The 72,089-nt window shown below is 35.8% G+C and overlaps 6 protein-coding genes across 9 annotated transcripts in view; 5 read left to right on the top strand and 1 right to left on the bottom strand.

Annotated features, from left to right (window-relative positions):
* LOC139873638 (uncharacterized) overlaps nt 1–2,225 on the top strand; it is a 10,052-nt gene extending 7,827 nt beyond the window's left edge. For 2 of the 3 annotated variants that reach the window (XM_071861575.1, XM_071861577.1), the window contains 8 exons: nt 1–35; nt 196–279; nt 390–533; nt 711–789; nt 1,194–1,276; nt 1,363–1,417; nt 1,594–1,684; nt 1,970–2,225. The exon at nt 1–35 is cut by the window's left edge and continues 40 nt beyond it. In XM_071861575.1, the coding sequence (XP_071717676.1) occupies nt 1–35; nt 196–279; nt 390–533; nt 711–789; nt 1,194–1,276; nt 1,363–1,417; nt 1,594–1,659 (546 nt within the window). In that variant the 3' untranslated portion in view covers nt 1,660–1,684; nt 1,970–2,225. The remainder of the gene's footprint in view (nt 36–195; nt 280–389; nt 534–710; nt 790–1,193; nt 1,277–1,362; nt 1,418–1,593; nt 1,685–1,969) is intronic. The other variant, XM_071861576.1, reaches the window with a different exon arrangement.
* Nucleotides 2,226–3,738: 1,513 nt separating this feature from the next.
* On the top strand, nt 3,739–6,470 carry LOC139872617 (protein LIFEGUARD 2-like). The gene is made up of 4 exons (XM_071860529.1): nt 3,739–4,104; nt 4,660–4,773; nt 5,520–5,677; nt 5,840–6,470. Exons 1-4 carry the CDS (start codon nt 3,849–3,851, stop codon nt 6,044–6,046), a joined length of 735 nt encoding a protein of 244 aa, XP_071716630.1. The 5' UTR covers nt 3,739–3,848; the 3' UTR covers nt 6,047–6,470.
* A 548-nt stretch (nt 6,471–7,018) lies between these two features.
* LOC139873277 (zinc finger BED domain-containing protein DAYSLEEPER-like) lies at nt 7,019–9,648 on the bottom strand. 2 transcript variants are annotated; one of them, XM_071861207.1, is made up of 3 exons: nt 7,740–9,648; nt 7,405–7,490; nt 7,019–7,314 (listed from the first exon to the last, which is right to left on the bottom strand). In XM_071861207.1, exons 1-3 carry the CDS (start codon nt 8,140–8,142, stop codon nt 7,276–7,278), a joined length of 528 nt encoding a protein of 175 aa, XP_071717308.1. In that variant the 5' UTR covers nt 8,143–9,648; the 3' UTR covers nt 7,019–7,275. Both variants share the same exon structure in this region; 1 of them encodes a protein (XP_071717308.1).
* Nucleotides 9,649–11,582: 1,934 nt separating this feature from the next.
* LOC139872443 (serine/threonine-protein kinase 54-like) lies at nt 11,583–14,147 on the top strand. Its single transcript, XM_071860318.1, has 6 exons — nt 11,583–11,881; nt 12,592–12,713; nt 12,808–13,019; nt 13,104–13,278; nt 13,426–13,563; nt 13,729–14,147. The coding sequence occupies exons 1-6, from the start codon at nt 11,590–11,592 to the stop codon at nt 13,942–13,944; spliced, it is 1,155 nt and encodes a 384-aa protein (XP_071716419.1). The 5' UTR covers nt 11,583–11,589; the 3' UTR covers nt 13,945–14,147.
* Nucleotides 14,148–57,918: 43,771 nt separating this feature from the next.
* LOC139872839 (CST complex subunit STN1) lies at nt 57,919–58,532 on the top strand. The gene has a single exon (XM_071860766.1). It carries the CDS (start codon nt 58,005–58,007, stop codon nt 58,509–58,511), a length of 507 nt encoding a protein of 168 aa, XP_071716867.1. The 5' UTR covers nt 57,919–58,004; the 3' UTR covers nt 58,512–58,532.
* Nucleotides 58,533–59,423: 891 nt separating this feature from the next.
* Nucleotides 59,424–60,719, top strand: LOC139872840 (non-specific lipid transfer protein GPI-anchored 26-like). The gene is made up of 3 exons (XM_071860767.1): nt 59,424–59,739; nt 59,863–59,910; nt 60,479–60,719. Exons 1-3 carry the CDS (start codon nt 59,424–59,426, stop codon nt 60,595–60,597), a joined length of 483 nt encoding a protein of 160 aa, XP_071716868.1. The 3' UTR covers nt 60,598–60,719.
* The last annotated feature ends 11,370 nt before the right edge of the window (nt 60,720–72,089 follow it).

Raw genomic sequence — 72,089 nt, 5'->3', positions numbered from 1 at the left:
GTAAAGCATTTATATGGGGCTGCTGGACCTTCTCGGTATTATTCATAATCACTTTTTTTAAACCTTTTTTTTACTACTCTGATGTTAATGATGTTATAGTTATAACTGAGAAACCTGTTGCATGTTAGTTATAATTTGTGATACAATGTGTTGTGGAGAAAGCGTATCATTGTAGTCTTTAATTGTCTTTATCAGGGATGAACAAACTTATGAGTATATGCCACCAGAAGCTTTTCTTAATGCTACTTGGTATCATGGGCCCACAAGCGTTACTACCAAGTATGATTTTTATATCTTTCTATTGTGAAAATATTCGTAGAGACTATAATGAATCCCTTTTTCCCCAGCTCCTTTGACTAAAATTCTATAACTTTTTTCCGTTATATTAGATACGATCTGTGGAGTGTTGGCGTTGTGGTCTTGGAGTTGATTATAGGATCGCCAAATGTGTTCCAAATAAATGCCATAACACGCGCTCTTTTGGATCAACACCTTGAAGGCTGGAATGAAGGATTGAAGGAGCTTGCTTACAAGTAGTCATACGATGCATTAATCTCCTAAATTAAACAAAGCATTGTTTATATTTATATATCTCTATAAATAATTTGATCAAAATTGCCACGTGTATATGAAGCATAAGATATGTTTATAATTGATTTCTATATACATCCTTATTAAGATTGAAACCTGTTTTTATGCTCTGGTGGCAGACTAAGGTCATTTATGGAGTTATGCATTTTGCTTCCCGGCAGTTCTTCAAAACATCTCAGTTGGGGGCGTAATGGGAAGGTTAGTTATATCTTTTATTTCCGAATTTACCCTATCTGTTTGTTTGTTCATGTAGTTGTAAATCTAAGGTATATTTCTGCAGGAATGAGACAAAAAGGCTAATATAGCTTTATAATTTGTTTGGTACAGGGTTGAAACTAGTCGGTTTGTCTTGGAACACTTTTTTGTCCAAATGTATTGGTTTTCTTTGTAAAAATAAAAAATAATTAGCTTCAAATAAATGCCTGATGCATAAAAATAACACCTCAGTAATTCAACCCGTTTGATTTGTTTCTTCAATCCAAAGTCCCAAATTAGCCGTTCCACAAGGAAATTGGTTGATATTGACAACCTGTACTTATTGATTCTTGTTTCAAAGTGTTTTTTTAGAATTTGGTTACTAACAAATGACATTTTGAATTCAGAGCTTGGGTTCACCAGCTTCGTGGAGATGTTCAGAGGAATTTTTTTCAAGTCAGATTAAAGGCCGAGATCCTCTGAAAATAGGGTTGGCACACTTACAATCAACAGTTAGATTCATTCTATATATCTAACAATAGCTTCTTACACAATGTTTTTTTTTTCTTTAAGCAGGTTTCCAAATGTTTGGGCTCTGAGATTAGTACGCCAACTGTTAGTTTGGGATCCAGTAAGTTTATCACTAAAAATAAGATATATAGTAGGGCACTGATATAGGATTCTGAATTAGTTTCTGAATATGTTGTGCTTGGTATTAAGGCCTGCCCGGGTTAATTTATTTTATGTAGCTGTTTATATTCATTATTTTGAACGTCAACGCATTAATATTTATAAATTGTACAACAGGAAGATCGTCTGACCATTGAAGATGCTTTGAGGCATCCTTATTTTACACAGCATGTAGCACAATGATATACATATGTACGATACTAGACGGGTACATTTATCCACCCTTCACTATATATTTACATTAATTCCCGTATAAGTTAGAACATGGGCTGCATTTAATGTTGGGTTTTTGTTTACACGAATGACAAAAACGTATGTTGATATAATGCTAAAGTATAACATTTTTTTTAATAAAAAAAAAAAAAAAGTTATGTAGGATGAGTGGAAGTTTAGATTATACTTGAGATAACTTTAAAATCTATTCGACTCGGTTTCTTTTCTAGCCGGATATTTTGGTTGATCAGTTATTCAGTCTGCTTTCATATGTTTACAGGTTCATGGTTTTTGAGGCGAACTTGTCAATTGTCAATACGTGTAGCTCTGTTATGTTTTTATGTTGTTTTTCATGATTTTAGTGCAACTTAAAATTGATGTTTTATAGGTTGTATATATTGTATGTATATATTTAGGCTCTTGATTTGTACACAGAATAATGAAGTGGTAGAATAATGAAGTCGTACGGGTGCAGTGTAGTGAATTGTTGAATACGAGTACAAAACTATATCATTTTGGCCTAATCAAATAACTTTCCATGGTACTTAACTTTTAAACAGTCATCTAATTTGTCATAATACATTTTCTCTTTTATCAACGAATGATTTTTCAGTAAATGTCGCTTAGCCCATAAATTTATCATTCATTAGTAACTCGATTCATGATCATCCAATATTCAATGTTATGGGCCAAGAGACATTTATGTTATAAAGTAGCTTGATTTTTATGTGTTTGTATTTAATTAAATACTTTGTCAACTGAATTTTTACGACTCAATATATTTCAATATTATTTTATAAGTTGATATATATAATTTTGTAACACCATCTACTCAAAATTATGACTTTGTCTTTGTGACAGAATAATAATATTAAGAATAAGGAGTTTAGTTGTCCCTTCAATTTACATCTTTGTAAACTTGATTATATTTTAGATTTTTTTAACAACTGTTGTGCATAAATGAATGATACGTCGTACTATTCTTGAGTGGGAGCTTTCTCTAGGTCTTTCTTGACGTCAACACAATATTCATAGGGTGTCTTCCCTAGAAGAAAGGGACTTCCCCTTAAGTGACCAATTCTAGCCCGGCGGAATGTCTCCAAGCTAGTATTTGGGGTCACAAGCGACCCGGGATTCGAAGGCCCGAAATGCCTCGCAGAAGATGATGCTTCATCTGCGTCTCTGAACAGTGCAAGTTCTTCTTGCATCTCTCTTAGTTGAGGAGATGGCATTCTCAGAAAGGAAAATTCCTCCGACAAGGAAGGTGAACTGGACGGTTATGAGTTTGGTGCTGGAGTGGCACTTAAGAGGGACAGTTATTAAATTATTATTATTGACTGCATTTTTTTATACAAGATTGTATGCACTTTGACGAAAATGTAATTAAAGAAGTCTTTATATTATATGTAAAAATTGAGTGGGTAAATGGGCATACATTTATCAAGGATGAATTTATCAAGGAGTGGAGATGGAAGCTTTCGATGAATTTATCAAGGATGCTTGAGTTTTACCTTGTGTGCTTTCGGTCGATCATCTTTTAATTTGTTAGATGATTTTTGATCTTCTCTCTATCATTTAAATTGGTTTCCATCTTCCTTTATCTTTGTATTGTTGTATTTGAGTTTTAGGTTAGGTTAGTTTCGATCTAGTTTTGATGTCTTGAGCTTCCGTTTGGTTATTTGTATTTGTTTAGCTTGGTAGTTTGATTTTGTTCATTTAAGGATGTTTTATTCTTTTGATGAACTTTCTTTTAGTTATAAAAGTTTTCGGTTTTTTTTTGACAAAAATAAAAAATAAACTCGGTATACATTTTCTCCAACTCGAATATAATTAAACGCGTCATAGGTTTCTTTTATGTCTCTTCTACGTAATTCTAGTATTTTCTATCGAATGCAAAAGGATTATTCGAAACAAAGATAAAAAGTGAGTGAGTCAGCAAGAAAAATCCGGAAAGCAGTTAGCATTCTGACACGTGTAAGATCCGCGCGTGTACGCCACACTTCAAGAAGTTTCTGGCTATCTACACCATTGCCACAAATACCACCTTTCGTAACTCCTCTTAAATTTCCCTATTTCCTTACTCGCCAATTTATCCTCATTATTAACCTAATATATACTACAATCACAAACCCTAACTTTTCAATTTCAGTTTCTTCAACATGTGGAATCAACCGACCGCTGGAAAGGACGATTTGGAGTCCGGAGCAAACCGGACGCTGTATCCGACGATGTTAGAATCGCCTGAACTCCGGTGGTCATTTATTCGTAAAGTTTACTCAATTGTTGCGATTCAGTTGATTCTTACGGCTGCCGTTGGTGCCGTTGTCGTTTCGTATCATCCGATTGTTACTTTCATGACAACTACTAGAGGTGGCTTGGCTTGTTTCATCGTTCTCCTAATCGTGCCGCTCATTAGTAAGTTTTATCAAACACCTGTATATATGTGTATATATTCGATTATATATTGGATTAATTATAATGTTGATCAAATCTATTGATTATTTTGAAATTACGTGAGAGTATATTCACGATTAATAACGGTTAGAACCTTCAAATATCAAATCAAATAGAATAATTATATAAAAACGTTTCCGTATTATATGAAAATTTCATTCCGTGCATCTCTGTGTTTGTACATCTTCTATGTGATTTTATGTAATGATGTAAAAATGTCAATTATATGAATGTTGTTTTACATCTATCTGATATAAAACTTTTAGCATTCATACTGTTCCTAATTTAGAATTTGTATTGTAACATTCTGTTTTAGTTTGAATATGTGCAGTTTGTTACGATTTCATTCGATTTCTATGTTTCTGAATATCTGAAGTTTTTGGTGTTATAATTGCGTTTAATTTCACCAAATCCTGTTGATTAATGCGGTTTGTGTCCTGCGATTACTGTTGATTTCTGTGTATCACCAAATTGAAATCTAAATTCTAAATAAAATTTGTATTAATCTTCTTACAGTGTTAATTCCATTGTACTACTACCATCAGCATCATCCTATTAACTATGTGCTGCTTGGGATCTTCACCGTCACACTTGCTTTTGGAGTTGGTTTGTCGTGCGCTTTCAGCAGCGGTAAGCTTAACATTTGCATTATTCTGTTTTCTATTTATATTGAGCATGTTTAATTCTATTAATCTAAAAGGCTAAAAGTTGTAACAGTAAGATTTTGATCCTGACAAGAACGTGATGTACATGTTATAGCAACTAGGACTCTTTGATAGCAAGAAAAGCATATTCTTTATACTTGTCTACGCGTAGGAATTAATTAATTGACAGGGACAGATAACAGATTGATACCCTCCTATGAAAGGTAATGGTTGATTCCTTCTTGGAAATGGAATGTTTGATAACTTTATAGAAAAGATTGTTACACCCTAGGAAAACGATTGATACAGCCTAGGAAATAATTGATGGATTGATACTTTCTAGGAAACTATTGTTATGATTGACACTGATACACCAGGAGGTGATCATCAAATATCTAGTTTTAGTTTGATTTGATATGAATATATGAATATGATTTGAATGATAATGATAATTACTAGTTCAATCGGCATATATTTGATCGAAATCTTTACCATTGTGTTGGTTTCAGTATAGAAGTTGAAGCTGCACCCCAAAACTGAATTTTGTTACACATTGTTGTTGCCCTTTTACTTGGACCAAAAGTGCTTGTTTCTTCACACCAATTATATGTAGATTATACTAATGCATTTTCTATAGTACAAGATTGTTCTGTAAATACTTATTGGTCTAAAATCTATGTCATCCTTTGACAACCAGTAGTCTAGAATGCTCAGCTTTTGATAATATTGCAGGGAAGGTAATATTGGAAGCTGCTATTTTGACTGCTGTGGTGGTTGTGAGTCTCACTTTATTCACATTTTGGGGTGTAAAAAGAGGATACGACTTCAACTTCTTGGGTCCGTTCTTATTCGGTGCCCTTATGGTGCTTATAGTCTTCGGCCTTATTCAGGTTTGTATATGAAATTAACACGCCAAGTTCCTTTTAACCAAATTTTACCTTTTTTATATATGTGGAGTATGATATGTTTAAGAAACAATTATATTTACAACCTTTCTTTTACTTCAAGTATGAGGTTGGTGTTTTACTTATTTCTGTGTTCGTTTTTTGCAGATATTTTTCCCTTTGGGTAAGATATCCGTTATGATATATGGGTGCTTGGGTGCTATTATCTTCTGTGGCTACATCGTGTATGATACTGATAACCTGATCAAGCGTTTCACATACGATCAGTATATCTGGGCTGCTATTTGCTTGTATCTCGACATCATCAATCTATTCATGTCATTGCTTACCGTCCTTCGAGCAGCTGACAGTTAGAAGTTATGACCGTAATTGATACTATGTTTTAGTAGTTCATATGATTTACAGTAGTATATCGCGAATCAATACATCGAAGCGAGTTATGATGGAATCTGTGAATAAGATACTAATTTGGGTAAGACTTTTGCATAGTATATAGTTGTTCCCTTTGATCAGTGGGTTGTTTGCTTTTATGTTTAGTGTGATTGAATGTGTCATGTAGTGGGCCTGTTTTTGGATCTTTACGGGCTTCTTCAAATACCCAAAGTGGATATACTCATACATTTTCCAAAGTTCCTTTTGAATTTTGATCGGTATAAAAAAACATGATTAGGGTACGTCTAACAACGGTTTAACCATGTTGATCCTATAGGGAGGAAAAAGACGAGGGAAATTGTGGCTTCAGACTTGAAGCATACGAAGTGTAAATTGGCATTTTTTACAAATTACTGTAGAGTAGTCTTGTTCTTGAGTAGTTGATGATTCAATTTGTTCATATGAAAGTTTTTTGATTTAGAAGTGGTAAAATGGGTGGGGGTGAGATGGTAACAATTAACAAATTTGGTGTGGCAAAAGATAGCATTTTTTAAATTTGAACTGACAAAAGATAGCATATAATCCATTCTAAATAAATGGAACGACTTTTTGTAGCAAAGGCTTTTCTATCTCCATATTTGGTTCGTTAAATTTTAATAATAATAATCTATTTTAATCCTCCTGTAACAGAATTTTTTTGTTGGAGGGAAAATACATAGAATGCAAATTTTGTCTTTATATTCAAAACAACTAGAAATGGCAATGGAGCGGATGAGGTTATATCCATATTCATTTAATTTTTTATATCCATATCCATTTAATTTTAATTCATCCATTCATATCCATATCCATGGATTTATTCGGGTAAACGGATGTCCATTGGATATTAGTAAACATTTTTACAAATTTAAAAAGTAACTTATAAATACATACTAAATGGTATTTCCATTCTTACATAATTTCGACAACTTAATACAATCAATCAAAAGCCAGAGCTTGTTGCCGCTTTAATACAATCAAAAGTAAGTTTTTTCTACTTTGTTGTCACTTTAATACAATCAAAAGTAAGTTTGTTCTACTATGTAGAACCAAAATCCATAATACTTAATAGCTTATACTATCAAAAGTCATTGGTGTAACTAACTTATATACAACCAAAAGACTAACAAATTGCTTATAATATTTCCAAAAGCGTCGATCGCATTCCAACCTTAAAAGTTGCAAGTCATGTAGACATCACCGCCTTCATACTATATTAGAAAGAATAGTAAAAGATCTAAAGCGCGAAATAAATTACTTGATAAATAATTCAAAGTTGTAATATAGTTTAAAATCAGTACCTCATCAGTTGTTGCACATTTTCCTAACTCATTATCTGAATCCTCGAACACAGAAGCATGGGCAAAGGATTTCTTTGTCGTAGACACTACATGTAAAGTAGTCATAAAGAAAGTATTAAATCTTGGAGACAATACATGTATATTTTGTATATTGCATGTTTGAGAAATAACACAAACCATATGAACATTTTCATACTTGAACTGAAGTAACATGCTGGAATATAATAGGTTATCTAAATCATATCTTTTGTGCTAGAAGTCGCAAAATTCACGTGTTCATTCCAGAAATTAAACAAGTAACAAATTAAATATATAAATCTAAAAGTATGATATACCTGAAGAACCATCCGTCTTCCAATTTTGAAGACACATTAACGCCTCCACTGTGGTTGAATGTAATCGGGAATGATGACCAAGAACCCTACCACCGGTACTAAAAGCACTTTCTGATGCCACACTAGAAACAGGTATAGCCAATAGGTCTTTGGCCATCTCTCGTAAAGTTGGATATTGGCAATTAGTCTTCCAAAATGCAAGGATATCAGCATCATCAGGCAATGCTTCATCCTCTAGGTAACGACTCAACTCAGCATTGACGTTTAACTTTTTTTTTTTGTTTTTCTGCTTATGAAGGGAAAATGAACTACAACCACTGTCCAATCTAGGATTATAAACACCATCAGCAGCAGGTGTATCTGATTCAACACTTGGATCAGCCTTATTCTTGTACTCTAACATCAAAACACCGAGCAAGGTTTCAATCTTTTTTTTCCTAACTCAAACGTATCTGCATAAATTAGTTTGAAGAAATACTCAACACAATCCATCTTCAATCTAGGGTCCAAAACAGTAGCCACCGCCATAAGGCCATTAATGCTTGACCAATATTTATCAAATTTTTCGATCATGTTTGTCGCCATGTTTACTATTATTGGTACATCAGACTTCAACCACGCTTTCAGTTGGATTTTTATCTCACAAACTTCAGAGAAATACAAATTCGAAGTAGGATAATTTCTTCCCGAAAACAACTCCGTGATCTTGTTAAACACTTCCAGTTTTCCACTAACTACTGTTGCAAACTCCCATTGCTTTTCAGATGGCAATGGTATCTTAACCCGAGCATTCGAACGCTTGAGTTTTGAAAAAACTTCTTTATATAGAATAGATGATTCAAGCATCAGGTAGGTTGAATTCCACCTAGTCATACAATCAAGCATTGGTTTTCTCGTTATAGAAACCTTAGATGTACGAGCTGCATCTTCAAATTTTTCAAACCTTTTAGGGGTGGCTAACCAAAATCCAACATTCTCGTGAATTACACTAATCTCAGTATTGATAGCATTCAAACCTTTTTTAACGATTAGGTTAAGAATATGTGCACCACACCTCATGTGTAAGAAATCTCCACCCAATATAAGAGATTGCGCATCAATTTTTTCTTTGATAACATCCAACATTGCATCATTTGTACTACAGTTATCCAAAACTATTGATGAAAGTTTATGATCCAACCCATATTCGTACACACAGTCTACTAGGACGGCTGCCAAAAACTCTCTGAAAGAGCAATGCGACTATCAAGATTCTCAAAGAACTTCTTCAACGCCAGCTTTTCAGATGCAAACATCTTCAAGATATCACTCTGTAATGTGTTTCGACTTATCATTTTGAACTTTGAATTTAAACTACCAACAAACTCTCTGAAAGCAACATGATCAACCATTGACAATGGATACTCATGAATTATAATCATATTCACCAACTTACTCCTTGAAATTTCTTGCTTGAATTTGGATTCAATAACCAACTCACTTTCATCATCACCATCTTTATTTCTAAATTTTAAGCTTTGTTGTCCTACCTCACATTCCACACGTCGTCTCTTTAGACACCTACGTTGAGCATGATCGAGCAGATGCGATGTTCCAGAATCGCTTTTGGCAGTAAGATATCTCTTACAGTCCTTGCATTTTGCCATTACCAAACCATTTCTTTCAACAGGTTCTTCAAAGGTTTCCCAAGCCTTTGATGTACGTTTTTTTCCTCTTCGAGTGATTTGAGTATCAACATTTTCATCCTCTACGAGAGGATCAGTGGCACTACCAGTTCCAGGTTTTGGAACTTCTTTCTCCATAGCCTACAAATCCCACTTGAAGGATAAGCTAACATTTATCAAGAATAATACAGAGTATACCTTTTATCATTACTTATTAAATTACAACCACTAGTTTAATTTTATTGAGTAATTTTTATTGTTCTTATATCACATGTATACACAAATCAGAAAGTATTAAACATAAATAAACTAGATTAAGCCCAAATCCATAATAGTAAATGTATTTAAACCACAAATCCATTACAACTTGCCTTTCATTAAGAATATAAAACCCTAACTTAACAAAATGCATATTTTACTCAAATCAACAACAACAACAACAACTAAAAGAACACAAAAGATAATTGTTACAAGAGTGAAGAGAATTCAAAACGAACCTTAGATTTAGAGTAACAATCCGTGCGTGTAGCTCTAGTTTGAGTACACAAGTTAGGTAGCAATAGTAAAAGTATTTTGAAAAGTGTCTCTGGATGAAAATATCTGTACGAAATTAAAGATATAGATAGAATAGAACATACGAAATAGGTATAAGAATTAAGAAGTATTGTGGTTATCAATATGGGCTCCACATAATAACCCAACCCATTGAACATATATATGTGAATAAGCCCAAACTGGAGTAATATATAATACTCGACATCTATACACATATTGAAAAATCATGTATGATACTTTAGTATTATTATATAAAGTGCATGTGATATCTTTTATTTATTATTTTTATATTTTAAATTTTTATATCTAAATATATTTCGTGTGAAAAGGGTATATCCATAGATTACAAATTGTCATCCATATCCGATCCACTAAACATCCATATCCATATCCATATTCGATATTCATCCATTTAGTCCATCCATATCCATCTAAATGGATAGGGGCGGGTGGATGTCCATCGGGTCGGATGACCGTTGTCATCCCTAAAAACAAGTGTGACTTAAAATTCTTGAAAAGTGAATGATAAAAAATTAAATGATTTAGAGTAATAAATGAGCGTATAATATTATAACTTATTTTTTACAGGTGGATAAATATTTTGAGACAAGTATGCATCATAATTATACACATTTTCTTTAGTTATTTATATAGTTTAATTAATTAATGGATTTGTTAACGACAACTATTTTAAAGATGTTCTTAATATACTTTGAATTATTGTACATTGTCATGACTTTTTAAATGACAATTTATCAATATGTACAATAGTTAAAACGTGTTATGCATTATTATGGCATATTTGAAAATGGAGGAACAAACTTATCTATGGGCCCACTAACAAGTCCAGATGCAATTCTAAATGAAGACTTCTTCTCTAGTCTTCAGGTAACGGCTCGTCTTTGGATTGCCAATAGAGTGAAGAAAATCGCATGAACGTTTGAAGAATGACTTTTTTCTTTAATGATTGGTATATGGTGAGTAGTAGCGAATCACGATCAAAACTCAAGTCCTGAAAAAAAATTCACAATTAATTATATTTGACGAGTATTTTAGTGCTTATTTATCTAAAAAAACTATAAATCTAATAAATGTAACTCAAGTCCTGAAAAAAAAAAATTCACAATTAATTATATTTAACGAGTACTTTAGTGCCTATTTACCTAAAAAAAAACTATAAATCTAATAAATGTATAAGGTCATATAGTAAAAGTCAGTGGCGTAACGTATCCATAGTCTACTATGTAACCCGTTGGTTGTTTGTAAATAAAAAGCTAGCTTTCCAAAAATAATACTCCGTAAAAAGTTTAAAGCGCGTTAATATCTCAACAATATTCATAGATAAAGGATGGAATATTATTTAATTAAAAAGATCATAATCATAATCTACTACACTTTTTGAATTCTAAACTAATTAAAATTCTTTTCCTTTTTATTCGATGAAGACTTGCACTCCAATTCAAATTCTAATTTTCATTTCTTGATTATTAATAAATACCTATATACGGGTAGTTATCAAATATCCTACTTGGACTTGGTCAACTCCAAACTCGTATCCAATTTCCAGAATCTTGTTATATATACGAACGAAAAAATAAAACATTAATCCCAACTTTATGCCTCTGACGATAATGGATTCGAAGAAATTAAATTCGGCTAATGTTGGTTCTACTACTAAAGAGTCGAATACAGAACTGATGGATATCAAGTCCAAAGAATCTTTTGTGAGGGCAGATAAAGTTGATTTTAAAACTTTCGATACGCTTGGGTTAGATCAATATTTGTCAATGATTTGGGCAAAAAAAAGTGAAATTCAGGAAGAATGGGAGATTGAGTTGAATAAATTGGATATTAGGAATGTTATTGCTCATGGTACTTATGGTACTGTTTATAAAGCTCTCTATGATGGTCAACATGTTGCAGGTACTTAATTTTTTTATATTAATTAATTACTATTAATATTATTATTACGTCGTGTTCTACTTTCATTATTGTTAATTAGTTGTTATTGTGTTTTTATGGAGTAACTATGCTGATTTTAGTTGATGATTATGTGTTGTTACTTTTTTATTGATTGTTTTTTTTTTTTTTAACATTACGACAACAATAATAACGGATAAAGTATTCGTGTATTAGAATCAGGTTATTCCGTGACCAACCCCACGTATTACTTGTACGAACAAGACAAAGTGTTTTTTCTTTGTTTGTATGTAGTCAATTTTCAGAAAGGTGTAAAGATATGATAAGTGTCACCATCAATATATTATGATCTTTTTGATTTTATAAAGATGATGTTAGTGTCACCTTCAATAGATTATTACATTGCTCGGATATCTACATATAGGAACTACTAATTGATCAGTGTAACTCTATATTAAAAAAAATTGGACCCTATTGTTAAATGTCAATTATACATGTTTGAGTAGTTTTGATGCAATACTGATCATACACTTCAGAAATTTAAAGACATGCATCAAGTTATGCAGGTTATCTAGGTTTTCTTGTAATGCTAGTCATCAGCATACTAATATCATACAATTTGAGTTTTGTTAAACTTTAATATATCTTAATCTTAAATCTTAAATGTATATTATTACAATAATTATTTGATATATATGTTTTTTTTTTCACAGTGAAAGTATTGGATTGGGGAGAGGATGGTGTTGTCACAATTCTTGAAGCTGCTGCTCTTCGTTCATCTTTTCAACAAGAAGTTGCGATTTGGCACAAACTCAACCATCCGAATGTCACAAAGGTAATACTATTATATAAATAATAAATCATACAAACTCATAATATTGTTCATAGTTTATCGTTAATAATAAATTGTGAATCTTGTTTGTTTGCAGTTCATAGGAGCTTCAATGGGAACATCGGATCTCAAGATTCCATCAGACGACACTTCAAAAACGCGCAACCGAAATTCTCTACCTTCTAGAGCATGTTGTGTTGTAGTTGAATATCTTCAAGGTGGGACCCTCAAGAAATACTTGAAAGAAAATTCAAAAAAGAAATTATCTTTCAAGAGTGTCGTTGAACTTGCTCTTGATCTCTCTAGAGGGTGAGTTTCATAGTGATTTATAATTAATAATTTATAATTTATTTATATATAGTTCTTAATTAAAACTCTGTTTCTTATAAACAGATTGAGCTACCTTCATTCCAAAAAGATTGTACATCGTGATGTTAAGACGGAAAATATGTTGTTAGATATACATGGAACTCTTAAAATTGCTGATTTTGGAGTGGCTCGAGTTGAAGCTTTAAATCCTAGAGACATGACCGGTGTAACTGGAACACTTAGTTACATGGCACCTGAGGTATTATTATGTACTAATGTAAATTCGCCATAGGTGTCAAAATAGTCGGGTCGGGTTGGGTTGGGTCATATAAATTATTTATTTTATTATACGTTTTCTGCCATTGTTAATGAATAGATAACTTACAATTTTTTGTATATGTTTTAGGTACTTGATGGAAAACCATATAACAGAAAATGCGACGTGTATAGTTTTGGCATATGTTTATGGGAAATCTATTGCTGTGACGTTATGCCTTATGCTGATCTTAGCTTCGCTGAAATATCTGCTGCTGTTGTTAATCAGGTGACTTATATACTAAATTTGACTCATTTAATGAATAATTTTAACCATTTGCATTTATAAACAGAGCCATATGATATATAAAAAAATTACTATTGTGATTGCCATATGATATATGACTTAAGTACTCAAATAACCGGTCTTTTAAATTTTTTTTTTGTTTTCTAGAACTTACGACCGAAGATTCCAAAGTGTTGTCCGAAAGCGTTTGCTAGCATTTTAAAGAAGTGTTGGGATGTGAAGCCGGAAAAGAGACCGGAGATGGAAGAAGTGGTGAAGTTGTTGGAAGCTTTGGATACAAGCAAAGGTGGCGGCATGGTGCCGGAGGATCAAGCTAGTTATGGTTGTTTCGGTTTCTATGGTGGTGTATTGTTGGGTCATTAATCTCATCTTCTTGCAATTTGAAGTTTTCTTAGTTGCATAGAATTATTGATTTTTATGTTTGTAGTTTTCCATCTACTATTTTATCCTTGAAAAGTACCTTTATTTGTTTTCTTTTTTAGTTATAGCTCATGGAACATAATGATTTTTTATTTCGAAGTTCAGTTGAAAATTGTAGGAGTGAACTTCTGATATATGTTGATATAAATTAGATGGATTTTTTTAGCATATATGGAAAGTATTCTAGTGTAGTCATATTTGAATTTTATTAATATTTTACACGTTTAAGTTTAAATCATCACAAAATGCTCGTATTGATTGACGTAGCATGAATCACAAGGTCCTGGTAACTGTTCTTCAACTAATTCGGCACTTCTATTTTGTTGTTCTTGATAACTTTCTTCGTCTCGTTTGTTCCACGGGTTCCTGTTGACCAAAACCAATCAGGGTCCTTGTCTTCTTCTTTTGGTGGTGGGACTTTCACAACAAATAGCCCGACTTTATGAAGACAAATACATTTACTTTTAGGTTCTGTTTGTTTTTAAGGTTTTTTTTTTTTTTTTTTTTCCATGGACCATATCTGTAAAGAAGACAAAGATCTGAATGGCGAATAGTAAAGACCGTTTGTTTTTATGTCTGTAAAATAATTTAATCATATCTACAACACTTAAAACCATATTTCTATGTCTGCGAGTTTGCAGACAAAATAAAACATTATTTTATCTCATGTCTTCAGAAAAACAAACAGTCAGCAATATAAGATTTTCAGAAAAACAAACAACACCTTACTCTTTAGGGATTCAACTGTATAGATGCAAGTCAAGAGGTTCACGTCAAACGGGACATACCTTTTTTTATCTTATAATTAGAGGTGGGGAAATGAGTTGGTCGAGTAACGACTAAAATGGATAACTTTTGGCGTTGGTGAGGTTAAGTTGACACAAAGCACTTTTTAACCGAAAGTTACAACTTTTTACGAACAGTTAGTGTCAAATTCAATAACAAAACTTTATTACTTAAATAGTGATTTTAGGCATAAGATGTACACATTAGTGATACTTTAGGTTATTGAACCTGTTAGAGATAAACATACAACTATTCATAAGTAAATGAGCTGAAATCACTACCTTTGCCGATGTTTAAGGAGCTAAACGCTCAAATCAAGAGTATATGAAGAAAACTTGTATTTAATAATAAGTGTCATTTAATTAAAAGAGATTAAAATATATAGAGGAGAAAAAATTAGAAGCTCCTAAAACTAACATTTGACAAAAATCTCCTAGTTATTGTCATTTTAATCTCTTTTTTTAACACTCTCGTCAATCCACCAAACATCTGAATATATCTGAAAATTCAACCCACCAGCTACTTCTAGCCGAGTGGTATCCTCATTCCTTGTGTTTGAGCATGAGGTTAAGGTCGTGAGTTCGAGCCACGCTCAGCTCACCCTCTAATTTTGTCTTGTATATGAAGCTCCAGATTGTCCTTGAAGAGGGTTTTTACCCGGATTCATTCAGGATTCAAACTCGTCCGCCTACCCCTTTGGATAGTTTAAGGACCGAGTTCCTGCAATGCGATTCGGATTTCCTCTCAAAAGCGCGTGCGCGCATAGTAATGATCGCGAAGTTGGTTAATACTTCTGTGGATGATGCCGACAACTTGTCCTTTAAAAAAATATATTTCCAAACTCTTTTTTATGGGAAAAAAGAAAATATGCTATTGAGAAACATTTTCATCTAATGAAAAAGTACACCCAGGAAACCATCCACATACAAAGACTTCTACAGCAAATCATACAAAATGTTTGTCCTGTTGTTGCTAAACAAAATACTAATCAATGTTTTGACAAAGAATGTGCTCAATCTTGTGGAGATATTCTAAAGAGGTAATAAAGTTAAAATCGCTAAAGACAAAGGAAATGTTGTCAACTCTGCTTCAAATAATGAGACCTTAAACCTGCAAGTTACGATCGATGTCACAACTTTAAAATCTCCTATCTTTGATATGGTTAGTGAGATCAAAAACAACTACAATCAATAGTCATTTTATGATACTCAATTGGCTAATATTGAGTCTGTTGTGGCTGGGAAGAGCAAATTGTCTTTCAAAGAAGAACATCAAAGATTTACTAATGTAATGGATACAACAGCGGCGAAAAAGTTGCCAAACAAGTTGTCAAAAGCATGCGCCATTGCATTCGTGGAGCAATTTTTCCTTTTTTCTTCATCAATCCAGTTTTGGCTATATTTTTATCAGCTTCAAGCGTCTTAAGCCGCACAATGATTATGAGCCCGATGTTTATGAGTCCAAGCAAATCGATTCAGACTCATTCTATAATTCATCATATGGTGAGTCAATGATCATGCATATTTTTACCATAGGGTTTAACATGCCTGCTCAATGCGTTAGTGGGGTTTAAGGATCTTAGAACAAGGCTCTCCGGTCAGGCTACCGTGAATAACCCTGGCCGACATGATGATGTCGGCGGGGTGGCCAAGTGATTAAGTCCACATTTGATAGCGATCGCTGATCAGAAGGCCCCAAATAAGGTTGTAGGTGCTAGTTTAATGAAGAACTAACCTGTTAACCTTGAAAAGACGAAGAATGATGCTTAATTGCGTAAGGCGTGTGGCAGATGATAGTTACGTAATGTGATGATCCCTAGAATGATAGTTAGGGTTTGTATATATAGGCAAACCCTAATTCTTGAACCATCCGAGATATTGGCAATTCTAGAACCATCCGAGATATTGGCAATCCTTTTCATAACAAACTCCCCCGAATCACGGATGTAATTATGGAAAAGATATTTACTTGTTAGCCAAGTAATCGTTGTACCGAGAACAAAGGCATCAGATACGAATTCGCATACCGCATAACGCACACAAACACACGCATACGCACACTAGTAAGCGCCCGCATACATATGAGGTGCGCATGCGGGTTGCGGTATCATTATGTCCCCCCAGTTTGATGTTATATGACGCAAGACATATGACATCAAACTATTAAGCGGAAAAAACAAGAAAACCGCTAGCATTCAATGTTCCGCGTGCGTTTCAAGACCATTCGGCTGACAAGACGTAAAGTGGCAGTTGGCAGGCGCGTGTCAGCCACGCGCTCATAGGTAACCATACCCAACTGACATCCACGCGCGCACTTAAAATGCCACCCGTTGATCGCGTAACACGTGTACAGCCAGGATGAGACCTTTTCACCCCAAGACTTCCAATCCACACGATAAATAGACGCCCTTCACCTTCATTTCTACTCTCCTGCCATTTGTTTCTCCAATACGCTGCCTTTTTCAATTCCGATCAAATCTCGAATACTCCGGCCCAATCCCGAAGGTTAGTAATTCTCCAAACACTCTATAGAAAATGACTAAGGCTAGCGAGACTTATGTAGATAGTGTAGAGTCCATTATAGAGCAGAGGCTGATAATGCTAAAAACGAACATATATTTCATAGCATTATTTCTCAAGAAAGACAAGCTTTTAGTTGCAATTGTTCTATTTACAAGTGATATTCGTTTAAATAATAAAAGGTGAAGACAAAAGACAGATTCGACGAATTGAAGACGCAAACGACCAAAAAGCTCAAAAGTACAAAAGACAATCAAAGAGGTTCCAATTATTGATAAGAAACGTCTCGAAATTACAAAAGTACAAGATTCAAAACGTAAAGTACAAAATATAAAATTGTACGCAAGGACGTTCGAAAATCCAGAACCGGGACCAGAGTCAACTCTCAACGCTCGACGCAACGGACTAAAAATTACAAGTTAACTATGTATATAAATATAATATAATATATAATTAATTATATTAATTATATATATATTATATTTAAATAAAAACCGTCGGCAGAGAAAGACTCCAAAGGGACTGAGCTGTAAATTCATTCTCCGCGACTCGCGGAGTTTGAAGAGGATTTCACCGCGAGTCGCGGAGCCCCAAAATGAAAAACTCCCTATAAAGCAAACCGAAATCTGATCATTTTCATCATCTTTTTCTTCCTCATTCATACGTAAAATTTATATTTATATTTATAATTTATATTTTAATTTTAATTCTAATTCTAATAATAAGGGTATGTTAGCGAATGTTGTAAGGGTGTAAGTCGAAATTCTGTCCGTGTAACGCTACGCTATTTTTAATCATTGTAAGTTATGTTCAACCTTTTTATATTAATGTATCGTAGCTAAGTTATTATTATGCTTATTTAAAACGAAGTAATCATGATGTTGGGCTAATTACTAAAATTGGGTAATTGGGCTTTGTACCATAATTGGGGTTTGGACAAAAGAACGACACTTGTGGAAATTAGACTATGGGCTATTAATGGGCTTTATATTTGTTTAACTAAATGATAGTTTGTTAATGTTAATATAAAGATTTACAATTGGGCGTCCTTATAAATTACCATATACACTCGATCGGACACGATGGGCGGGGTATTTATATGTACGAATAATCGTTCATTTAACCGGACACGGGAATGGATTAATAGCCACTAGAATAATTAAAACAGGGGTGAAATTACATTCAAGGGTAATTGGTGTAATTGCTAACAAAGTAGTAAAACCTTGGTTTACACGCAGTTGATAACCTGGTGTATTCATTAAACAAAGTATTAAAACCTTGTTACAATTCGAATCCCCAATTAGTTGGAATATTTAACTTCGGGTATAAGGATAATTTGACGAGGACACTCGCATTTTATATTTATGACTGATGGACTGTTATGGACAAAAACCAGACGGACATATTAAATAATCCAGGACAAAGGACAATTAACCCATGGGCATAAAACTAAAATCAACACGTCAAACATCATGATTACGGAAGTTTAAATAAGCATAATTCTTTAATTTCATATTTAATTTCTTTTATTTTATATTTAATTGCACTTCTAATTATCGCATTTTTATTGTTATTTTATTTAATTGCACTTTTAATTATCGTACTCTTTAATTATCGCAAGTTTACTTTATCGCACTTTTATTATTCGCAATTTCATTATCGTTATTTACTTTACGCTTTAATTTAAGTCTTGTATTTATTTTATATTTTACATTAGGTTTTAACTGCGACTAAAGTCTTAAAATCGACAAACCGGTCATTAAACGGTAAAAACCCCCTTTATAATAATAATATTACTTATATATATTTATTTGTATTTTTATAAAAGTAAACTAATATAGCGTTAAGCTTTGTTTAAAGATTTCCCTGTGGAACGAACCGGACTTACTAAAAACTACACTACTGTACGATTAGGTACACTGCCTATAAGTGTTGTAGCAAGGTTTAAGTATATTCCATTCTATAAATAAATAAATATCTTGTGTAAAATTGTATCGTATTTAATAGTTTTTCCTAGTAAAATATAAACTATTTCGTATACCTTAGCTTTGACATCAAGTATTTTTGGCGCCGCTGCCGGGGACTTATCTTAAAAGCCGGAAGCGCAACGCTAATATAAAAAAAAAGATTTTTTATTTACTTTTATTAAAATTCGCTTTTGTAAAAATACGTTTTGAATATTCGAAAATATAAAAAGAAAAACAAAAATTTATATATTTTTAAGAGTTTGTTAAAAAGTTTTATAAGTTTCTTTATTTTTATTTTAGTTTATAAAAATATAAGTTTTATTTAAATATCTTTTATTTATATTAAAACATAAAAAAAAAACGCGTAAAATTTCAAACTGATCCAGAGTTGAAAACTGGAACCCCGCGACTCGCGGGGTTTGGTGTTTTAAATACCGCGACTCGCGGAGACTTTCTGACAGGCGACAAAACCCTAATCCTGCATTAATTACGGATAATTATTAATTATTATTATTATTTAACCCTAATTATTATTATTATTATTATTAGTTTTATTTTAACTTTTACTTTTTAATTAATTTGTATTTTTAGTTTAATTAATTTATTTAAATTGTAAAATTAGTAGTTTTATTAAATAAATAATATAAAAATAATATTTTTATAAAAATTGTACTTTTTACAACTTTTTGTATATTTTTATATTTTGTCCCTTTTTAATCGTTGTAGCGTAATATTTGTATTTTTAGCTCATATTTAATTTTAAACTTAGTTTTTGCCATAGTCATTTTTACTCCTAGATTTTTAGGCTTTGCCGTAGAATTCCTTAAGTGCTTTTTCTTTAGACTAAGATTTAGGTACTTTAGAATTTTGCGACGCCTTTTTAAGTTTTAGTTTCTTTTTAAGTTATTTCCATTTGAGATTTAGTTTTCCTGTAAGCTTTAATATTTTTAGACACCTTTTACTATGTATCAATTATCATTCCAATTAGTAATTTCAATTTGCGATTATAATTTTAAGTTAGTTGTAGTAATAAGATTAGGTTAGTCAAGTATTTTTAAGTTTTATAAGTTTCTTTTATTTTTTTTTCGTCACCTTTTATTTTTCAACCATTTTTCTTTTTCGACCTTTTGCGACGAACTCTTTTTCTTTCTTATTTCTCGCTATTCTAGTTTTTAGGACATAGATTTTTATTCTACTTCTTATCTAAATTTCTTAAAATTACGAAAATTTATTTTAAGTGATTAAATTGATAGACATCAAAATTTTCTGGTTCGTAGTAATAGTTGGATTTGTACGTGGACCGGGTTATTGGAGCCAAACAGTCCTCAATTATATTGAGACCAAACGAATCCTGCCCCTCTGCTGCATCTTTTGGCTATTCGAAACGTGAGCAAAATCAGAAAAGTCTATTAATTGGATAACTTATTATAATTTTTCTTTCCTTTTTAAAACTAATAGGATATTCAGTGAATGCACCGAGCAAGATGTTCATCACCTTTTGTACGTTCACCACCTGTAACTAGATCAAGACATTTAGCAAATATAACCGCCGTTGATTTTTCTTTAGAATCGTCATCCAGTCGACCAAGTACTTCAGTTCAAATTTCCGATAATCCATTTTTTGAACCCGACCTCACAATTGAGAATCCGGAAAATATTCAGGAACGGTTCGTAGATCCTGAACCATTAAACTTTCCTCCGGAGCCACCAATCATTCAAACAGAGATTGTTGAGGAACGAACCATTAAATCAGAATCATCTAGTGATACCGATTCAACAAATTCAATTATGGAGAATCTGGAACCTTTAAGTATGGAAGACCGAATGAGAGCTAAACGCACTGGCCAAGGTCACGCAATTACTCATCCAGACATTAATGCGCCAGATTATGAAATCAAAGGACAAATTCTACACATGGTGACTAATCAATGCCAATTTAGTGGTGCGCCTAAGGAAGATCCAAATGAACATCTACGTACCTTTAATAGGATCTGCACACTATTTAAAATCCGAGAAGTGGAGGATGAACAGATATATCTCATGTTATTTCCCTGGACTTTAAAGGGAGAAGCCAAAGATTGGTTGGAATCGTTACCTGAAGGGGCGATTGATACATGGGATGTTTTAGTTGACAAATTTCTTAAACAATTCTTTCCTGCATCTAAAGCCGTAAGACTTCAAGCAGAAATTGTTACGTTCACACAAAAACCAAATGAAACTCTATATGAGGCGTGGACAAGATATGGAAAGTTATTAAGAGGATGTCCGCAACATGGTTTAGACACCTGTCAAATAGTACAAATATTCTACCAAGGATGCGACATCACTACAAGAAAAGACATAGATATAGCAGCTGGTGGTTCTATTATGAAGAAAACCGAAACTGATGCTTACAAAATTATTGATAACACTGCTTCCCACTCACATGAGTGGCACCAAGAAAAAGACATCATTAGATCATCTAAAGCAGCTAGAGCCGATTCTAGCCATGACTTAGATTCCATTTCCGCAAAGATAGATGCTGTGGAGAGACGAATGGAAAAGATGACTAAGGATATTCACTCAATACGAATTAGTTGTGAGCAGTGTGGAGGACCACATTTGACAAAAGATTGTCTCAGTATTGAATTAACAATGGAACAAAGAGAGAATATTTCATACATAAACCAAAGGCCTGGAAATAATTATCAGAATAATTATCAACCGCCAAGACCGATTTACAATCAAAACCAGAATTATAACCGAAATATTCCATACAACAACCAACAAGGTCCTAGCAATCAACAAGTATCCAATAATACTTATAATCAGCAAAGACCTAATTTTCAAAACAAACCACCACAACAAACCGATGATAAAAAGCCGAATTTAGAAGATATGATGACGAAGCTAGTTGAAACTCAAACACAGTTTTTCACATCTCAGAAACAAACCAATGAACAAAATGCTCAAGCATTTAGAAATCAACAAGCTTCTATTCAAAATCTGGAACAAGAAGTGAGTAACCTAGCAAGGTTAATAGGTGAAAGAAAACCGGAAAGTCTACCTAGTGATACAAATGCTAACCCCCGGAATGAAACAGCTAAAGCCATTACCACAAGAAGTGGTACAACACTTAAACCACCTGAAATACCTGTAACTTCTGATGAAACCATTCCTACTCCACAAGAACCACAACCTGATCAAGATAAGGAAGAAGAACCGGTAGTTGAAAAGGTTAATGAAGATAACATAGTTAAGGATAAACCTTATGTTAAACCATACCAACCACCACTTCCTTACCCGAGTAAAATGAAGAAAGAGAAACTTGAAGCCGAGCAATCCAAATTCTTGGATATGTTTAAACAGATAAATGTAAATCTTCCTTTCATTGATGTGATTTCAGGAATGCCTAGATATGCTAAATTCTTGAAAGATCTAATCTCAAATAGAAAGAAAATGGAAGAACTCTCGGCTGTTACTATGAATGCTAATTGTTCAGCAGTGCTGTTGAATAAGATACCAGAAAAATTATCTGATCCAGGAAGTTTCACAATTCCATGTTTTCTGGGTAGTCTTAGTTCAATAGAAGCATTGGCAGACTTAGGTGCTAGTATAAATTTAATGCCGTATTCACTATACACTAAACTAGACCTTGGAGAATTGAAACCAACCAGAATAAGCATACAACTAGCCGATAGATCAATAAAATATCCTAGAGGGATAATGGAGAACATGCTAGTTAAAGTTGGTACTTTAGTATTTCCAGTAGATTTTGTTGTTTTGGACATGGAAGAAGATTCTCAAGTTCCTCTCATATTAGGAAGACCATTCTTAAACACGGCTAAAGCAATGATAGACGTGTTCGGTAAGACACTGACCCTAAGTATAGAGGATGAGAGTGTTACCTTTTCAGTTGATAGAGCAATGCAACAACCACAATCTACAGATGATACATGTTATTATATTCAAACTATAGATGCACATGCAGAATTATTAGAAGAATTTCCAGAATTACAAGGAACGGGAGAATGTTCTTTAGGAGAAGGTAATGAACCAATTGATGAAGCTGAAATGTTAGCTACACTTATAGCTAATGGATATGAACCAACAACAGAAGAAATTCAAATGCTAAAAGAAGAAGACAGATATCGATACAAATCATCGATAGAAGAACCTCCGAAATTAGAGTTAAAGCCACTTCCAAACCATTTGGAATACGCTTATTTACATGGTGAATCTGAATTACCTGTAATAATATCGTCTTCTCTTACTGAAAATGAGAAATCACAACTCATTTCTGTGTTGAAAGCTCATAAACCAGCCATTGCATGGAAGATTCATGATATTAAAGGAATAAGTCCTTCGTATTGCACACATAAAATCCTTATGGAAGAAGGTCATAAAACGTATGTGCAACGCCAACGAAGACTAAATCCTAATATGCAAGATGTAGTTAAGAAAGAGATTATTAAACTGCTAGATGCAGGTTTAATTTATCCAATTTTCGATAGTCCATGGGTAAGCCCAGTTCAATGCGTGCCTAAGAAGGGTGGCATGACTGTCATTACAAATGAGAAAAATGAGCTTATTCCTACTAGGACTGTAACAGGATGGCGTGTATGTATTGATTATAGAAAATTAAATGACGCCACCAGAAAAGATCACTTTCCCTTACCTTTCATAGATCAAATGTTGGAAAGATTAGCCGGAAATAGTTACTATTGTTTTCTAGATGGATTTTCCGGATATTTTCAAATTCCAATAGCACCCGAAGACCAAGAGAAAACCACATTCACGTGCCCTTATGGTACTTTTGCTTACAAATGCATGCCATTTGGACTTTGTAACGCCCCTGCAACCTTTCAAAGGTGTATGATGGCGATTTTTCACGACATGATAGAAGAATGCATGGAAGTTTTCATGGATGACTTTTCAGTATTCGGTGATACATTTAAATCATGTCTAGTTAATCTAAAACGAATGCTAATTAGATGCGAAAAATCAAATCTAGTACTTAATTGGGAGAAATGCCATTTCATGGTTAAAGAAGGCATCGTTCTTGGACATAAAATTTCAAAAGAAGGAATTGAAGTGGATAGAGCTAAAGTAGATGTAATTGCTAAACTTCCACATCCCACCAATGTTAGAGGAGTTAGGAGTTTTCTAGGGCATGCCGGTTTTTACCGACGTTTCATAAAAGATTTTTCAAAAATTGCCACTCCTATGAATAAACTCCTAGAAAAGGATGCTCCATTCATCTTTTCAGATGAGTGTATCAAATCTTTTAATATTCTTAAAGAGAAACTCACTAATGCGCCGATCATGATAACACCAAATTGGAATCTACCATTTGAACTAATGTGCGATGCAAGTGATTTTGCAATGGGAGCCGTTTTAGGACAAAGGATTGAAAAACGATTTCAACCTATATATTATGCTAGTAAGACGTTACAAGGAGCACAAACGAACTATACAACTACTGAAAAAGAACTCCTTGCTATTGTCTTTGCTTTTGACAAATTTCGATCATATCTCGTTCTAGCAAAAACGGTGGTCTATACCGACCATTCGGCTCTTAGATACCTATTTTCAAAACAAGATGCTAAACCAAGATTAATTCGTTGGATCTTACTCTTACAAGAGTTTGATATTGAAATCCGAGATAAAAGAGGAGCAGAAAATCTCGCCGCTGATCATCTTTCTCGTCTTGAAAATCCCGAATTAGAAGTTCTAAATGAATCGGCCATACAAGACAACTTTCCTGATGAATATCTATTGAAGATAGATTATAATGAAATCCCATGGTTTGCAGACTATGCAAACTACTTAGTTTGTGGATTCCTTGAAAAAGGATTATCGTACCAAAGACGAAAGAAATTCTTCAGTGATATAAAACACTATTTCTGGGAAGATCCACACCTGTTTAAAAGTTGTCCCGATGGAATAATACGCCGATGTGTATTTGGAGATGAAGCTAGTAAAATTTTAAACCATTGTCACACAGGACCAACAGGAGGGCATTATGGGCCTCAACTAACAGCAAGAAAAGTTTATGATGCTGGATTCTATTGGCCTACAATTTACAAAGACGCACACCTTCTTTGCAAATCCTGTGATGCATGTCAAAGGGCCGGAAAAATAAGTCAACGTGATGAAATGCCACAAAATGTCATCCAAGTATGTGAAGTATTTGACATTTGGGGTATTGACTTTATGGGTCCATTTCCAAAATCTAATAATAATCTATATATACTCGTAGCCATTGATTATGTATCTAAATGGGCAGAAGCACAAGCTCTCCCAACTAACGATGCACGAGTTGTAGTCAACTTTTTAAAACGTCTTTTTGCAAGGTTTGGAACACCGAAAGCTTTAATAAGTGATCGGGGTACTCATTTCTGTAATAATCAACTTGAGAAAGTTCTTAAAAGATATGGAGTAACTCATAAAATCTCCACCGCATATCATCCACAAACAAGTGGACAAGTTGAAAATACCAACCGAGCTTTAAAACGTATTTTAGAGAAAACCGTAGGATCAAATCCTAAGGAATGGTCCATTAAATTGGAGGATGCACTCTAGGCTTTTAGAACAGCCTACAAAACTCCAATTGGAACCACACCTTTTAGACTTGTTTATGGAAAAGCATGTCATCTTCTAGTAGAAATTGAACACAAAGCATTTTGGGCTTTGAAAACATGTAATCTTGATTTAAATGAAGCTGGACGTCTACAATTAAGTCAACTAAACGAATTAGAAGAATTAAGACATGAAGCATACGAAAATTCGTTAATCTATAAAGAAAGAACGAAGAAATGGCATGATAAAAGAATCAGAAGTTCAAAAGAATTTAAAGAAGGAGACAGAGTTCTTCTTTTCAATTCAGGATTCAAGCTATTTCCTGGAAAATTGAAATCAAGATGGTCTGGACCATTCATAGTCAAAAGAGTTTTCCCATACGGAACGATAGAATTAATAAATTCAAATGGGATTGAATTTAAAGTTAATGGTCACAGAGTTAAACATTACATACATGGTCCGATGGAAGTCGACAACGAAGTTAATCACAATTTCGACACCACAGCTAACTAAGTGTGGGGAGAATCAAGTCTTTAAAGGATAATATGTATTTCTGTTAGAGTTAGATTGTCTGTTTTCGTGTAGTTCTCGAAAATGGAACCCGAATGGTCTTTCCCTAGCAGACCCTAAAGAACTAGTCTTCTCCCCCCATTCTGAATTTTTATTTTTTTTAGGTTTTTACAAAATGAAGACTGCCTGTGAGCTAAACCATGGTCTAATGCTACACGCTTTGATCACTAAACGTAATAATGACATACTACCAAGTGAAATAGTATCAGTAATCAGAGAAAGAATGGACGGAGTTAGAAAAGAATCCAGATGTGAAGATAATAAGTTACAATTTGGTAAAGGAAAATCAAAATCCGCAGCGAAAAGAAGAGCACGACACCTAGAAAGATGTCACAGATGCGGAAAATGGTCACATGGAGGTAAATGTTCAAATAATCAAACCTATTCAAATACCGAATTTGTTACTTTATGCAGAGACGGACCGTTCATATGTTTAGAAGAAAAGACACTGAATGCTCGAGGTTACGCCTATGTAGCCATGGAAAACGAATTAAACCGACTATCTTATAAATGGGATAGATCATATAACTAAGAAATCTATTTCACAGGTATGTCTGTACAGTTTTTTATTTTTATTTTTATTTTTAACCTTTTGATAATAAACGCTAATTTGTTCGCTAGAAAGTATTAAATTGGTATTGAATAAAATTAGGTTTGGCGACCGAAATTATTGATATCATTCAAAAATTTATTACATCACTGCGAAATTTAACGTTTATTCTTAAGGTATAAATATCTTTAATCAATCAACCCAAAATATTTCAAAAATTCGTCATGAGTTAAATTAGGTCTTGGAACCGAAATTACTTTACCAAAAAGAGGAGCGCATATTTTTGATAATATTTGATTGATTAAAGTGGGATAAAAAGACAAAAAGATTTTTAATTTTATTTTTACCATGTTTTTTTTAAAAATCAATATTTGAACCCTTTATAAATATTGTAAACTTTGTAAAAACAATATATTTAAAATTGTAAATATTTGAAAAATTAATATAAGTTTGGTATGAATTTATAAATTTTTAAATTAAGTTTGGTGTGAATTTTTAATTTTTAAAATATAAATTTTTAATTTTATGCATTTCAATTTTAAGTTTGGTGTGAATTTTTAATATTAATTTTGAATTTTATATTTAAGTTGTGTGAATTTAAAAACAAAAATTTACTTTATCTCATTAAGTTTAAAATATGATTTTTAAAATTCGTCGTAAGTTGAAGACTAGGTCTTTGAACCGAAATTGCTTTACCCGAGGGAGGGACGAGAACTTTTATTATCATTATTTTTAATCTTATTGAATTAAAGTATGCCAAAAACATTAAAAAACCAAAAATCTTAGCTTTTAAAACAATCGCTACAAAAAGAAAAATTTTAAAATTTTGTCGAGGGACGGACTAGGACATCGATCCGAAACGACCTCGTCCTAAATAACAAAGGAAACAAAATTTTAAAATTAAGTACTTAATTGTTTCATAAGTTAATGATTATATAAAAAAAAAATAAAAAAAAAATAGCAAACTCCGCGACTCGCGGAGTTTGAAGTGCAATTCGCCGCGACTCGCGGAGGGACTAAAAATCAGAAAAAAAAATATACCCGTAGAACAGATCAGTCCCCAACCCAAAACAAAAACATACTGCGAATTCTGCACGAAAAAACCCGAGAAAAACCCCCCAAAATCACAATTTTTAACCGTTAATCACCAAATCTTTTGCTAAAATCATGTTGAGAAGGATGCTATCTAAGAATTACTCAAGAAAAACGGTAAATTTCTACACCTAAACACCATTTAATCCGAAATTTGGTTTTCTTGAGTCATTTTTTTCCCAATTTGATTTTGATGCTTTTTAGTGTAATTAGACTTAAATTGTTTATGTATTATGCTTGTATAACCTAGATTGATGCTGTTTAACATGATTAGAAGCCTTAAACTTCAAATTTTGAGTAATCTAGGGTTTGTGTTCTTGAGCAAATTTGGGGCTTTTTGATATAAACAGGTTATGGCCGATTTTTGTCATGAATTGTTGCTAAATTAAGTAGTGTAACATGTTTAGGTAGTTAAATGATCCAAACTTTGAGCCTAAACATGATTTTGAGAATTAAAGTGGACTTTTTCAAGTCTAAAATTCATGAACTTGATTTTTGAAAGATAATGCCATTTGAGACTTGTTTAATTGCTAGTAATGATTATTTTGACATGTTATTTGAGTTGAATGCTTATGAACTTGGCGAACATTTTCGTATATGCTTATTTGAAGAAGTGTAGATTTGATGAAAATATGAAAATAAGCTTAAGTTTGATATAAATTGATAATGTCATTGTAATTATTTTGATTGATGATTTTGCTGACACTAATGCATATTTGGATGCACAAAAATTGTGTTTGATGTGTTTTGCAGAATGAAAGGGGTGAATCTTCATCCCAAGCCCGCAATGCTCCTGCTGAGAATTTGGAACAATAGGAGGTGGATAACTACTACAAGCAGGATATACCTCATCCAGTCATGACCTTTTCTGATATGCACTTGGAAGAGTTGCACCCAAACCTGAGATTTGACAGACTTTGGATATATCCAAAATATCAAAGGGGTTTGCATACTCTTCATTCTAAGGTTGTTGAGGTACCGAGGGTCATAGAATGGGGACCCTTAGAAGCTGTAGAATTGGCCGGGCCATTTAGGGAATTACTTGTACAGAGGTATGGTAATTCTTCTTTTAATGACTGGGTACGTTTATTCACCATACGTAGACCTGTATATAAAGTATGGTGTGAAGAATTGTTATGTAGTATAGAGTTGAATGATCGGGTAGCTAGTTTAACCGATCATTCTTTTATTAGATTTTTGTTAGGCGGTTCGATGCGCCACATGTATTTAATGGACATGGCTCAGGCTTTACGTATATATACGCCTGAGGAGTTAGCGTCTGCCGATTGTAGAGGGTTGATACTAAACGGTAGAAAGATAGATGAAAATTTTGATACACACGGTGTGTGGAGTCAAATGACAAGCCATCACCGTTTCAAAGGGGGAAATTACTCTTATTTGGATATAGATAGAGCCGAATTAAGAGTGATACATAGGTTTTTAGCTAATTCGATTACACAAAGGGGTAAGAACAAGGAAAAAGTAAATGAACAGGATTTGTTTTACCATATGTGTATTCGAGACCCACAAAGCGCTGTAAGTATACCATATTGTGTGGGTTATTATTTATCAGCTATGGTTCGGGGGATGCGACCGCATAGCATAATAGGAGGTGGTATTTTTATTACTTTGATTGGTGAATATCTCGGTGTGGATATAAGTCGGGGGGGATTATTAGTAGAAGAACCAGAACCCCGTGATACTATAGGTTTAAATGTATACCATGGTGCGAAAGTTTTGAAGAGGCGAAATAACGCCGCAGTACGATACCATGGTAGACATCCACAGGTGGAGAGAAACCAACAGCAAGGTAATGTAGGAGGGGGGAATGAGATGCAAGAAATGCATAGGTTTATAGCTTCTCAGGAATACAAAAATGCTAGACAGAGAGCATTTGAAGATTGGCAAGTTCATCAGAACCAAATCATAGCTCATTGCCAACATATAGGTAGAAACTATATTCCTACACCGAAACCCATCTTCCCTCCCTGGTCTATAGAGATGCAGCCACCATATCCTACGTATGACCCTGCCGAAGCATTCTATAGCACCTATGGTTATGCCTGGAACCCCTATTGGTACCAGTATCATCCCTAGTATACTTAGTTTTTTTTTTTTTTTAATTTGTAATTATTGATACGTTTAATACTTTTGTTAATATTGTAATCATTTTTATAATTATCTAACTTTTATTCTTAGATTTTAATAATTTTTGAATGTGGGGTAATATACCAAACTTCAAAAATATGTATATATGTTTGCAGTTTATCTTATGTACACAACAGGGTAAAACAACGCATTTTCAAAGACTGGCATTAAGTTCAGCAAAAGCAACGAATTTTGACGACAAGATACAAAATATATGTGAAATAACAACAAGACGGAATGAACAAATGATGTGCACCATTTATCATTCAGCAAACAAACGCCAATATATTTGGAAACTTTGGTAAAAATTTAATCATTTTCACACAAATCACCCTCAATAATTTAAATTGTTACCGATTTCTTGCAAATGAGGGCATTGCAAGATCTTAAGTGTGGGAAGGGGTTAAATTCTTTCGGATTTTAAAATTTTTATCTTAAACACTTGGTTACCATTAAAAATACTAGTAAAGCAGTAGTTGTATTAGAATCTAGTGCTCTCTGATAATAAAGAACAGCCCTGGTCTTATATACTGACTACCCAATTCTAGTAAAATTTTTCAAAATTTTCAATTAAATGAACTAAAAATCATGTTTATACATATTTATGAACGATAAAACTAGGTTTTAACACCGAAATTATTGTTACCTCAAAAAGGACATAAATTGAGAAACAAACCAAAATGTTAAAATTCATTTAAAATGGAATAGAGGACGATAAAAAGGAAAATAAAAGCCAAGTGTGGGAAAATTTACCAAGTTATCTTAAACATATGTCACATATATCTGTAACAAATAACTGAAAATACTTCTGCTTTGGACTAAACTAAACTGTTTTACCCGATGAAAGAAAAGAAGAGATGGATCTACACGATGAATCAATTCCATCATTAAAAGGAAGTAAAGTCTTTCGAAAAAGACACGCGCTTCTTGATTTAGGTCATGAAGTTGTTGTCCAGACCAGCTGTAGGTTGACGAAAAATCTAGAAAAGTCATCACTAAAATCAGCAGGAAATCCACGGACCTCAGCATTAAACAGGGTCGCCAAGTGGTCAGATTTATCCTAACCATGAGAAGGATTTATCTCGTACAATGGGGGGGCACCATGCAAATTAGCTGGATAAGACTAATGAATCAGATCCCCAGAAAGGATAATCTCCTTTTAAAGATTAAAAATCAGCTTTTAAGACTGATATTACTCAATCCTAGAGATTGACCTTAAAGATTGAGAATTCAAACTCATGGAATTCAATGATATCTAAACTCGGGCTTGAACGAGAAAATATTTTGATCAAAATTATAAACCGATTTGTTTTCTGAAAACCCTATTTTCAATGCGTTCATTACCATTGAACGTAAAATCCTAGGAATTCACCTGGAATTCATTAGGTCACCTGAACTAAATCGGGTGTCAACCGTAAGAACGGTGGTTGCATAGTGGTCAAAGACAGGACCTTGTGCCATACCGAAAAATTATAAGGGTGAGCTTTACTATTGCTCCTACCAAGGATAGTAATTGCGTCCGACACGTTATAGACCATAATTAAAAGCATGTCAGGGGACATTGCCTTAACAGTTGCTTGTTCAACGCTTTCCTTTACAACCGGACGGTAGTTTACCGAAAGGTAATATACGGAACAAGTAAACTGGACGTGTTGCTTTCCAAATACAAGGTTAGCAAGTGGGTGACACAAAACTGCAAGTTTTGAGCTAAAATTTTCAAATCTGAAACCCACCAAACCCACAAAAATATTTTGCAAACACCGGTAAAGGGTTATTCTGGAAAACTTATCTAGGGTAAAAACTAGATTTAATTTTCAAAAGATCAAATGTTTTCATAAAGATCCAATTTCCTTAATGGATCTAAATTTTTATAGTCATGTGGGATTGTAAACCATATCGTTACTACCATTGTTTATACCGCCGTATAGAAATCACTGATGTACAAAGTGTGAAGAATAAAGAAGTGATTCTAGTATTTCAAGACGATATTGCTTGAGGACAAGCAACGCTCAAGTGTGGGAATATTTGATAATGCTAAAAACGAACATATATTTCATAGCATTATTTCTCAAGAAAGACAAGCTTTTAGTTGCAATTGTTCTATTTACAAGTGATATTCGTTTAAATAATAAAAGGTGAAGACAAAAGACAGATTCGACGAATTGAAGACGCAAACGACCAAAAAGCTCAAAAGTACAAAAGACAATCAAAGAGGTTCCAATTATTGATAAGAAACGTCTCGAAATTACAAAAGTACAAGATTCAAAACGCAAAGTACAAAATATAAAATTGTACGCAAGGACGTTCGAAAATCCGGAACCGGGACCAGAGTCAACTCTCAACGCTCGACGCAACGGACTAAAAATTACAAGTTAACTATGTATATAAATATAATATAATATATAATTAGTTATATTAATTATATATATATTATATTTAAATAAAAACAGTCGGCAGAGAAAGACTCCAAAGGGACTGAGCTGTAAATTCATTCTCCGCGACTCGCGGAGTTTGAAGAGGATTTCACCGCGAGTCGCGGAGCCCCAAAATGAAAAACTCCCTATAAAGCAAACCGAAATCTGATCATTTTCTTCATCTTTTTCTTCCTCATTCATACGTAAAATTTATATTTATATTTATAATTTATATTTTAATTTTAATTCTAATTCTAATAATAAGGGTATGTTAGCGAATGTTGTAAGGGTGTAAGTCGAAATTCTGTCCGTGTAACGCTACGCTATTTTTAATCATTGTAAGTTATGTTCAACCTTTTTATATTAATGTATCGTAGCTAAGTTATTATTATGCTTATTTAAAACGAAGTAATCATGATGTTGGGCTAATTACTAAAATTGGGTAATTGGGCTTTGTACCATAATTGGGGTTTGGACAAAAGAACGACACTTGTGGAAATTAGACTATGGGCTATTAATGGGCTTTATATTTGTTTAACTAAATGATAGTTTGTTAATGTTAATATAAAGATTTACAATTGGGCGTCCTTATAAATTACCATATACACTCGATCGGACACGATGGGCGGGGTATTTATATGTACGAATAATCGTTCATTTAACCGGACACGGGAATGGATTAATAGCCACTAGAATAATTAAAACAGGGGTGAAATTACATTCAAGGGTAATTGGTGTAATTGCTAACAAAGTAGTAAAACCTTGGTTTACACGCAGTTGATAACCTGGTGTATTCATTAAACAAAGTATTAAAACCTTGTTACAATTCGAATCCCCAATTAGTTGGAATATTTAACTTCGGGTATAAGGATAATTTGACGAGGACACTCGCATTTTATATTTATGACTGATGGACTGTTATGGACAAAAACCAGACGGACATATTAAATAATCCAGGACAAAGGACAATTAACCCATGGGCATAAAACTAAAATCAACACATCAAACATCATGATTACGGAAGTTTAAATAAGCATAATTCTTTTATTTCATATTTAATTTCTTTTATTTTATATTTAATTGCACTTCTAATTATCGCATTTTTATTGTTATTTTATTTAATTGCACTTTTAATTATCGTACTCTTTAATTATCGCAAGTTTACTTTATCGCACTTTTATTATTCGCAATTTCATTATCGTTATTTACTTTACGCTTTAATTTAAGTCTTGTATTTATTTTATATTTTACATTAGGTTTTAACTGCGACTAAAGTCTTAAAATCGACAAACCGGTCATTAAACGGTAAAAACCCCCTTTATAATAATAATATTACTTATATATATGTATTTGTATTTTTATAAAAGTAAACTAATATAGCGTTAAGCTTTGTTTAAAGATTTCCCTGTGGAACGAACCGGACTTACTAAAAACTACACTACTGTACGATTAGGTACACTGCCTATAAGTGTTGTAGCAAGGTTTAAGTATATTCCATTCTATAAATAAATAAATATCTTGTGTAAAATTGTATCGTATTTAATAGTTTTTCCTAGTAAAATATAAACTATTTCGTATACCTTAGCTTTGACATCAAGTATTTTTGGCGCCGATGCCGGGGACTTATCTTAAAAGCCGGAAGCGCAACGCTAATATAAAAAAAAAAAGATTTTTTATTTACTTTTATTAAAATTCGCTTTTGTAAAAATACGTTTTGAATATTCGAAAATATAAAAAGAAAAACAAAAATTTATATATTTTTAAGAGTTTGTTAAAAAGTTTTATAAGTTTCTTTATTTTTATTTTAGTTTATAAAAATATAAGTTTTATTTAAATATCTTTTATTTATATTAAAACATAAAAAAAAAACACGTAAAATTTCAAACTGATCCGGAGTTGAAAACTGGAACCGGGCGACTCGCGGGGTTTGGTGTTTTTAGTTTAATTAATTTATTTAAATTGTAAAATTAGTAGTTTTATTAAATAAATAATATAAAAATAATATTTTTATAAAAATTGTACTTTTTACAACTTTTTGTATATTTTTATATTTTGTCCCTTTTTAATCGTTGTAGCGTAATATTTGTATTTTTAGCTCATATTTAATTTTAAACTTAGTTTTTGCCATAGTCATTTTTACTCCTAGATTTTTAGGCTTTGCCGTAGAATTTCTTAAGTGCTTTTTCTTTAGACTAAGATTTAGGTACTTTAGAATTTTGCGACGCCTTTTTAAGTTTTAGTTTCTTTTTAAGTTATTTCCATTTGAGATTTAGTTTTTCCTGTAAGCTTTAATATTTTTAGACACCTTTTACTATGTATCAATTATCATTCCAATTAGTAATTTCAATTTGCGATTATAATTTTAAGTTAGTTGTAGTAATAAGATTAGGTTAGTCAAGTATTTTTAAGTTTTATAAGTTTCTTTTATTTTTTTTTCGTCACCTTTTATTTTTCAACCATTTTTCTTTTTCGACCTTTTGCGACGAACTCTTTTTCTTTCTTATTTCTCGCTATTCTAGTTTTTAGGACATAGATTTTTATTTCTCGCTATTTCTCGCTTGGCCGGGGGAAAACCAATTCCCTTCACCTGCCGTTAATGTCTAGCCTTGTAACCAAACAGGCTTCTGCCGCACGGGGGCTAGAGGACACCCCTTAAGTAGGCAGGAACCACATACAAAAAGAAATAAACAATAAAAGTATGCGCGAGTAAATATTCAATTGGCATGAATCATGATTACAACTGCGACACATCCAAACGGACGGAAAATACAAAGAAAAAATAATGCGCGAAAATAAATTGGAGTGATCAAGTCCATCCATCTACATATAACATTTTTTCAATAATGTCGCGTGCCAAGTGCGTTTCACTGGTTTTCCATCTAATGTCTCGAGATGGTAGACCCCGGTGTTGCTTGCTTTTGCTACCCTATACGGACCTTCCCAGCGGGGGCCCAATTTCCCAGTATCCTCCGCATGACTTGCGTCATTCTGACGCCAAACTAAGTCCCCGCACTTATAAGAGCACGAACGCACACGCTGATTGTAGTACTTTGCAATTTTCTGCTTGTTATTGGCTTCGTTTACCGCCGCAGAGAGTCTGCGTTCTTCAAGCAGATTAAGATTTTCCCGCAAAGCTTCTGAGTTATTTTGTTCGTCAAAATTCTGTATGCGAAACGTTGGTACCCCAATCTCTGCGGGCACAACAGCTTCTGACCCGTAAACCAAACTGAATGGAGTTTCGCCAGTGCTTGCTTTCGGCGTTGTTCTATGTGCCCACAAAACTTTTGATAGTTCATCCACCCAACCAACTCTGCCATGGCCCAATCTAGCTTTGATTCCGGCCACTATATCCCGGTTGGTGACTTCGCACTGGCCATTCGCCTGCGGATGCGCAACGGAAGTAAAAGTTTGCTTAATATTAAGCTCTGCGCACCAACTATGAAAAGGATCCCCCGCAAACTGTGTACCGTTATCACTAACGATTTCGTTTGGTATGCCGAATCGACAAACAATGTCTTCCCATACAAAGTTTCGCACCCTTTTTCCCGAAATTGTTGCCAGCGGTCACGCTTCAACCCACTTCATGAAATAATCGATTGCAACAATCAAGAATTTGATGTTTCCTGCGTGTGCAGAGTATGCGTAAGATACTGACGTAAATAGCATATGGTATAAAATAAATGATAATATTACCTCGGCCTTTTGGAAATGGTCCGACTATGTCAATTGCCCATTTGCAGAATGGCCATGGCGAGGATACTGGTATCATTGGATGCGTAGGTGCCCTGCTGATAGGTGCATGTATTTGGCAGGATTCGCATTGCTTAACTATTCGCGCAGTATCTGCGTACATTGTGGGCCAATAATAACCTAGCCGCATAATTTTTGACACTATAGACCTGTGCCCCGAATGAAGAGCACATGCACCCTCATGCACCTCGCGTATAACCTCCTCTGCCTCTTTCGGACCAATACATCTTAAGTGCGGCCCTAAATAATTTTTTCGATATAGGACATCACCCTCAAGAGCATACAGTGGTGCCTTGATGCGGACCTTCTTCGCATCAACGGAATCTGCAGGTGATGTGCCGTCCCGCAGGAAAGCAATAATAGGTGTCATCCATGTTAAGCTGGATTCCTCAACAGGTGCTACCAAAGGCATCATAACAATGGATTTCGCATGCAGTTCTTCTATAAGAACTTTCTTCCCCAGATGATCAAAAGCCAAAGCAGCCAATTTGCTAAGCGCATCCGCTTTCTTATTTTGCCCCCGCATCACGTGGGAGATTTGAAAAGCTTTGAATTGGTCGGCGAGGTTATGAACAAGCGATAAATATTGCTGCATGGCAATGTCGTGCGCTTCAAAGTCCCCGCTGACTTGACTACATACCAGCTTTGAATCCACATAAGCGTGCAGGATTTTAACATTCAAATTATGCACAATGTGCATACCCGCTAACAGAGCCTCATATTCTGCTTCGTTGTTCGTAACGGCGAAATTAAACCTTAACGCATATGTATGCTCTTCGCCTTCCGGACCAGTTAAAATTACACCCGCGCCAGCTGCGCTGCAGGCACCATCGGTATATAATTCCCATGGTGACAGAGTTGGTGCATGCGTATCTTGATGTTCTGCTGATGCCTCAACATCCGCAGGTAATTCCATGAGGTAATCTGCAAGTATTTGACCCTTAACCGCTCTTCGCGAAGAAAAATTTATTTCATGCTCCCCTAACTCAACAGCCCACTTAGCCATTCGGCCAGAGATTTTAGGTTTATAAAGTACCTGAAACATAATATGATTGCGTTAGTCAATGCAGTATTCCCGGTTATTGCCGCAAATTAGGCTTTTACCAACCTGCTTGATTGGCTGATCAGTTAGAACCACAACTGAGTGTGCTTGAAAATATCGGTGCAAACGCCGCGCCGTGTGGACTAGCGCATACACTAGCTTTTCTATTGGTGCATAGTTTACTTCGCTTGCTGTCAGCGTCTTGCTTACAAAGTAGACCGGCATTTGCATCTGAGAAAACCTCAGCATTAATTGTATACGAAATAAATAATTCACTAGTAAAAGGGAATGGATTACCTTTCCGTGATCTGCGATAAGAACCGAGCTGATTGCTTCTTTTGATGCCGCAAGGTACAGCGTAAGCGTTTCTCCTGTTACTGGCGTGGTGAGTGTTGGTAATTCAGCGAGTACCTTCTTCATCTCCTGAAAGGCTGATTCCGCCTCCTGAGTCCATACAAAGTCTTTTTTCTTTAAGCAATTCTTCAAAGTATTGAAGAATGGCAATTGTCGCTCTGCGGCCTTCGACAAAAACCGCGTGATCGCCGCAAGCTTCCCGGTTAGACTCTGCACGTCTTTCTTTGTTTTTGGAGATGGCAAACTATCAATGGCTTCAATCTTTTTGGGATTTGCCTTGATTCCCCGCGTTGTCACCACATGACCTAGAAACTTGCCTTCGTCTTCCCCAAAACTACACTTGAGCGGGTTAAGCTTCATGTTTATTCTGCGTAGAGACGCAAACGTTTCTAGGATGTCCGCGAGCATTTCTTCTTCAGTGTTGCTCTTAATTACCAAGTCGTCAACGTACGCTTCAAGATTCCTGCCAATTTGGTGTTTGAATGCCGCATCAATTACGCGCTGATAGGTTGCGCTTGCGTTTTTTAATCCGACGGGCATCTTCTTATAACAGTAGATACCTTGCAGCGTATGAAAAGCAGTTTTGTCCTCATCTTCCGCAGCCATTAAGATTTGGTGATAACCTTTGTATGCATCTAGAAAACACTTGTACCGAAAACCTGACAGTGATTCCACCTTCCAATCTATCTCCGGGAGAGGATAGTTGTCCTTGGGACATGCTTTATTAATATCCTTAAAATCAACACACATCTGCCAGTTACCGTCAGCCTTTATCACTAACACAGGATTAGCAACCCATGTCTGATAGCGCACTTCCCGCAGAATGTTTGCTTTGACTAGGTTATCTACTTCTGTGCACAACCAATCACTGCGTTCAAGAGCCATATGCCGCTTCTTTTGCCTAACGGGCGTGAGTGATGGATTAACATTCAATTTATGTTCCACAATATCTCGCGGAACCCCAGTCATGTCTGATTCGCGCCACGCGAAAATATCTGCGTTTGCGAATAATATTCCATGTAGCTTAGCCTTGGTTTCAGCTGACAAACCTGCGCCAATTTTAATTCGCTTATCCGGATGTAAACGATTCGCTATGACCGCACAGTTTGCGAGTTGTTCCCTACGTTGGGAGTGCTGATAGGCACAACTGAGCCACACAACTCGGTTATTTGATGTGACGCAATCGTGGCAACGCCTCCCACGGTAGGAAACTTAATCAAGCCATGCACCACTGATGGTATAATGTTAAAACACTGTATGAAGTTTCTTCCTAGCAGCGCGTTATAACGCGAAGTCGATCGGACCACATAAAAATCAACCAACTCACGTCTGACCATCTGTGGATTCCTGTTATCCGTAAGCTCTACCATCAGCTCTATACGCCCTATCGGCCATGAGCTTTCTCCGGAGAACCCAGATAACGTGATATCAGACTGGCGTAGCTGCGTCTTAACTTCTGCAGGAAGGAAATGATAGCAATGCTCGTACATAATGTCAACGCCACTCCCAGTGTCAACATGCATGCGCTTAATTTGTACTCCGCAAGAAGGGATGCGACACTTGATGATAATCGGCTCATTAATTGTGTCGATTGACATGACAGGAGGGAAAGTAATTGGAAGAAGTTCCCAATCCTACTGATCATTATACTTTCTCCGCTGGCTAACTTTCTCTACGTCGACCATATTGATGGTTAAGTCAGCGCTTTTTGTTTTATCAACTTTTTGCCATGCGAAAGTTTTAGCCTTTGAACCTTCCTACGCAGTTTTTCCCTTATCCTTCTTAGGTGGTTTCAGGTGATCCAACTTGCCTACACGCAGTGCTTCGAGCACTCGTTCCATTAAGTTTTTACACCGATTAGTGTCATGACCGTAGTCTTCATGGAATTCACAATACTTTGTTTTATCCCGCTTACCAAATTCTGTAAGCGGAGTTGGGACCGCAAAGGTCGCGCACACTGGTTCGGTTGCCAAAATTTCTTTTGGCGTTTTGGACCAACTTTTAAGCAGCGCATAGTTCTGATTGTTGATGCCGCGCTGATTATTGTTTCGATAATTACCACTTGATTTCCCTTTATCATTCCTGATAGGACCACCGCTAGGATACCTTCCGCGAGAGTTATTGCCACGATTTTGATCACGCGAACGATCATCATCGTCTTTCCTCTCGTTGCGTGAACTAGCTGTTGGAATATCATTATCTTCGCCACTCCGCATATAGTCATGGCATTCATTAAGTGCTTTAGCATAAGTTGTTGGGACCGTATGGCGCAGACGCCTTACCAGCGTTGGATGACGTTCTGAGTTTATACCATGTATGAGTCCGGTAATCTGTTGCTCTGGCTTGAGATCTGGTATGTGTAGTGACCCGAACTTTTCCATGTTTATATATATTAATTGAGATTGATATTTACATGATTAAATGTTTTCAACATGTTAAGCAATCAAACTTGTTAAGACTTGATTAATTGAAATATGTTTCATATAGACAATTGACCACCCAAGTTGACCGGTGATTCACGAACGTTAAAACTTGTAAAAACTATATGATGACATATATATGGATATATATATATAGTTAACATGATACTATGATAAGTAAACATATCATTAAGTATATTAACAATGAACTACATATGTAAAAACAAGACTACTAACTTAATGATTTTTAAACGAGACATATATGTAACGATTATCGTTGTAAAGACATTTAATGTATATATATCATATTAGGAGATATTCATACATGATAATATCATGATAATATAATAATTTAAAATCTCATTTGATATTATAAACATTGGGTTAACAACATTTAACAAGATCGTTAACCTAAAGGTTTCAAAACAACACTTACATGTAACGACTTACGATGACTTAACGACCCAGTTAAAATGTATATACATGTAGTGTTTTAATATGTATTTATACACTTTTGAAAGACTTCAATACACTTATCAAAATACTTCTACTTAACAAAAATGCTTACAATTACATCCTCGTTCAGTTTCATCAACAATTCTACTCGTATGCACCCGTATTCGTACTCGTACAATACACAGCTTTTAGATGTATGTACTATTGGTATATACACTCCAATGATCAGCTCTTAGCAGCCCATGTGAGTCACCTAACACATGTGGGAACCATCATTTGGCAACTAGCATGAAATATCTCATAAAATTACAAAAATATGAATAATCATTCATGACTTATTTACATGAAAACAAAATTACATATCCTTTATATCTAATCCATACACCAACGACCAAAAAAACCTACAAACACTTTAATTCTTCAATTTTCTTCATCTAATTGATCTCTCTCAAGTTCTATCTTCAAGTTCTAAGTGTTCTACATAAATTCTACAAGTTCTAGTTACATAAAATCAAGAATAATTTCAAGTTTGCTAGCTCACTTCCAATCTTGTAAGGTGATCATCCAACCTCAAGAAATCTTTGTTTCTTACAGTAGGTTATCATTCTAATACAAGGTAATAATCATATTCAAACTTTGGTTCAATTTCTATAACTATAACAATCTTATTTCAAGTGATGATCTTACTTGAACTTGTTTTCGTGTCATGATTCTGCTTCAAGAACTTCGAGCCATCCAAGGATCCGTTGAAGCTAGATCCATTTTTCTCTTTTCCAGTAGGTTTATCCAAGGAACTTAAGGTAGTAATGATGTTCATAACATCATTCGATTCATACATATAAAGCTATCTTATTCGAAGGTTTAAACTTGTAATCACTAGAACATAGTTTAGTTAATTCTAAACTTGTTCGCAAACAAAATTTAATCCTTCTAACTTGACTTTTAAAATCAACTAAACACATGTTCTATATCTATATGATATGCTAACTTAATGATTTAAAACCTGGAAACACGAGAAACACCGTAAAACTGGATTTACGCCGTCGTAGTAACACCGCGGGCTGTTTTGGGTTAGTTAATTAAAAACTATGATAAACTTTGATTTAAAAGTTGTTATTCTGAGAAAATTATTTTTATTATGAACATGAAACTATATCCAAAAATTATGGTTAAACTCAAAGTGGAAGTATGTTTTCTAAAATGGTCATCTAGACGTCGTTCTTTCGACTGAAATGACTACCTGTGACGCCCCGTACTAAATCATCATGTACGGACCATCATCAACAGGATCATTACAAGGTTAAGTACTATATGCATTTTCAAAACAGAGTTTGCATTCATTAGTAAAAGTGACGTCATAACATACATCAATTGTTTTACAAATCAAAAGTATGCTTCGCTAAGTAGAAGCATTAAATAAGTGTACGTGACCATAATGGTCGTTACATAACATAAGTTCATAAGTAAAAAGTTTGAATGCAAGATAAGTAGTCATGCGAATACAACTCTAGGCAGCGGGTTCTACAGCACAACAAGTATGATAGCGGAAGCGACTTCAAGCACCTGAGAAAATACATGCTTAAAAAGGTCAACACAAAGGTTGGTGAGCTATAGTTTAAGTATAACAGTAATGTAAGTAGGCCACGAGATTTCAGTGCTACAACGAGCATTTCAAAAGTATGTAAAAATATATGCTTAACCGTGGGCACCCGGTAACTAACTTAACGTTTAATGTACCCCCTTAAAGTGCACTTGGCAAGTGCGTATAACCTCGAAGTATTAAACACTCATTAAATGCTAGCACTACTAGCCCGAGTGGGGATGTCAAACCCTATGGATCCATATCTAAGATTCGCGTTCACGGTTCAAAAACCAATGATTAAACGTTACCGAGCTAAAGGGAATGTTTCTGCCGTTATATAACCCACACATATATAAAGTTTAAGTACTCGTGCCTAGTATGTAAAACATAAAATCCACATGCATTCTCAGTTCCCAAAATAAGTTAAAGTAAAAAGGGAATGCTATAACTCACAATGATTAGTAGTAACGGTAAGGTAGTAGTCGGAAAGTGGTGTGCAAGTAACGGTCCAAACGTCCTCAACCTAAGTCAAATAGCACTAAGTCAATAAGTCGTCTCAAAAGGTTTACAAGTACGTAATTAAGGTCATAAGGGTCATCATCAATCATCATTAAACAAAAGGTAACAAGTAAGACTCGTTTATGAAAGTCGTTTAAAACAAAGGCTGACTTCGGTCAGTCGCCACGGTCTCTATACCTACTGAAATAAGGTGAGTCCAGTGTCCATGGCTCCGTCTATGAGTCCCTTAAGTGTGGTTAAAATTACAGAAGCTAACTCGTCTTAGTTTGACCGTGGCGACGGTTTAAGTGCGAGTAGGTCAGAATTTTCTGCACAACGTTAAAGGACATAGTGACGAACGGAGGGCCATAAATCCTAAACCGTGGCTCGTATGAAGATGAGTCTTACATGAAAAGTTATCTAATCGAAAAGTTCTATCCAAAAATCAAGATGGGATCAGCCCAGACCTACTGGTCTGGTCCAGAAACAGTAGGTCAGAAACTTTTGGACAGAATGCAGTGGGTTTTCAAGGGTTCCGGTGATCTTGGTGTTGGATGCTCATCATGGTTCTCATCCTTGATGCGTCTAGCTTCAAGTGCACAACTCATGGATGTGTATACATCATCTTAACCAAGATTTGTCCATCATAACCTTAGTGCAAGTCTAAGACATGAATTTGATGAACCAAAGTTACATCAAGTCCTAGATCTACACACACATGAACAATGAAAGTAATTCTAACTAAGTTTTGACACTAGCAACACAAGTGTGAGTCTAAGACATGTAGATCAACTCACTTAAGAGTTGTATAATGTTTGATGAACCAAGGTTTCATCAAAGTCTTAGATCTAGCACACACATGAACTTTAAAACAATAATAAGTTACAAACTTGAATTGAACTTAAGTAAGCAAGATCTTAGCTTGTAGAACATAGTTCTTAGTTAGATCTTGAAGATTCAAGACTCAAAAGTCTAGATCTATAGTTCTTAAGTCAAATCAACACAAGTTAGAGAGTTTAAAGTGTTGTTCTTGAACTAACAAGTTAGATCCAAGAAATATAAGATCAAGATTAACTAGTAATCATGACCAAGGTTACATGTAAGTTTATGAACAAGTTCATGAACACTAAGAAAGATCACAACCAAGTGTTGGATCCATGATACTTGCACCAAAGTGTAAGCTCTTGTTGGTTTCATGTCTTTGTTCAAATGTGTAGTAAGCAACTAACAATAAGAAATAAAGAAAATGAATGATAAGCCTAAACCAACCATGAAGGTGGTATTCTAGTAACATACAACAAACAAGAACACAAGTAACAATTATAAAGATTATAAACTTTAAATCTTGAAAACAAGTAGAGTAGAACCATAAGTTATGAAAGAACTTAGATCCTTTGTTCTTGACTTCCTTAAACATAATGGAAGTAGCAAGATTACATGAGATACAAACTACTAAGTTTGATCTTTAACAATGACAAGTAACAATTACAACAAACAATCAAGTAATAACAAAGGATGATGATGATCTATGTGGATCTAGGCCACGGTTTTGTTGTAAGAAAAGGAAGAGGAGATTGTTCATTTTACTTACAAGAAAGAAAGAAAAACTTGAGAGAAAGATAAGAGAAAAGATGAAGCAAGTGTGTGTGTATTTGAGAGGGAAATGCAAGTAAGATGTGAATGAAAAAATGAAAACCAAAACACCCCTTAAGGGCACTCTAGGCCGACGGTCAGCAGGTGGGTCAAGGGGAGGTCTTGGTTTGTTGGATAATTGCATGTAAAGAGGCTTAAAGTTGGATCTTAGATGGGTGTGCATGGGGATAGTGAGTAACAAGATTCCTAATGAATAAAACTAGCTAGTTAACATGAAACTAATACTTACAAGTTGCAAGGGTTGGGCTAAATGTCCATTAATAAGTGTAGGGTGGGCTTGGAAGCCCAAGTCATGAGTCCATTTCATTAATTAAAGCCCAAGTTCAATAAATCTCTAGTTAAACCAAATAAAGCCCAAGTAATTAATCTATCACCTTAGTTAATTAAAATGATTAATAAAATTAATCATGAATGTAAATAATATCTTAAATTATTATTCGTGCAAGTTCCGGGTGTCACAAAGACGTTTCGGGCATTTAAAGTTCAAGTACGGGCAATCAAAGCAACATGTAAATGTAATAACATACATTCGTTTAATCAAGCGTATTAATAATAATAATTATTAATAAATAACGTTGGAAAAACCAGGGTCGTTACATTACCCACCTGTTAAAGAAAATTTCGTCCCGAAATTTAAGCTGAAGTAGATGGAGGAGTCGGGAAAAGATGAGGATATTTCCGCATCATTTGATCCTCTCGTTCCCAAGTAAACTCAGGTCCTCGTTTGGCATTCCATCGTACTCGTACAATCGGAATCTTGTTGCGTTTCAAAGTTTTGATCTCACGATCCATAATCTCAACAGGTTCCTCCACAAAGTGGAGTTTGTCATCAATAGTAAGTTCTTCCAATGGTATGATGAGTTCGGGTGCAGCAAGACACTTCTTCAAGTTTGACACATGGAAGGTAGGATGAACTGAGCTCAATTGTGCTGGTAGATCCAAACGGTATGCAACTGGTCCAACACGTTCCAAGATCTCGAAAGGACCAATGTATCGTGGGTTCAACTTTCCACGTTTTCCAAAACGGATCACACCTTTCCAAGGTGCAACCTTCAATATTACACGATCACCAACATTAAATTCAAAGTCTTTCCGTTTAAGATCGGCATAGCTCCTTTGGCGATCACGGGCAGTCTTAAGTCTAGCTTGGATCTGAGCAATCTTCTCAGTGGTTTCGTGAACTACCTCGGGTCCGGTGATTTGCTTTTCGCCTACTTCGGCCCAACAAATAGGAGATCGGCACTTACGACCATACAATGCTTCAAAAGGTGCAGCATTAATGCTTGAGTGATAACTGTTGTTGTACGAGAATTCGGCGAGTGGCAAATGCCTTTCCCAGGCCTTTCCAAAATCAATGACACATGCACGCAGCATGTCCTCCAAGGTCTGAATCGTTCGTTCACTTTGCCCGTCAGTCTGAGGATGATAAGCAGTACTCATGTCAAGGCGAGTTCCCATGGCTTCTTGCAAAGAACGCCAAAATCTGGAAGCAAAACGGGGATCGCGATCGGAGATGATTGATAAAGGTACACCATGACGAGATACAACCTCTTTGATGTACAGCTGAGCAAGTCTTTCCATTGTATCAGTTTCCTTCATCGCTAGGAAGTGTGCAGATTTGGTGAGGCGGTCAACAATAACCCAAATAGTATCGCATCCGCCCACCGTCTTCGGCAGCTTAGTAATGAAATCCATTGTGATCCTTTCCCACTTCCATTGTGGGATTTCCGGCTGTTGAAGTAACCCAGAAGGTCTCTGATGCTCGGCTTTAACCTTCGAGCAAGTCAAACACTTACCAACATAAGTCGCAACGTCCTTCTTAAGATTCGGCCACCAATACTGTTCTTTAAGGTCGTGGTACATCTTACCTGCACCGGGGTGAATCGAATATCTCGATTTGTGTGCTTCATCAAGTATCAGGCTTCGTAGATCTCCATAGTAAGGTACCCAAATTCTTCCGGCATAACATCGGAGTCCGGACTCTCTAACCTCGAATCGAGAGACAAGTATGTTCAAATGCTCGTAAGATATGTTCTCCTCCTTGAGAGCCTCAACTTGGGCTACTCTGATCTGGTTGTTGAGGTTCGAATGGATGGTGATGTTCAGAGCCCTAACACGGAGAGGTGCCGTCCTCTCCTTTCGGCTTAAAGCGTCAGCTACAACATTGGCCTTGCCAGGGTGATAACGGAGTTCACAATCGTAGTCGTTGAGCGTCTCGATCCATCGACGCTGTCTCATATTCAATTGCTTCTGATCGAAGATGTGCTGGAGACTCTTGTGATCGGTGAAGATAGTGCTCTTAGTTCCATACAAATAATGTCTCCACAATTTGAGTGCAAAGACAACGGCTCCAAGTTCAAGATCATGTGTAGTGTAGTTCCGCTCGTGAATCTTCAATTGGCGGGAGGCATAGGCAATAACCTTTGATCGTTGCATCAGTACACAACCAAAACCACTCTTCGATGCATCGCAATAAACAACAAAGTCGTCACTGCCTTCAGGAAGTGATAGGATAGGTGCGGAGGTTAACTTCTTCTTCAAAATTTGGAATGCTGATTCGTGTGTGGGTTCCCAAATGAACTTCTTGCCCTTGTGAGTCAGTGCGGTCAAAGGACGCGCAATCAGAGAAAATCCTTCGATAAACCTTCGATAATAACCGGCGAGACCTAGAAATTGGCGAATATGCGTTGGAGTAGTGGGGGTCTCCCACTTGCTGATGGCTTCAATCTTGGCGGGATCAACTTTGATACCCTGGTCGCTCACAACATGACCCAAAAACTGTACTTCCTTCAACCAAAATTCGCACTTGGAGAATTTGGCGTAAAGTTGCTCTTGTCTTAAGAGTTCAAGCACTAGCCGAAGGTGTTGCTCATGTTCTTCTTCGCTCTTAGAGTAGATGAGGATATCATCTATGAAGACGATAACAAACTTATCCAAGTAAGGCTTGCAGACACGATTCATGAGATCCATGAACACGGCAGGTGCATTTGTCAAACCGAATGGCATCACGAGGAACTCATAATGACCATAACGGGTCCTGAATGCAGTTTTCATCACGTCACTTTCCTTCACCCTCAGCTGGTGATATCCGGATCGCAAATCGATCTTTGAATAAACGCTCGATCCTTGTAGTTGATCAAAAAGATCATCAATTCGTGGAAGAGGATATCGATTCTTGATAGTCAATTTGTTGAGTTCACGGTAGTCGATACACATACGGAAGGATCCATCCTTCTTCTTTACAAACAACACAGGTGCGCCCCAAGGCGAGAAGCTTGGTTGGATAAACCCTCGATCTAATAGTTCTTGTAGTTGACTCTGTAATTCTTGCATCTCGGAAGGTGCGAGTCTATAAGGTGCGCGAGCTACAGGTGCAGCTCCTGGCACTAAGTCAATCTGAAACTCTACTGCTCTCTGCGGCGGTAATCCAGGCAATTCCTCTGGGAAGACATCAGAAAATTCGTTCACAATTCGAACGTCGTTCACGTTCTTCACCTCAGTTTCTACCGCTTTCACATGTGCTAGGATAGCAAAGCGTCCCTTCTTCATAATCTTTTACGCTTTCACGCAACTAATGAGGTTCAACTTCGAGGTACATCTCTCTCCATAGATAACCAGTGGTTCGCCATCTCCTTGTGGTATGCGAAGTGCTTTATCTCCACAGATAACATCGGCCTTTATCTTGCTCAACCAATCCATACCGACGATCACGTCAAAACTTCCCAGTTTGATAGGTATCAAATCAATTTCGAAATCTGCACCAGCTATGTTGATAATAGCTCCACGACTAATATGGTCAACCTTTTCAAGTTTTCCATTGGCGACCTCGACAAGCATACTTTCCTTCAAAGGAACTAACGACCAATCTAACTTATCACAAAAATGTCTACACACATAGCTCCTATCGGCACCAGTATCAAATAGGACAGAAGCTAAAAGATTGTTGATTTTGAATATACCTGTCACCAAGTCGGGGTTGTCGCGAGCGTCCCTTGCATTAACATTGAAGGCTCTAGCACGTGGTGGTCCGCCATCCTTACGCTTGTTAGGACACTCGTTTCTGAAATGGCCCGTCTTTCCACATTCATAACACTTCTTAGGCCCATTGTTGTTGTGGTTTGGCTTCACATTCAAAGTGGTAACCTTGCAATCCTTGCCAACATGTCCAGATCGTTGGCACTTCTCACAGATAACATTGCAATACCCAGTGTGGTGCTTGTAGCACCTATTGCATTGTGGTAAGGTTCCTTTGTAGTTCGGATTGGTGCGGTTGTTGTTGTTGGGGTTGGTGTTGTTGTTGTGCATGTTGTTGTTTTGCCTGAACCCTTCATGTCGTTTTGCCGGGTTTTGATCATAGTTCCTACCCCTGTTGTTGTTGTGGTTGTTGTCCCATTTCCTCTTTTCACCATTACCAGTTTCAAACTTAGCCTTCTCCGGCTCGTCCAGGATGATTTGATTCAAGAGAGTATGCGCCATGCGCATTGCTTCGGGAACGCTTGGTGGCTTGGATGAGGTAACATTACCCTTGATGGACTTAGGAAGTCCCGAGAAGTATTTCTCCAAACGCTTAAATTCGGGGGTGACCATGGTTGGACACATAAGAGCCAATTCCAAAAACCTACGGTTGTAGCTGTTAAGGTCGTTCCCTACGGTTTTCAATTGCATAAATTCGATTTCCATCTTTTGAATCTCGGTTCTCGGACAGTATTCCTCGATCATAGCACATTTAAATTCTTCCCAAGGCGTAGCATACGCCTCATTAATTCCTTGCGCTTGGGCCATGGTATTCCACCATGTAAGCGCGCCATCAGAAAGTGTGCAAGATGCAAATTTCGTTTTGTTAGCCTCAAAACAATTGCTAACCCTGAATACCGATTCCAACTTTTCGAACCATCTGGTGAGACCGACGGGTCCCTCAGTGCCACTGAAGTAGTGTGGCTTGCAGCTTTGAAATTCCTTGTAAGTACACCCATCTCGAACGACAGGTGGATTGACAGGCGGTGGTGGTGGAGCTTGGGGTTGTCTTTCAGCTAGTGCAGCAGCGACTCGCTCGTTAATCATTTCCTCAATTTGTGCCGCGGTGGGGATAGATCTCCCGTTGGCCATGATGTTCTATACAAACATTTTGACTCAAGTCAAAATCCATTATGCAAATAATAATAGTACATTATATAACAACCAACATGAAAACAGCACAACACATGTTGATTAAATAACGCAAGCAGATATAAGTACCACAAAACCATGAGGTGATAACGTAAATAGAACACTTGCGCAAGAAGTAAGCAACACAAATTCCATTCATTAATGATAATAAGTTCATACATTACAATAAGTTCGTACATTACATAAGTGAAATATGAAATTACAAAAGAGATTACAATACAGAATCTAGTACAAAGTCCTACGGCGATGGTGGGTACAAGATGTCCAAAACATGAGCCAACTGCTCCTCGAGCTCAGTAACTCGAGTCTGGAGAATCTCAATCTCCTGCCTCATTTCCTCATTAGAGGAAGATGGTGGGGCAGGTGGTGCTGGCGGTGCAGGTGGAGCCGGTGGTGCTGAAGTGGATGGTCCGGCTCTGGGTGGAGACGGTAATATCTGTGGGTCGGCGGGGTACGGCACCAGCCGTTTACGAGCAGTGATCCTACGACGCCGACCATAAGCGTCAGTGACAGTACGACCAGGAATTATGCCAGCGAAGCGATACCGCTTCTTCGGCGGGGTAGAAGGTGCCTGAATCGGTCGGTCAGCGTGATCCTCCTCATCACTGGAGTCGTCAGATGAGGTGTCGTCTGAAGAAGCATCGGTGGAAGAACCGTCGTCTGAATCATGCGGTGGTGGCGCGGGTGGCTCAACGTATCCGAAAGCGGCCAACATCTGTCGGTGTCGGCCTGGCGTAATCACGGCTAAGCGGCCGTCGGCAGTGCGTCGGCAAGGTGTGCGCCAGTGATTACGGAAGGGACCTTCCCCGAACTCCGCGGGGATCTCCATGCCACCAATGCGAGCCAGTTGCCTCGGGGGTCTGGAAGAAGACGCCGGGATAGGCACACTAGAGCTAGCTCCAGAACTAGAGGCGCCGGGGTCGCCTGTGGGTGTCGGGGCCGGAATGTCGGCAGCAGCAGCAGCAACAGGTGCAGCAGTGGGTGGAACAACGGGGCCTGAGCCGCTCGGGATGTCAGCAGGTGGAACGTCCGACATCTGAACAAGGAAAAATAAATTTTCCATGTCAGTATGTCATAAAGCAAGCAAATAATAGGCCAACAGTTTAAATCATGTATAACAATAAGTAGCATGGCAATATCAGTAATCGTACGAAACTAGCATGCAATCGAAAGCAAGTAATAGCATGCAGTAGTGAAATCACGTAGTAGCATACGGCATATAGCAGTAACAGTAAGCAGCAGCATGCAGTAAGTTCAGCGGAAACAAGTAAACTAACAAGTTGTAGATTAGTCCTATTAGTGAATCCTACTCGGGTCGGTCTTAGACTCACTAATGCATCCTAATTCCCTACAACCAATGCTCTGATACCAAATGTGACGCCCCGTACTAAATCATCATGTACGGACCATCATCAACAGGATCATTACAAGGTTAAGTACTATATGCGTTTTCAAAACAGAGTTTGCATTCATTAGTAAAAGTGACGTCATAACATACGTCAATTGTTTTACAAATCAAAAGTATGCTTCGCTAAGTAGAAGCATTAAATAAGTGTACGTGACCATAATGGTCGTTACATAACATAAGTTCATAAGTAAAAAGTTTGAATGCAAGATAAGTAGTCATGCGAATACAACTCTAGGCAGCGGGTTCTACAGCACAACAAGTATGATAGCGGAAGCGACTTCAAGCACCTGAGAAAATACATGCTTAAAAAGGTCAACACAAAGGTTGGTGAGCTATAGTTTAAGTATAACAATAATGTAAGTAGGCCACGAGATTTCAGTGCTACAACGAGCGTTTCAAAAGTATGTAAAAATATATGCTTAACCGTAGGCACCCGGTAACTAACTTAACGTTTAATGTACCCCCTTAAAGTGCACTTGGAAAGTGCGTATAACCTCGAAGTATTAAACACTCGTTAAATGCTAGCGCTACTAGCCCGAGTGGGGATGTCAAACCCTATGGATCCATATCTAAGATTCGCGTTCACGGTTCAAAAACCAATGATTAAACGTTACCGAGCTAAAGGGAATGTTTCTGCCGTTATATAACCCACACATATATAAAGTTTAAGTACTCATTCCTAGTATGTAAAACATAAAATCCGCATGCATTCTCAGTTCCCAAAATAAGTTAAAGTAAAAAGGGAATGCTATAACTCACAATGATTAGTAGTAACGGTAAGGTAGTAGTCGGAAAGTGGTGTGCAAGTAACGGTCCAAACGTCCTCAACCTAAGTCAAATAGCACTAAGTCAATAAGTCGTCTCAAAAGGTTTACAAGTACGTAATTAAGGTCATAAGGGTCATCATCAATCATCATTAAACAAAAGGTAACAACTAAGACTCGTTTATGAAAGTCGTTTAAAACAAAGGCTGACTTCGGTCAGTCGCCACGGTCTCTATACCTACTGAAATAAGGTGAGTCCAGTGGCCATGGCTCCGTCTATGAGTCCCTTAAGTGTGGTTAAAATTACAGAAGCTAACTCGTCTTAGTTTGACCGTGGCGACGGTTTAAGTGCGAGTAGGTCAGAATTTTCTGCACAACGTTAAAGGACATAGTGACGAACGGAGGGCCATAAATCCTAAACCGTGGCTCGTATGAAGATGAGTCTTACATGAAAAGTTATCTACTCGAAAAGTTCTATCCAAAAATCAAGATGGGATCAGCCCAGACCTACTGGTCTGGTCCAGAAACAGTAGGTCAGAAACTTTTGGACAGAATGCAGTGGGTTTTCAAGGGTTCCGGTGATCTTGGTGTTGGATGCTCATCATGGTTCTCATCCTTGATGCGTCTAGCTTCAAGTGCACAACTCATGGATGTGTATACATCATCTTAACCAAGATTTGTCCATCATAACCTTAGTGCAAGTCTAAGACATGAATTTGATGAACCAAAGTTACATCAAGTCCTAGATCTACACACACATGAACAATGAAAGTAATTCTAACTAAGTTTTGACACTAGCAACACAAGTGTGAGTCTAAGACATGTAGATCAACTCACTTAAGAGTTGTATAATGTTTGATGAACCAAGGTTTCATCAAAGTCTTAGATCTAGCACACACATGAACTTTAAAACAATAATAAGTTACAAACTTGAATTGAACTTAAGTAAGCAAGATCTTAGCTTGTAGAACATAGTTCTTAGTTAGATCTTGAAGATTCAAGACTCAAAAGTCTAGATCTATAGTTCTTAAGTCAAATCAACACAAGTTAGAGAGTTTAAAGTGTTGTTCTTGAACTAACAAGTTAGATCCAAGAAATATAAGATCAAGATTAACTAGTAATCATGACCAAGGTTACATGTAAGTTTATGAACAAGTTCATGAACACTAAGAAAGATCACAACCAAGTGTTGGATCCATGATACTTGCACCAAAGTGTAAGCTCTTGTTGGTTTCATGTCCTTGTTCAAATGTGTAGTAAGAAACTAACAATAAGAAATAAAGAAAATGAATGATAAGCCTAAACCAACCATGAAGGTGGTATTCTAGTAACATACAACAAACAAGAACACAAGTAACAATTATAAAGATTATAAACTTTAAATCTTGAAAACAAGTAGAGTAGAACCATAAGTTATGAAAGAACTTAGATCCTTTGTTCTTGACTTCCTTAAACATAATGGAAGTAGCAAGATTACATGAGATACAAACTACTAAGTTTGATCTTTAACAATGACAAGTAACAATTACAACAAACAATCAAGTAATAACAAAGGATGATGATGATCTATGTGGATCTAGGCCACGGTTTTGTTGTAAGAAAAGGAAGAGGAGATTGTTCATTTTACTTACAAGAAAGAAAGAAAAACTTGAGAGAAAGATAAGAGAAAAGATGAAGCAAGTGTGTGTGTATTTGAGAGGGAAATGCAAGTAAGATGTGAATAAAAAAATGAAAACCAAAACACCCCTTAAGGGCACTCTAGGCCGACGGTCAGCAGGTGGGTCAAGGGGAGGTCTTGGTTTGTTGGATAATTGCATGTAAAGAGGCTTAAAGTTGGATCTTAGATGGGTGTGCATGGGGATAGTGAGTAACAAGATTCCTAATGAATAAAACTAGCTAGTTAACATGAAACTAATACTTACAAGTTGCAAGGGTTGGGCTAAATGCCCATTAATAAGTGTAGGGTGGGCTTGGAAGCCCAAGTCATGAGTCCATTTCATTAATTAAAGCCCAAGTTCAATAAATCTCTAGTTAAACCAAATAAAGCCCAAGTAATTAATCTATCACCTTAGTTAATTAAAATGATTAATAAAATTAATCATGAATGTAAATAATATCTTAAAATATTATTCGTGCAAGTTCCGGGTGTCACAAAGACGTTTCGGGCATTTAAAGTTCAAGTACGGGCAATCAAAGCAACATGTAAATGTAATAACATACATTCGTTTAATCAAGCGTATTAATAATAATAATTATTAATAAATAACGTTGGAAAAACCAGGGTCGTTACACTATCTTTACAAAAACGACTTGTAACTTATTTTTCAGACTATAAACCTATACTTTTTCTGTTTAGATTCATAAAATAGAGTTCAATATGAAACCATAGCAATTTGATTCACTCAAAACGGATTTAAAATGAAGAAGTTATGGGTAAAACAAGATTGGATAATTTTTCTCATTTTAGCTACGTGAAAATTGGTAACAAATCTATTCCAACCATAACTTAATCAACTTGTATTGTATATTATGTAATCTTGAGATACCATAGACACGTATACAATGTTTCGACCTATCATGTCGACACATCTATATATATTTCGGAACAACCATAGACACTCTATATGTGAATGTTGGAGTTAGCTATACAGGGTTGAGGTTGATTCCAAAATATATATAGTTTGAGTTGTGATCAATATTGAGATACGTATACACTGGGTCGTGGATTGATTCAAGATAATATTTATCGATTTATTTCTGTACATCTAACTGTGGACAACTAGTTGTAGGTTACTAACGAGGACAGCTGACTTAATAAACTTAAAACATCAAAATATATTAAAAGTGTTGTAAATATATTTTGAACATACTTTGATATATATGTATATATTGTTATAGGTTCGTGAATCAACCAGTGGCCAAGTCTTACTTCCCGACGAAGTAAAAATCTGTGAAAGTGAGTTATAGTCCCACTTTTAAAATCTAATATTTTTGGGATGAGAATACATGCAGGTTTTATAAATGATTTACAAAATAGACACAAGTACGTGAAACTACATTCTATGGTTGAATTATCGAAATCGAATATGCCCCTTTTTATTAAGTCTGGTAATCTAAGAATTAGGGAACAGACACCCTAATTGACACGAATCCTAAAGATAGATCTATTGGGCCTAACAAACCCCATCCAAAGTACCGGATGCTTTAGTACTTCGAAATTTATATCATATCCGAAGGGTGTCCCGGAATGATGGGGATATTCTTATATATGCATCTTGTTAATGTCGGTTACCAGGTGTTCACCATATGAATGATTTTTATCTCTATGTATGGGATGTGTATTGAAATATGAAATCTTGTGGTCTATTATTATGATTTGATATATATAGGTTAAACCTATAACTCACCAACATTTTTGTTGACGTTTTAAGCATGTTTATTCTCAGGTGATTATTAAGAGCTTCCGCTGTCGCATACTTAAATAAGGACGAGATTTGGAGTCCATGCTTGTATGATATTGTGTAAAAACTGCATTCAAGAAACTTATTTTGTTGTAACATATTTGTATTGTAAACCATTATGTAATGGTCGTGTGTAAACAGGATATTTTAGATTATCATTATTTGATAATCTACGTAAAGCTTTTTAAACCTTTATTGATGAAATAAAGGTTATGGTTTGTTTTAAAATGAATGCAGTCTTTGAAAAACGTCTCATATAGAGGTCAAAACCTCGCAACGAAATCAATTAATATGGAACGTTTTTAATCAATAAGAACGGGACATTTCAGTATGCGCAGACACTCATTAGTATATCTTGTAAGAAATTCACCCAAAGATTCTTTGGACTTTTGCGCAATATCATGACACTCGATATGAGTGCGCTTGCGTGGCCTCTGATTCTGATATTGCAGCAAGAATTTCGTCCGCAGATCCATAAACCCGGCTATACTACCCGCCGGCAGTTTATTAAACCATTCACGAGCAATACCCTGCAGTGTCATTGGAAATATCTGACACGCAACTGGATCCACCCAACCTTGAGTGCGCATTGCGCCTTCAAAACGCTGTAAGAAGTCATCCGGATCAGTTAAGCCATTGTAAGTACCCAACGTATGAGGTATCTTTGGCGCAGATGGAAACGGATATGTAGTTATATGCGGAGGAAACTTATCAAAGGTAGTTGGTAGCTCAAAAGGTGGTTTAACAGGGTCACCTTTGAGCCCTGCGAAGAAACGCCTCATCATATCCTGAACAAAATCAGGTTGTGAAAATAGGTGGACCATGTCAGGAGGTGCCGCCTGCATAAATTGGCTTGCGAGATTCGCCTGCCCCTGAATATTTTGCCATGGCTGCCCTGGCGTCTGCGGATACAGCCAAGGCTGATTTGGGAAAGAAGGCAGGCTTGCAGACGCAGAGTATACGGGTATCTGAAAAGGTGCCGAAACCTGTGGCGCAGATGCCTGCGAGACCTGAGGATATGCCGCTATAAGCCCAACCGTATGCGCAGTGCTTTGCTGTTCTGCGGTTATCGGCGTCCAATGAGAATTGGCATCCGGAATGACACCGAACTCCCAACTATTAAGTAATGCCTGCGCATCCGCAGGAGTTAAAAACTGCGAAATTGGACGGGTGGTTGCCAAGGTTACAAAGGTGTAAACGATGAATTCTGCTGAACACTCTGCGTCTGCAGAGGGATTGAAACCGTGGTACTATAAATAGGTACCTGGCAGCAGCATACTACGTGCGGGCCTACTGTTTCACCGCCAGTGCCTACCAAGATGACCCTTGGATCCACTGCGGAAAAATCCAACCGTGTGGTGGTAACCGGCGAGTTTGCCCTTGGCGGTGTAATCCCATTTGGATATATCGGCTTATACCTCTGAAAAGGCTCGCCGGATACAGGTGGAAGATATGGCGCGTACCCCGCCCCCGTAGTCATAGCCTGCGTATGCTGACTGCCAGATGGTGTGTTTTGATTATCCGTGTGAGTACGTTCCGACGAGTCCCCGGAAGTCATGATACTGTTAAAAGAAAAAATTCAAAAAATTTCGTGAACAATAAGCCTTATAATTCAAAACCTTTTAAAAGAGAAAGCAATTAAACAGTCTTGAACTAATCCGACTCTCAATGAAAGCACCACTTGATCATGCATATTTTTACCATAGGGTTTAACATGCTTGCTCAATGCGTTAGTGGAGTTTAAGGATCTTAGAACAAGGCTCTCCGGTCCAGCTACCGTGAATAACCCTGGCCGACATGATGATGTCGGCGGGGTGGCCAAGTGATTAAGTCCACCTTTGATAGCGATCGCTGATCAGAAGGCCCCAAATAAGGTTGTAGGTGCTAGTTTAATGAAGAACTAACCTGTTAACCTTGAAAAGACGAAGAATGATGCTTAATTGCGTAAGGCGTGTGGCAGATGATAGTTACGTAATGTGATGATCCCTAGAATGATAGTTAGGGTTTGTATATATAGGCAAACCCTAATTCTAGAACCATCCGAGATATTGGCAATCCTTTCCATAACAAACTCCCCCGAATCACGGATGTAATTATGGAAAAGATATTTACTTGTTAGCCAAGTAATCGCTGTACCGAGAACAAAGGCATCAGATACGAATCCGCATACCGCATAACGCACACAAACACACGCATACGCACACTAGTAAGCACCCGCATATATATGAGGTGCGCATGCGGGTTGCGGTATCATTAGTCAAGATTTTATGGTTTTTGATTTGGTATGTTTCAATGATCTTCCTTAGAGAAGAGGCGGTGTTTGGCTGCTTATGTTCGATGGTAGTCATGGTACAACATTGCTTCTCTTTCAATTTTGGGTTTTTTTTTTCAAGTCTATGTTTTGATCAATTGCAGAGATTTTTATAGGTGTTTCATTTTTGTTTCAAGTCTTTATTTAGGCTTGAGTTCATTTGTTATTTGCCTCCTTAGGTTAGGGTTTCATGTTTTCAATGGAATATTTTGGTTTCTTTCAATGTTTGTAATGTCTTAGCTTTTCATCAATCGAATCGATGAAAGGTTACTTATATTAATATAATCCTTATTCTTTCTTGAAAAAAAAAAAGAAAAAAAAATAAAAATAAAAATAAAAAACAAACAAATTGAAGAAACCTACAGTACGCATCACTAAATAACATGATCGGATTGGAAGACCCATTTTAAAATTGGTAATTGGAACACAACCTTGCATTTCCAAACTTTTTCATATCACAAATATTCATTCCACGTAATCAACCACCATCGACGGCCAACGGTTGCCAAAGTTTCCGGCGACCATCCCAAAATGGAATCTTTACACGATACACACGTAAAGCTATTAGCTTTCGACTTCTTATCATTAACACCATCATCTTCAAACCCAAACACCGTTTGCCGTAAACACACCCATATCATATCTCGTATCGAAACCCTAGGCATTATCACCAGCCGTGAACACAAACCTGATAGATACATCAAGTTCACAATCGACGATGGTACTGGATGTATTCCGTGTGTTCTTTGGCTTAATCAACTCACGTCCCCTTATTATTCTCGCAGATGCCCACCAGATGTTCGATCAATTGCCCAAATGGCCCGAAACTTTGCAACGATGGTTCAGATTGGGGGTTTGGGTAGGGTTAGAGGGAAAGTTGGGTTTTATAGAAATAAAATTCAAGTTACTGTTTCTGATGTGTTTATTGAAAGAGATCCTAATGCTGAGATTTTGCATTGGTTGCAATGTGTGCGATTGGCTCGAAAGTGTTATGATGTTGTACGTGTTAGCGATGAAAAAGATGCTATGGTTGAGTGAATTTGAATATATGTTATTAATGGTACAACTTATTATTCAATTCATTAGCATTTTATGATCATATAAACATCATTGTCAGATGATTTCCTATTCTGTTTTTGAGATTGAGGGTTGTGTAGTTAGGCGTTTGAACGAAATTTTGTTACAATTTCATCACTTGGGCTTTATAGCTTACAAATTAGATTGAAGCAGGCGAGTAATATTGGGCACAAGTGTATGGATAAAATGTTATAAATTGAGCTTAAGTGTATGGATAAAATGTTATAAGTGTATGGATAAAATGTTGAAGCAGGTAATGGAATAAAATAATACCACCCAAGCTTGGCTTGAGTAGTATGGGTGTGGGATCCAACTTGGGTTACTGTCAATTAATGTTCGATTCTGACTCTAAGCAGGGTGTTCTCAACCTTCGATGGTACTGCCAACATCATTGCGATTTGGGAAGGTCTCTAGGGAGTTTTTCCAAACATTCGATGGTACTGCCAACATCGTAGGAAATTAAGTTTATCCTAACGCGTGTGTGGGTGACAAATGAGAGCATTTGATATGCCGTAAAAAAAAGGAATAAAATAATCCATTGGGTCAGTCCAAGTGGGCTTGGTGACTGAATAAGTCAACTATACAACTCAACCCAATAAGTTGTATATACACATCATCTAAGCCTACTTTTTCGAAGTTTTTAACTATATCATCTTTAGAGCATGCATATAATATTACTTTTATATTGCATTTCACCATTGTAATTTGCTTATTTACACTTGTTTTTAGCAATTAACAAAAGTAGGTCACCAAGGTACTTCATGCGCATAATATTATAAGATTTTCCATATTACCAATTCATAGTATAAAATCATTATAGAACTTTCACAATCAAGAAGCAGTTCTATAATTATAGGCTAAATACCAAGAACAATGGTTACAAACCGAGTTGAGGTATTTGGTCTAGTCTCGGTCATGCTATGGGGGGTAGTAATGGCTCAATCGGGTTGCACCACTGCGCTAGTGAGCTTGAGCCCATGTCTTAGCTATGTATCCGGGAACACAACAATTCCATCACCCACTTGCTGCTCACAACTAGCCATGGTGGTTCAATCTGAACCACAATGCCTTTGTGTGTTCACGGGCAATGGTAGCGGTGCACCAACTGGTTTGAACATCAACCAAACTTTGGCTATGGCACTACCTAATGCTTGCAACATCCAAACTCCCCCGGTTAGCCGGTGTAATGGTGCGTCAAATCTTCTTATAATTTCCCATAAGTCGTTACCTTTTTTTACTTATAACCTATAGTTACTTTTAAGCCAATTTAATTTTGAAATGTAAATTAACATGTACCATTTGTTTGAAACAGAAGGTGCTAATGGACCCACAGGTTCTGCACCATCAAATTCTCCCTCAGGTAAACCATTCTTGAAAACTTATACTCTATCGGTATCCTTTTTATTGTCCCATTGTATAAAGACACACACACTAAGAAATAACTTAGCTTAGCTTCCCAACATTAGCTTCCCAACACAAGTGTTCACATTACTATTTTGAGATATTCCATTTTAAGTATCTGAGTTCAACCAATCAAAAGAGGTTATTGTAGAGAAAGAAGATTTATGATTAGTGGAGAATTAATTTAGTGGAATTTCCTAAAACTGTCTATTAAAATAAGCGGACACTTATGTAAGTGTTATTCATTACCTTTTGTTAACTTTTCGGTTTTATCATTTACTTTTTATGTATATTATACATTAGTATATATTTTGTTTTACAACATAAATTAAGGTTTGTTAAGAATTGTGTCCATTATTCTTATATATTTGTAGAAGTGTACAATAAAACAACCTAGAAAAGAATACTGGATAATAAAATTGGAACGTAAAGAATATGTTACTTTATATACCTATTTCGTGATGAAAAGCACTTTCTTTTCGCCTTTGCGAATCATTTAACGGTATTAAGATGTCAATTTTTTATAGGGGGCGGGTCAAAGACAACACCAGGAACATCCGATGCTGCTATGAAAAATCCACCATTTTATGTTGCTTTCGTTTTTCTCTTAGCAGCTACGTTCTTTTCTCCGTATTCCGTTGCATAACTTCTGTTGAAGTTTCATGCAATTATATATTAATGGTTTGTTTATCTATTTAGTGTGGTGTGTATGTCTAGCATTGATTATGATCATATACTTGTGAACAACTGTATTACGTTATATTTTAAAAAAGGAGTGAATGACAATTTATATCGTTATATTGAATAAAAATTTGGTTTTTATGTTATTCATTGAACGTCATACTTTGCAAGATATAAGTATTAGACAATGAAACCCCGTCGGTATTATGCTCTATTAAGTAGTTATAAATACAAAGATACTTAAGAACCTTAAAAGGCACTCAAGCTCACATATATATTGGGCCTAACCAACGGATTTCATTGTCTAACAGTAACACTAACTATAAACTTCACTAATTTTGATAAACCATCACTTTTATATGAAAATCATATACGAAAACTATATAGATACTAATACTAATGGAATTACATATTTTGATACTAATGGTTTTATAAATTATTTTGGGCGCTAGACTTTGTAAGCAATCCTAATTCAAATCTCATTAACAATTGAACAAATATATGGAGTATATATATATTATTTATCTTTTCATATTGTCCCTACTTGTGATCATCTTATACCTACTCCATGTGAAACAAGGTGACACATTAACTCAAAAAGTCACTCATAATTTGCCTTTCGAAGAGAAAATCAAGAAAAAAGATAAACCAAATATATGTAGTACACATACAAACATTTTTTCAAGAGTGTACGTTTTACATATTCGAGACCAGTACCAATGGTATTGAGAGAAGCCAATGAGGGCATTCGTTGAGTGTGACACTTTTTTATGTGTTTATGTTTGTTTTGTGTGTAATTAATGTATTGTTGGTAAGTACGAGTTTCAAAAAAGTTAACTTCTTAAGTATTTCGTTGGTAGCATGCAATTTTTATAAGAAAGTACAAACGTGATGCTAAGCTAACAATTTAGTTCTTCGGTTAGCTTTTCGATCTCATCGATCTAATGCTTACGAGAGACACAAAAAAAAAATGAAGTTTTTAACTAGATTGATAAGTGATGTTATTTATTTCTTGTTTGAAAAGGAGTATGAGTTTTTATTGTGCGCAACACTAAATTCAAATAAAATAAAGATCTGAAATGAGTTTCGGTGATGCAGATCCTAACAATCTAAATATAAAGATCTAACTGGCCTTTCTATTGAATTAGAGTAAATCACTAATTTATAACATTAAATCAAACACAAATACAATAACCAGCATTCAAATATAAGCGCCTTTGTAGTTATTGAATCAAGAACATCCCCATAAAAAGGGAGTCCAAGTGAGACTTAAACTCACTCTATAAAAATTAGGAGTTTGAATGTCTTCATCGTAAAGTCTAACATCACTAATAACAAGCGGCTGAATAATAAAGACTTAGAATATTATATCACCGTCACATTAGTACTTTTGAAGAACCATTGAACTTCATAACAAATGAGTAAAGAACTAAACTTTCAGTGATATATTTACCAGCAATACCTTTATTATCTATATCTATTAATTATGATGAGATGAGCATGGTTCACGGTGGCAAAACTGTAATTACCATCAATTTCGAGGGTATTTTATAATTTAGCATCTTTTGAATACCCCCAGGCCCCAACCCCTTTTTACTTCCCATTACATTCTATATATTATATTATTAAACGTCCAAAACCATCGACCGTTAACCGACTGAGACCACCTCCCAGTGAAGCGTGGGTGTGTTTTCCTCATTATATACCCAAAACACAAAGTATGAAAATCAAGTATCATTTTTCTTCATCCTTGACCGTCTTGATTAAAAAGAAGCTCACAAAAGGCAACTCAAATAAGCTCTGTGACTGCATGTCAAAGACGCCACAAAATCAATTCCAATAACACTGTTGAGAGAGATGTAAGTTTGCTTTATCTTTGACAATGCCATACACTCTACCATCTCAATCAAAGCAGTTATAATTTGAAGGTTCACCTGCGATGACTTCAACCTCTCGGAAAAACGATTTTTTTTTCCTAAAAGAAATTATGATATTTTCACAGAAGCTAGCTCGAAATATTTGACCCCTAGATTAGTTGGCTCGAAAAACGGAGCCCAAACCCAAGTATAAAAAAAGCTTAAACACTAATTTGTTATAATTCAGTAGGCTTATAACTACCTTTAGTGGTTTGATTCTTGATGTTATAATTCAGTAGGCTTATAACTACCTTTAATGATTTGATTCTTGATTAAGAATGCTAATAATGAAGTGTAAGAACAAAGATGATAATGGAGAGAAAGAAACACTTTGTAAGTGTGAGAAAATGGTGCAAGTTTAATGCTTGCATTCATGGCTATTTATAGCAAAAATATCACAAGTTTAGGTAATACAATAATATTACTTTTGTGTATCAATAATTGACTATCCATTTATATATATATATTTATATATTATAACACTCCCCCTTGGATAGCAATTTTGTTTGTTGAAGATCAACTGCAAGTTACTGCCTCGTTAAAAACCTTGCTAAAGAAAACCAGTGGGAAAAAAAAACTTTAGCTAAGGGAAAAAGAGTGCAGCATGGAGTTGACTCCCCCTTAAGTAGACATCGCTTCAGTCGTTACATCTTTTGAACATGTCTCATACCAATGTTATGAACGTGTGTTCTGAAAATAGCAGTTGGAAGTGCTTTCGTGAAAAGATCAGCAGAGTTTTTGCTGGATTAAACATATCTCATTTCAATCTCGTTGTCCTTAATGAGATTTTGAGTGTATGAGAAGAATCTATGAGGTATGTGTTTGGTTCGGTCACTTTTGATATACCCTTCTTTCATCTGTGCTATGCAAGCTGCATTATCTTCATAGATAATTGTTGGACTTTTATCGCGTTCTAGTCCACAAGAATCATTAATGATTTGTGCTATTGATCTCAACCAAAAACATTCCCGAGTAGCTTCATGTAATGCAATCACTTCGGCATGATTTGATGATGTAGCAACAAGTGTTTGTTTTTGAGGACGCCATGATATTGCAGTACCTCCATTTAGGAATACATATCCAGTTTGAGATTTAGCTTTATGTGGATCAGATAAATAACCTGCATCAGCATAACCAACCAAATCTTGTTTTGATTCGTTAGAATAAAATAATCCTAAATCAGTAGTTCCTCGAAGGTATCGAAATATGTGTTTGATCCCATTCCAGTGTCTTTTGGTAGGAGCAGAGCTGAACCTTGTCAACAAATTAACTGCAAAAGAAATGTCAGGTCTTGTACAATTTGTAAGATACATAAGAGCTCCAATTGCACTAAGATATGGTACTTCTGGTCCAAGAATATCTTCATGATCTTCACATGGACGAAATGGATCAGTTTCAACATTGAGTGATTTAACAACCATAGGAGTACTTAATGGTTTTGCCTTGTCCATATTGAAACGTTTCAGAATCTTTTCATTATATGTTGTTTGATGTACAAGTAAACCATTAGGCATATGCTCAATTTGTAAACCAATGCAATACTTTGTTTTTCCGAGATCTTTCATTTCAAATTCTTTCTTTAGAAGTTGAATGGCTTCATGGATCTCTTTATTTGTACCTATGATGTTAAGATCATCAACATAAACAGCTATGATCACATATCCGGATGTTGTTTTCTTAATGAAAACACAAGGACAAGTAAGGTTATTTGTATACCTTTTGCTTATCAAGTAATCACTTAATCGGTTATACCACATACGTCCTGATTGTTTTAACCCATATAAAGATCTTTGTAATTTAATCGAATACATTTCTTTGGGTTTTGCATTTGATGCTTCTGGTACCTTAAATCCTTTAGGTATCTTCATATATATATCACTATCAAGTGATCCATATAGATAAGCAGTCACAACATCCATGAGATGCATTTCTAAATTTTTAGAAACTGCCAGGCTGATTAAGTATCTAAAAGTAATTGCATCCATAACAGGGGAATAAGTTTCTTCATAATCAATTCCCGGTCTTTGAGAAAAACCTTGAGCTACAAGTCTAGCTTTATACCTTGTAACTTCATTTTTCTCATTTCTTTTTTGGACAAAAATCCATCTGTATCCTACAGGTTTCACATCTTTAGGAGTGAGAATGATGGATCCGAAAACTTTTCTTTTATTGAGTGATTCTAATTCATCTCGTATTGCTTCTTTCCATTGAGCCCAATCATGTCTATTTTGACATTCAACCATAGATGTTGGTTCTGGATCATCATCATTATTCATGATGTCATATGCAACATTAAATGAAAATTTCTCATCAAGATTTTTCATTTCATTTCGATTCCATAATATTTTTGAATGTGCATAATTGATTGCAATTTCTGTATTGACATCATCAATCTCCTCTGCAGTAGGAGTACTGATTTGTGGTTCTTCTTGAACACTTTCTTTTACCTTATTATCAGCTGATTTTCTTTTTCGAGGATTTTTATCTTTGGAACCAACTGGTCTCCCACGTTTCAGACGTGGCATAGATTCTTGAGTGACTACATTATCAGTTTTCCGATTTGGAATCTCAACTCGAGCTGGAGTATTAACTGCTGGTATATATGATTTAGTCACCCTTTTTGTATCTGTGAATGCATCAGGCAATTGATTTGCAAGTTCTTGTATATGCATTATCTTTTGAACTTCTATCTCTCATTCTTTTGTGCGAGGATCAAGATACTTTAATTGAGGTTCACACCATGAAACATCATTTTCTTTATTTTTTATTTCTCCCCCTAATCTAGGAAACAATGTTTCATTAAAATGACAATCAGCAAAACATGCTGTAAAAACATTACCTGTCATAGGTTCAATATACCTTATGATTGAAGATGTTTCATATCCAACATATATTCCCAACCTCCTTTGAGGACCCATTTTTGTATGTTGTGGTGGCGCAATTGGAACATATACTGCACAACCAAATGTTCTAAGGTGGGAAATATTTGGCTCTTGACCAAAAGCAAGTTGTAGGGGGGAATATTTATGACTTGCACTTGGTCTGATGCGAATCAATGCAGCAGCATGTAAAATTGCATGACCCCATATAGATACAGGGAGTTTTGTTCTCATTATCAATGGTCTAGCGATTAACTGTAAACGTTTAATCAGTGACTCGGCTAAACCATTTTGTTTATGCACATGAGCAACAGAATGTTCAACAACAATTCCTATAGACATGCAATAGTCATTAAATGCTTGAGATGTAAACTCATCAGCATTATCAAGTCTCACCTTTTTAATGATGTAATCAGGAAAATGTGCTCTCAATTTAATAATTTCGGCAAGAAATTTTGCAAATGCCACATTACGGCTTGATAACAGACAAACATGAGACCATCTACTAGATGCGTCTATTAGGACCATGAAATATCTAAATGGTCCACATGGTGGATGAATTGGTCCACAAATATCACCTTGAATTCTTTCAAGAAACATTGGTGATTCTTTCTCAACCTTAAGTGGTGAGGGTCTAGTTATCAATTTTCCAAGAGAGCAAGATATACATGGAACCATTGTATCATGAAGGATTTTTCTATCCTTCAGTGGATGTCCATGTGTACATTCAATAATTCTTTTCATCATTGTTGATCCTGGATGGCCCATTCTGTTATGCCATAAATTAAATACACCAGGATCAATATACTTTTCTTTAATCACCATATGTGCTTCTGGTACATTTATATGTGTATAATGTAATCCAGAATTAAGTCTTGGCAGTTTTTCAATTACGTGATTCTTGTTAGTGATACTTAAATATTTCTCATTTTCTGCCGTTACTGACTGATAATCATATCCATTAAGGTATATGTCAGAAAAACTCAATAAATTTCTGCTTGACTTAGGAGAGAATAAGGCATTATTAATTAAAAATGTTGTACCGTTTGGTAATATGAATTTTGCCTTTCCTATCCCTTCTATCAAGTTAGCAGCACCTGATATTGTATGTATAGTTCCTTCCGTTGGTTTCAAATCAATGAAATATTTTTCAGATTTAAGTATAGTGTGTGTAGTACCACTATCTGCTATACAGAGATCTCCACTACTTGATTGATGTTGTGTTCCAGCAGAATTCATATTAAACTTCATATATAAGAAACAAACAGTAAGTATATAAATGTTACACAAAATGTTTATTACACACAAATAGATAAAACTGAAACATTTGACATACATATAATTGAAACATCAAATATAGAACTGGAACATTTGATAAAACATATAGAACTGAAACATTTGAGAAAACATGATGACAAAGGTTAAATCGTTTTATTTATAAAAGAAACATATTAATTTAATTCAAGAAATCTTCATATAAATCAGATGGTTGCTCAGTGACTGTTGGATCAATATTATCCACAAAATTTACTTCCTTTTCTTTACCTTTCAGCGAATCCTGATACATCTTAACAAGATGTTTAGATGTTCGGCAAGTATTAGCCCAGTAGCCTGTAACGACCCGTCAAAATCGCTATTGACGCGGCACGTTAATCATTGATTCCACAGTGAGGTTTTGACCTCTATATGATACGTTTTGATAAAATATTGCATTCATTAAAAATAAGTGACTTTCTAAACATAGAAAGTTATAAACATGTGGGCGAGTGCTTAGGTATAAGCAAAACCCCGAAATACATAAGTCTTTAATTTACAGGTTGACATCACAGTCCAATTATTTATTACACAACGCAGTTTTATTTTGAATGCAATAAACTTTGTACAAAGCATGAGAGACTCCATGCAGGCAACAAGCACATCACAGCGGAAGCATTCTAAGGACCTGAGAATAAAACATGCTAAAAAGTCAACACGAATGTTGGTGAGTTATAGGTTTAATTGCTCGAGTCATAAACATGTATAAAGATAGACCACAAGATTTCATCAAAAGTTTATCAATAGATTCTACGTAACAGAGCACCCTGGTAACTAAACTTAATGCTATAGTGATAATTACCCCATTCGTTTTAATACACGCAAACCAACGTGTCTTAAACTCAAATAATATACGTCCGTTAAAAGGCTAGCGCTCTAGCTCGGACGGGGATGTCAAGCCTTATGGATCCATATACAATTATTCGCGCCCACCAGTCCATATCCTATGTACTGGCAGCTACTAGTTACCAAAGCTAAGGGATTTCCGGTTTAACTCAGTGTAGAATTTAGTATGTACTTGTGTCTTATCGCGTTTAAAATAAATTGCATGTATTCTCAGTCCAAAAATATTTAAAGTATTTAAAAAGGGATCTATAACTCACAGTTCAATATTGAGACTCAATATTGTTGGCAAATTGCGTAGACGTAATGATGGTAGACGACTGTATGGTTGGCCTTGGATTCAAGAACAATACCCCGAACAATACCCAATATTTCCTTAGCTTAAAGCGGTTTGAAACCCGAATTAAAACACCCTCGAATATACTTTATTATTATTAAACTTAAATTATAATTATAAATATAAATTAAAATTTAAGTTACAGATATATTTATGAAAAATATCGTCGAGCAAAACTGACCTTTTATAGTACTTTTCGATTTACTGTAGCTCATGCGATCGCATGAGTTTTCAGTGTTTTTGCCATGCGATCGCATGGCCGCCTTTTCTGTTTTTGTTTGCTAGTTCGTCGACATCAAATAGTGTTTACTGTAGCAAATGGTGTTTTACTGTAGCAAATAGTGTGTACTGTAGCAAATAGTGTTTAATGTAGCAAATAGTGTTTTACTGTAGTAAATAGTGTTTCACTGCAGCAAATAGTGTTTCACTGTAGCAAATCACTGTAGCACTGTAGCAAAATACGGTTCACTGTAGCAAATAGTGTTTTACTGTAGCAAAGTAATTTTTACTGTAGCAAATAGGGTTTTACTGTAGGAAAGTCGTTTTTACTTGTACATATATATATACATATATATAATTGTTCATGAATCGTCGAGAGTAATCAAAGGTAATTGTATATATGAAACAGTTCTAAAATTTTGAGACTCAATCTAACAGACTTTGTTTAGCGTGTTAAAATAATAAATCGTATAGAGAATTGGTTTAAATAAGTCAAAAAATTTCGGGTCATCACAGGTCCTCCCCCTTAAAGAAAATTTCGTCCCGAAATTTTGAGTAGTACCTGTTTCATGAGCGATATCAGTGAACAAATGTGGATACTTTTGCTTCATCTGATCTTCATGTTCCCAAGTAAACTCGGGTCCTCGTCTTGCGTTCCAACGAACCCTAACTATCGGTATTTTGCTTTGTTTTAATTGTTTGACCTCACCGTCCATGATTTCAACAGGTTCTTCGATAAAATGGAGTTTATCATTGATTCGTATTTCATCAAGAGGAATTACGACATCCTCTTCAGCTAAACATTTCTTCAAATTTGACACGTGAAATGTGTTGTGAACACTACTAAGTTCTTGCGGTAGCTTTAATCGATAAGCAACTGTTCCAATTCTTTCGGTGATTTCAAAGGGTCCTACGTACCTAGGACTTAGCTTTCCTCGTTTACCGAATCGTACAATGCCTTTCCAGGGTGACACTTTCAACATGACTTTGTCGCCCACTTGAAATTCTAGCGGTTTTCTTCTTACATCAGCATAACTCTTTTGGCGACTCATGGCCGTTTTCAATCACTGTTGTATTTGAATGATCTTTTCGGTGGTTTCGTGAATAATTTCTGGTCCAGTAAGTTGTCTTTCTCCTACTTCACTCCAACATATAGGAGATCTGCACTTTCTACCGTAAAGTGCTTCAAATGGCGCTGCGTTGATGCTCGTATGATAGCTGTTATTGTATGAAAATTCTGCCAACGGTAAGTGTCGATCCCAACTGGTTCCAAAGTCAATCACGCATGCCCGTAACATGTCTTCCAATGTTTGTATTGTTCTTTCACTTTGACCATCTGTCTGTGGGTGATAAGCGGTGCTCATATCTAATCGAGTTCCCAATACTTTTTGTAATGACTGCCAGAAACGTGATGTGAATCTGGTGTCGCGATCAGATATGATAGAGATGGGTACACCATGCCTGGAAACTACTTCCTTCAAATATAGGCGTGCTAATTTCTCCATACTGTCTGTCTCCTTAATTGGTAGAAAGTGAGCTGATTTAGTTAGACGATCAACTATCACCCAAATAGTATCATGACTACTTGCAGTCCTTGGCAATTTCGTAATGAAATCCATAGTTATTCTTTCCCATTTCCACTGCGGAATTTCTGGTTGTTGCAGTAATCCTGATGGCTTTTGGTGCTCAGCTTTGACCTTTGCACACGTCAAACATTTGCTTACATAAGTAGCAATTTTTGTCTTCATATTAGGCCACCAATAAAACTTCTTGAGATCGTGGTACATTTTCCCGTTTCCTGGGTGAATTGAGTACCTCGTTTTGTGTGCTTCATCTAGTACTAATTGCCTTAGATTACCATGTTTTGGTACCCATATCCTATCAGCAAAATACAGGGTTCCATCGGCTTTTACTTCAAGCTGTTTTTCTAACCCTCTGCTCATTTCATTTTCTTCTTTTAAAGTCTCTAACTGTGCTGCTTGAATTTGCTTTGTGAGATCAGTACGAATTGTAATATTCAAAGCTCGGACCCTAAGAGGTTTTACTCTTTCTTTTCGACTTAGGGCATCAGCTACAACATTAGCCTTTCCGGGGTGGTAACGGATTTCACAATCGTAATCGTTTAACAACTCTACCCAGCGACGTTGCCTCATATTGAGTTGTTTTTGATCAAAAATATGCTGAAGACTCTTATGGTCGGTGTACACTGCACATTTGGTGCCATATAGATAGTGTCTCCATATTTTGAGTGCAAAAACTACTGCTCCAAGTTCCAAATCGTGCGTCGTATAGTTCTTTTCATGAATTTTTAGTTGTCGTGAGGCGTATGCGATGACTTTTGTGCGCTGCATTAATACACATCCTAAACCTTGGCGTGAAGCATCACAATAGATCACGAAATCATCATTTCCTTCCGGTAATGACAAAATGGGTGCAGACGTTAACTTCTTCTTTAATAACTGGAATGAGGATTCCTGTTCTGTGGACCAATCATACTTCTTTCCCTTTTGAGTCAATGCAGTTAAGGGTTTGGCGATTCTAGAGAAATCTTGAATGAATCTTCGGTAGTAACCAGCAAGACCTAAGAATTGGCGGATTTGTGTTGGAGTCTTCGGTGTTTCCCATTTACTAATGGCTTCGATCTTGGCGGGGTCAACTTTAATTCCATGTTTACTGATAACATGGCCCAAAAATTGTACTTCTTGTAACCAGAAATCACACTTCGAAAATTTTGCGTACAATTCTTCTTTCTTGAGTATCTCCAGTACCAGTCTTAAGTGTTGCTCATGTTCTTCCTTGTTCTTCGAGTAAATCAATATGTCGTCGATAAAAACAATGACAAATTTGTCTAAATATGGTCTACAGATGCGATTCATTAGATCCATGAATACTGCTGGAGCATTAGTTAATCCAAAAGGCATGACTAGAAACTCATAGTGACCGTAACGGGTTCTGAACGCGGTTTTAGGAACATCTTCTTCCTTCACTCTCAGTTGATGATATCCGGAGCGTAGATCAATCTTAGAATAAACACTTGATCCTTGCAATTGATCAAATAAATCATCAATCCTCGGTAATGGGTACCGATTCTTGATCGTTAATTTGTTTAATTCTCGGTAATCTATGCACATTCTCATAGATCCATCCTTCTTCTTGACGAACAGAATAGGAGCACCCCAAGGTGAAAAACTAGGACGAATAAATCCACGGTCTGATAATTCTTGCAACTGGTCTTGTAATTCTTGCATTTCTGAAGGTGCAAGTCTATATGAAGATCGGGCTACAGGTGCAGCTCCTGGTATGAGATCAATCTGGAATTCTACACATCTGTGTGGAGGTAGCCCCGGTAATTCTTCTGGAAATACTCCGGGATATTCTCTTACAACCGGCATGTCATTAATGCTTCTTTCTTCAGTATTGATCTTCTTTACATGTGCCAGAATAGCATAACAACCTTTTCTTATAAGTTTCTGGGCCTTCATACAGCTGATAAAGTTCAGCTTTGAGTTGCTCTTCTCCCCATAAATCATTAATGACGTTTCATCCTTACGAGGGATGCGAATTGCTTTCTCAGCGCAAACAACTTCCGCTCTTGTTTTGGACATCCAGTCCATGCCAACGATTACGTCAAAACTACCTAATTCTACGGGTATCAAATCGATTTTGAAGGTTTCACCAGCGAGATTCATTTCGCAACCATGGCAAATTTTATCGGCTTTTATCAGTTTACCATTAGCTAATTCAATAGTATATTTATCGTCTAGAGGTAATGATGCATATTTTAGTTTAAAACTAAAGTCTTTACACATATAACTTCTATCAGCACCCGTATCAAACATAATAGAAGCTAGTTGATTATTAACGGTAAACGTACCCGTGACAAGATTAGGATCCTCACGTGCTTTACTGGCACTAACATTAAATGCCCTCCCACGTGCGGGTTCTTTGT

This window comes from Rutidosis leptorrhynchoides, chromosome 10, assembly GCF_046630445.1.
Source record: "Rutidosis leptorrhynchoides isolate AG116_Rl617_1_P2 chromosome 10, CSIRO_AGI_Rlap_v1, whole genome shotgun sequence".
Classification (NCBI taxonomy): Eukaryota; Viridiplantae; Streptophyta; class Magnoliopsida; order Asterales; family Asteraceae; genus Rutidosis; species Rutidosis leptorrhynchoides.
The sequence above is the reverse complement of the archived record's forward strand: the minus strand, read 5'-3'. Positions and strand labels throughout refer to the sequence as shown.

Bases quoted from the DNA above. Each gene is read 5' to 3' on its own strand.
- LOC139872617 (XM_071860529.1), top strand. From the start codon at position 3,849: ATGTGGAATCAACCGACCGCTGGAAAGGACGATTTGGAGTCCGGAGCA. The intron at 4,105-4,659 runs GTAAGTTTTATC...ATCTTCTTACAG, and splicing joins CCTAATCGTGCCGCTCATTA to TGTTAATTCCATTGTACTAC. The intron at 4,774-5,519 runs GTAAGCTTAACA...ATAATATTGCAG, and splicing joins GTCGTGCGCTTTCAGCAGCG to GGAAGGTAATATTGGAAGCT.
- LOC139873277 (XM_071861207.1), bottom strand. From the start codon at position 8,142: ATGTTAGAGTACAAGAATAAGGCTGATCCAAGTGTTGAATCAGATACA. The intron at 7,491-7,739 runs GTATATCATACT...CTTTACATGTAG, and splicing joins GAAGACGGATGGTTCTTCAG to TGTCTACGACAAAGAAATCC. The intron at 7,315-7,404 runs GTACTGATTTTA...TTTCTAATATAG, and splicing joins AATGTGCAACAACTGATGAG to TATGAAGGCGGTGATGTCTA.
- LOC139872443 (XM_071860318.1), top strand. From the start codon at position 11,590: ATGGATTCGAAGAAATTAAATTCGGCTAATGTTGGTTCTACTACTAAA. The intron at 11,882-12,591 runs GTACTTAATTTT...TTTTTTTCACAG, and splicing joins TGATGGTCAACATGTTGCAG to TGAAAGTATTGGATTGGGGA. The intron at 13,020-13,103 runs GTGAGTTTCATA...TCTTATAAACAG, and splicing joins GCTCTTGATCTCTCTAGAGG to ATTGAGCTACCTTCATTCCA.
- LOC139872839 (XM_071860766.1), top strand. From the start codon at position 58,005: ATGGAATCTTTACACGATACACACGTAAAGCTATTAGCTTTCGACTTC.
- LOC139872840 (XM_071860767.1), top strand. From the start codon at position 59,424: ATGGTTACAAACCGAGTTGAGGTATTTGGTCTAGTCTCGGTCATGCTA. The intron at 59,740-59,862 runs GTGCGTCAAATC...TGTTTGAAACAG, and splicing joins CCCGGTTAGCCGGTGTAATG to AAGGTGCTAATGGACCCACA. The intron at 59,911-60,478 runs GTAAACCATTCT...AATTTTTTATAG, and splicing joins ACCATCAAATTCTCCCTCAG to GGGGCGGGTCAAAGACAACA.